Source organism: Arachis hypogaea, chromosome 11 (assembly GCF_003086295.3).
Source record: "Arachis hypogaea cultivar Tifrunner chromosome 11, arahy.Tifrunner.gnm2.J5K5, whole genome shotgun sequence".
Classification (NCBI taxonomy): Eukaryota; Viridiplantae; Streptophyta; class Magnoliopsida; order Fabales; family Fabaceae; genus Arachis; species Arachis hypogaea.
The window spans coordinates 47,064,612-47,136,700 of NC_092046.1; the positions used below are offsets into that span (position 1 = coordinate 47,064,612).

At 37.5% G+C, this 72,089-nt stretch overlaps 1 protein-coding gene, 1 long non-coding RNA gene and 1 other non-coding gene across 3 annotated transcripts; all 3 read left to right on the plus strand.

The window, feature by feature from the left end:
- Positions 1–17,412: 17,412 nt before the first annotated feature.
- On the plus strand, positions 17,413–17,520 carry LOC112725487 (small nucleolar RNA R71). The gene has a single exon (XR_003164592.1). It is a non-coding gene; the product is annotated as a small nucleolar RNA R71 (small nucleolar RNA).
- A 7,016-nt stretch (positions 17,521–24,536) lies between these two features.
- Positions 24,537–28,098, plus strand: LOC112723878 (uncharacterized). Its single transcript, XM_025775253.3, has 4 exons — positions 24,537–25,076; positions 25,151–25,254; positions 25,364–25,491; positions 28,083–28,098. The coding sequence occupies exons 1-2, from the start codon at positions 24,716–24,718 to the stop codon at positions 25,162–25,164; spliced, it is 375 nt and encodes a 124-aa protein (XP_025631038.1). The 5' UTR covers positions 24,537–24,715; the 3' UTR covers positions 25,165–25,254; positions 25,364–25,491; positions 28,083–28,098.
- Positions 28,099–32,447: 4,349 nt separating this feature from the next.
- Positions 32,448–35,698, plus strand: LOC112723879 (uncharacterized). Its single transcript, XR_003163212.3, has 4 exons — positions 32,448–32,676; positions 32,751–32,854; positions 32,964–33,091; positions 35,683–35,698. It is a non-coding gene; the product is annotated as an uncharacterized lncRNA (long non-coding RNA).
- Positions 35,699–72,089: the final 36,391 nt, after the last annotated feature.

Sequence of the window (72,089 nt, forward strand, 5' to 3'; positions counted from 1 at the left end):
ATTATGCCTTATGTTTATTTATGTTTGTGTCTTTATTACATGATCATTAGTGTCTTAGTGTCTATGCCTTAAAGCAATGAAAATGAATCCATCACCTTTCTTAAATGAAAAATATTTTTAATTGAAAAAGAAAAAGAAGTGCATGAATTTCAAATTTTAAAACAGTTTAATTATTTTGATGTGGTGGCAATACTATTGTTTTTCTGAATGAATGCTTGAACAGTGCATATTTTTGAATTTGATTGTTTATGAATGTTTAAATTGTTGGCTCTTGAAAGAATGATGGGAAAAGGAGAAATGTTATCTGATGATCTTAAAAATCATAAAATTGATTCTTGAAGCAAGAAAAAGCAGTGAAAAGTTTGCAGAAAAAAAAAGAGAGAGAAAAGAAAAAAAGAAAGAAAAAAGAAAAGCAAGCAGAAAAAGCCAATACCCCTGTAAACCAAAAGGCAAGGGTGATAAAAAGGATCCAAGGCTTTGAGCGTCAGTGGATAGGAGGGCTCACAGGAATAAAATACTGGCCTAAGCGGCTAAACCAAGCTGTCCCTAACCATGTGCTTGTGGCGTGAAGGTGTCAAGTGAAAACTTGAGACTGAGCGGTTAAAGTCGTGGTCCAAAAGCAAAAAGAGTGTGCTTAAGAGCTCTGGATACCTCTAATTGGGGACTCTAGCAAAGCTGAGTCACAATCTGAAAAGGTTCACCCAGTTATGTGTCTGTGGCATTTATGTATCCGGTGGTAATACTGGAAAACAAAATGCTTAGGGTCACGGCCAAGACTCATAAAGTAGCTGTGTTCAAGAATCAACATACTTAACTAGGAGAGTCAATAACACTATCTAGATTCTGAGTTCCTATAGATGCCAATCATTCTGAACTTCAAGGGATAAAGTGAGATGCCAAAACTATTCAGAAGCAAAAAGCTAAAAGCCCCGCTCATCTAATTAATACTGATCTTCATAGATATTTTTGGAATTCATAGTATATTCTCTTCTTTTTATCCTATTTGATTTTTAGTTGCTTGGGGACAAGCAACAATTTAAGTTTGGTGTTGTGATGAGCGGATAATTTATACGCTTTTTGGCATTGTTTTTAGTATGTTTTTAGTATATTTTAATTAGTTTTTATTATATTTTTGTTAGTTTTTATTTAAAAATCAATCTTCTGGACTTTACTATGAATTTGTGTGTTTTTCTGTGATTTCAGGTATTTTCTGGCTGAAATTGAGGGACCTGAGCAAAAATCTGATTCAGAGGCTGAAAAAGGACTGCAGATGCTGTTGGATTCTGACCTCCCTGCACTCGAAGTGAATTTTCTGGAGCTACAGAAGCCCAATTGGTGCGATCTCAATTGCGTTGAAAAGTAGACATCCTGGGCTTTCCAGAAATATATAATACTCTATACTTTGCCCGAAATTTGATGGCCCAAATAGGTGTTCCAAGTCAGCTCAAGAATTCTGGCGTTTAACGCCGGAACTGGCACAAAAGTTGGAGTTAAACGCCCAAACTGGTACAAAAGCTGGCGTTTAACTCCAAGAAAAGTCTCTACACATGGAAGCTTCAAGGCTCAGCCCAAGCACACACCAAGTGGGCCCGGAAGAAGATTTCTGCATTAATTACTGATTTCTGTAAACCCTAGGCTACTAGTTCTCTATAAATAGGACCTTATACTATTGTATTTTCATCCTTTGATAAGTCTTATGCTATCTTAGACACGTTTGAAGGCTGGCCATTCGGCCATGCCTAGACCTTGTTCTTATGTATTCTCAACGGTGGAGTTTCTACACACCATAGATTAAGGTGTGGAGCTCTGCTGTTCTTCATGAACAAGTACTATTGTTTTTCTATTCAACTCAAGTCTATTTCTTCTCCAAGATATTCATTCGCACCCAAGAACATGATGAATGTGATGATTATGTGACACTCATCACCATTCTCACCTATGAACGCGTGACTGACAACCACTTCCGTTCTACATGCAAACAAGCTTGAATGTGTATCTCTAGGGTCTCTAATCTCATATTGGAACCTTCGTGGTATAGGCTAGAATTATTGGTGGCCATTCCTGAGATCCGGAACGTCTAAACCTTATCTGTGGTATTCTGAGTAGGATCTGGGAAGGGATGATTGTGACGAGCTTCAATCTCACGATTGTTGGGTGTGTGACAGACGCAAAAGGATCAATGGATCCTATTCCAACATGATCATGAACCGACAGATGATTAGCCGTGCGGTGACAGCGCATTTGGAACGTTTTCACTGAGAGGACGGGAAGTAGCCATTGACAACGGTGATGCCCAACATAAAGCTTGCCATGGAAAGGAGTATGAATGATTGGAAGAAGGCAATAGGAAAGCAGAGGTTCAGGAGGAACAAAGCATCTTCATACGCTTATCTGAAATTCCAACCAAAGAATTACATAAGTATCTCTATCTTTATTTTATGTTTTATTTATCTTTTAATTATCAATTCTCCATCACCATCTGAATTCGCCTGACTGAGATTTACAAGGTGACCATAGCTTGCTTCAAGCCGACAGTCTCCGTGGGATCGACCCTTACTCACGTAAGGTATTACTTGGACGACCCAGTGCACTTGCTGGTTAGTTGTGCGGAATTGTGACAAAGTGTGATTCACGTTTGAGAGCTCCAAGTCCTTTTGCGCCATTATTGATGATCACAATTTTGTGCACCAAAAGCCAACCCAACAAGTTCGGCTGCTAAACCCTGGACTGTCTCCCGACATGCATCCCCAAGAGTCTATGTATAGCTTTTTCTCATATATAAAATTGCTCAATGGGGGTATCCTTCCCGGGAATTTATAAGTGTCCAATCACCCTTACGTCGTAGGGTCAACAAATTATCGAATGTCAACCTGGAACATGTGGTGGCAAGCCACGGTACTTTACCCAGGGAAACTCGTATCTCAGATAAAATTTAGTGTATAAGCCGCATAAACATTCATAATCATTTATAATCATTGCACAACCATTCATCATAGCCATGGCATCACACATACTTCATGTATTCACATTTTTCATATATAAATCATCACTTTCTAACCTTTCTTCACCTCCAAGTTACCTCCTTTTCCCTAGCTTCATCTCATTACTAGGCTGACTACTAAGATATGGGGTTAAAAGAGTGAAAATAGAGGTTTAAAGGTTCAAAATTGGGTTTTAAAACACAAAAGTTCATTTGCTAAAAAACAGGGCTCCGCGTATGTGAGCCATGTCATGTGTACGCGGGAATGAAATTTTCTCATCATGCCTACGCATTCTCTCGTCCGCGTACGCGGGTACGCTGGACAGAATCGAACGTCCGCGTATGAAGCCACATCTCCGCAAGCGCGAGGGTTCCTTTTTTCCCATGCCACGTACGCAGCGCATTCCTACTCACGCACACATGCATGCCAAACAAAAATGCACAGCCGCGTATGGAGGGGTATGCGTAGGCATGCATTTTAGGTTAGTCAAAAATGGTTGAGTTTGCAGAATTTTAGTTGTGCATACCGAACTTTCGACGTGCATAACTTTCTCGTTTTAAAATATTTTTCATCCGTTCTTCGAACGGTGTAAACCTCACGAACCAAATTTTTATATGAACTAAGTTTGAAATAATTTGGGAGGGTCTAGAAGCCAAGTTATGACTCGCCGAAGTTTGGCCAAAAATTAGATTTTCATAAAAGTTCATAAACTTTTATTTTCACCAAACTCAAACTCAATGTCAACCCTTCAAACATACAAATAGCACCATGACCTACCATTTCAGCATCACAATCCCACACTCTCTCATAATCAATCATAACATCAAAATCACTAACCTTCACATATCTATAACCAACATTCTTATTTACCATCATCAAAGTCATCATTCATTGATCCTCTTACCACATCAACTATATTCATACCATAAAATCATTGAATCTATCATGCATTATCAATTCAACATACCATGTCAACTAAACTACCAAACAATCTCCAAAAATTCATAATCCAACCTATCCTAAGTTATCTAGCCTAAGTTTTCACAAGGCATTATATATTAAATATGAGAAACCAAAACTATACCTTGGTCGATTTCCTTGTATAATCCAAAGGCTCCACCAAAAGGTTCAAAACTCATCCCCAAAGATCCAAGCAATGACACCGAAAGCTCTACCAACTCTCCAATATTCACATTCAAGCTCCAATTTACATATATACACACCTAATTCATATTACCACATACGTATACCTAAAACTTAATACCCAACACACAAAATCAATAAATTAACTAGGTTCTAGGATTCTTACCTTACTCAAGCACCAACGAAGCAAGATTAGGTATTTTCCTCAAGCTAATCGGATCCTATAACATAGAATAAAAAACTCAACACCCACTCTATTCAATTTCGAAAATTTGGGGAAACTGAGGTTGAGAATGAGAATGAAGGTTGCTTACCAAATTATACACTGGGCTTTGAAGATCTCATCACTGCGGACGCGTGGCCACAAACGGTGCGGCGTCGGAGCTCGGAGTGAAAAGTTATGGCAATTTGATTATGTGAGTGAGGGTTTGGAATTGTTACATGTTCTTCCCCCTTTCCAAAATGTTTCCAACGTGAATGAGGATGAAGGGGAAAGGGAAGGATGTGTTTGATTAAGTGTGACTGGGTTGGATTGGGCCTTGGGCCTAATACGGGTCTGGTTTGTCTGGTTCGGCTCGTTCGGTCCAATCTTGAGCCAAATTCTTTGAAATTAGTGTCAAAATTCTTATTTTAATTAGCTCTATCTTATTAAACCATAAAATTTCCATTTCTAATTTTTTTATTAAAAATTAATTTATTGATTAATTATTCGCTAATTTTACGGGGTTTACATCCTATCCACCTAATAAAGAATTTTGTTCTCAAAAGTCAGATTTAGTTACGTGAAAAAAAGTGCGGGTAGTCCTTCCGCATAATCGATTCGAGTTCTCAAGTATGTTTTTCGATACCGGCCCGACTCTAAGCTACTTTCACCAATGATACTTCCTTTTCGTGCAATCGTCTGATGCTGGTGTCATCATCAATCTTGACCGGAATTACTGGAAATATCAGATCTTCTCTTACTTGAACCGATTCTAGTTCCAGAACATGACTCGCATTGGGAGTATACTTCTGAAGCTGCGACACGTGAAATACATCGTGCATGTTTAAAAGATGTGGCGGCAAGGCAATCCTATAGGCTACTGGCCCAATCCTCTTCAAAATTTCAAATGGATCGATGTAACGGGGATTCAGTTTCTTCGTCTTGATTGCTCTACCCACTCCTTCTTCAAATTTTTAAGGCTTCCGCCTTTGATCAGCATAGCTCTTTTGAAGACTCTGAGCGATAAGCATTCGGCTTCGGATTTTCTTTATCTGCTCAGTGGTTTCAGCTATCATTTCGGGTCCTAACAAGCTTTTCTTTCCAGCCTCATACCAGTATAGCAGAGACTGACACTTCCTCCTATACATAGCCTCATACGGAGCCATTCTGATGCTCGCATGGTAGCTATTGTTATATGCAAACTCCACTAGCGGCATATATCGGTCCCAGCTCGTCGGCTGGTCCAAAACACAAGTCCTCAGTATATCCTCTAGAATTTGAATCGTTCTCTCCGACTGACCATCTATTTGAGGCTAATACGCAGTACTTAAACTCAACTGAGTCCCGAATGCCCGCTAGAAGGCTCCCCAGAACCTTGATGTGAACCGAGGCTCCCTGTCAAATATAATGGTGGAAGGCACGCCATGCAACCTTACAATCTCTTTAATATACAAACATTCCAACTCTTCCAATGTACAACTCATTCGAATGCGAAGAAAGTGAGCCGACTTTGTCAGTCGATCAACAATCACCCAAACAGCGTCATAACCAGCTCGAGTTCTAGGTAAGCCCGACACGAAGTCCATCGCAATACTCTCCCATTTCCATTGCGGAATTTCTAAGGGCTGAAGGGTTCTTGATGGTTTCTGATGTTCAATCTTGACTTTCTGACAAGTCAGACACTTAGATACATACAATGCTACGTCGTTCTTCATTCCCGGCCACCAGAACATTACTTTCAGATCTTGGTACATCTTAGTGCTCCCTAGATGAATAGAGAATCCGCTTTTGTGCACCTCTTTCAAGATATCCTGCCTTAAGGTTCCAACATCCAGCACACAGATCCTACCCTTGAATCTCCATATCCTGTCATCATCCCATGACACTCTCCATCGCTTCCCTTGCTTAATTTCCGACCACACCTTCTGTAATTCTTTTTCATCTCGTTGAGCCTTTTTTTATCTTAGATTTGAACTCACTTAAAATTTTCAATTGGCTTAGACATAGAGTACCAGACTCCTCTCCAACCCCCAATTTTATACTCTCGAATGCCTTTAGCAATTCCTCCTCTTGTATCATCATCCAAGCAGTATATAGGGATTTTCGGCTCAAAGCTTCCGCCACAACATTTGCTTTCCCAGGGTGATAATTCAACTCGAAGTCATAGTCCTTTAGAAGCTCCATCCACCTCCTTTGACGCATATTCAATTCTTTCTGTTCAAAGAGGTACTTCAAGCTCTTGTGATCCGAGAAAAGTTGAAACTTGACGCCATAGAGGTAATGCCTCCAAACACTTAGAGCAAACACAACGGCAGCAAGCTCTAAGTCGCGAGTCAGATAATTTGTCTTGTGTGGCCTTAACTACCGTGAGGCGTATGCCACGACATTACGGTGCTGCATCAGCATGCACCCCAGACCCTTCAATGATGCATCATACTATATCTCAAACGGTTCACTCGGCTCAGGCAACACTAACACAGGTGCAGCGGTCAACCTTTACCTTAACACTTGAAAACTTTCCTTGCACTCAGGAGTCCAAACAAATGGTGCGTCCTTTCTGGTTAGCCTAGTTAAAGGCAAAGTGAGTTGTGAAAACCCTTTGATGAACCTTCGGTAATAATCCGCTAAATCAAGAAAACTTCTAATCTCCATCACAGAAGTTGGTTGCCCCCGGTCCATTACTGCCTCAACCTTAGCAGGATCTACAACAATCCTTTGTTGACTTACCACATGACTAAGAAACTTCACCTTACTCTTCCAAAACTTGCATTTAGATAATTTAACGTACAACTTTCTCTCCTTCAAGATTTGTAACACAGTCCGCAAGTGATCCGCATGTTCTTCTCCAGTTTTGGAGTAAATGAGAATGTCATCAATGAAGACGACTACAAACTTATCCAGAAACGGATGGAAGATTCGATTAATGTAGTCCATAAATACTGTCAAGGCATTGGTTAACCTGGAAGACATTACCGTGTATTCATAGTGATCGTATTGTATTTCGAAAGCAGTTTTCGGAATGTCCTCATCTCTAACCCTTATCTCTAACATCCTGACATTCATATCCATAACAGTTTACTATCATGGAGTTTAAATAGTAGCTATTCACCACAATTGGCCTTTTTGATCATTCCAGAATAAAGTACATTGACTTAGAACAGTCAAGCAAGACATGATTTCTAGACAACCAATCCAGTCCCAAAATGAGATCCAGACCAGTCATCAACAAATAAATAAGATCATGAATGAAATCATGTTGTTTAAATTGGAATAGGACTTGTGGACATCCTAACCTAGTCACAACGGCTTAAGAAGTAGCATTATGCACCTTTAAATCATAACCTAACACTACCATTTTTAATCCTAACTCATTAGCCTTTTCAAATGCTATGAATGAATGTGTCGCTCCAGAATAAAATAAAGCACTTAAAAGTTTACCAGCTACTTTACAGTTACCTCTGATCAAGGTCTTGGATCCCTTGGCACCTGCTGCAGAAGTGGTGAACACTCTCCCTAGCTGCTGTACTCTACCGGTCTCATACTTCTTATTATCTGGACAATTCCAGGCCAAGTTCCCGGGTTGTCCACAAAAGAAATACACTCCCAATCCTACTCTGCATGGGACTCCAGAGTGATACTTCCCGCACCTCTGACAACTCAAGTCCTGCTGTAGTTGCCTTCCATACATTCTTCCTTGATTAGCATTGTTATTCGGCCTTCTGAAGTTGCTTTGACCCTGATTGTATTGTGGAATAAAACCTCCACGCTTAAAGTTTCTGCCCCTTGGTACAAAGTTCCTTTCATGAGCCCTCTGAAAAGGCATCCTCAGACTTCCCTTCTCTAATGCTGCCTTCCTCACACACTCCTCCGCCACTCGGCTTTTGTTTACAAGCTCGGAAAAGACTCTGATCTCCATCGATGCAATGGAGTTGAGAATATCACTCCGAAGGCCTCCCTCGTATTTGATACACTTTCATTCAGTAAAATCCTTAGGAGCACCTTGACAGATTCGAGAAAATTGGTATAATTCTTCGAACTTGTTAGTGTACTCAATAACAGTCATCTGGCCTTATTTTAACTGCAGCAACTCAAGCTCCTTGGCATTCCTGACTGAACTGGGAAAGTATTTTCTATAGAACTTCATTCGGAACACTTTCCACAGTACCACAGCACCATCTGGTTGCAGGATACGTCATGTTCCCTGCCACTAGTACTAGGCCTCAACATATAGCTGATAGGTCCCAAACTCAACCCACTGCTTCTCGGGGACCTGCTGAGCCTGTAGTGCCCATTCCATAGCCTGGATCCAATTATCCGCTTTAGTGGGGTTTGAGGTCGCCCTAAAGGTCGGAGGATAAACTTTCAGAAAGGAGGCGAGAGTCATTGGCCCCACTTCTCCGTTGTTTCCATTGTTCCCGTTATTCATTTGATTTTCCAGTGCTTTGGTTGTCACCTGCATAGCCGTGACCATGTTTTCCAAGGTAGCCATATAGTCTACAGAGTTATTCCCTGCCGTTTTAGAGTTTACATTGCCTAATCTACCTTTGCCTCTCCTGTGACCGCGTCTGTGAGTCGACATCTAGTTCCTATACACACCAAACAAGTGATATCAAGTTGATGAGTCTCAATATCACAAGTCAGTGCTTCAAGTCCTAAATGTATGCTCATGAACGTTTATGCCACATATATCAGTTAGATATCCTAATAGCACATAAACACACACACAGAGAATGCACAGAAGCATAGTCAGTCCGTCTCTCAGGCTCTACATGAACAAATTACTCTGATACCATAATGTAACACCTACCACACAGAGCTTTACACTTAAGTTGTAAAACAGAGGTGGTGTGTAAAACCCACAAAATTAGTAACTGATTAGCCAATAAATTAATTATTAATTTAAGAAATTAGAAAATTTAATTTTATAGTTTAATTAGATAGAGCTAATTATTTTGACACTAATTTTAAAGAATTTAACCCAAGATTGAGCCGAACAGGACGAATCGGGCGAACCAGGCCTGTATTGGGCCCAAGGCTGAACACAATCACCAATTAAATGAAGAGCTCAGCTATTCCTTCCCCAAACAAGAGGGGAAACACTCTAAAAATACAAGGGAAGGGGGGAAGAACAAAAGCAAACACCAAACCTTGGCTTAACTTCAAATCCACATAACTTTTGATTCGGAGCTCCGATTGATGAGCCGTCATCGGCCACACGTTCATCTTGGGATTCTATACAAAGCCCACTAAGTAATTTAGTAAAGAGGTTACATTTTCAGTTTTGAATTTCCTTCCCCCAATTTCGAAAATTCAATGTACGGGTGTTGAGATTTTTTATTCTTTGATGTTATAGGCTTGAACTAACTTCAGAAAATTATTGGGTTTTGCTCCATTGATGCTTGAAAAAGGTAAGAACTCCTAAACTCTCGTGAAATCTGTGATATAATGAAATCTATATTGACTTAGTGATGTTTATTGGTATTAGATTGAGTTGTGGGTTATTTGAGGCTTGTTGATGGAATTGGAGGTGTCAGAAAGCTGGAATTTGGGCTGTGGTAGATGAGTCCTCTAATTGGTGTGTATTTTGGAAGCTTGGGTTTTGTGGAACAATGAAAAATTGTGATGTTCCAAGTTTAACGAGGAATTGACCAAGGTATAGTTTCGGTTTCTCGTAACTAAAATATAATGTATCGTGAAAACTTAGGCTAGATAACTTAGGATAGGTTGAATCATGTATTGATGTGTATATTGTGTCAAATTATTGTAGAAATAGTCGGGTAGATCATTAATGGCATGAGAAAAAGTGATGGTGGTGGATAATGCAAGTTTGTGGTGTTGGATGATGTATATATGTATATACGTATAGGAGTTGATGATTATGTATGATGTTGTTTGGATATGAATTATTGTGTGAATTGATTATAATTGTGAATTTAGAGCATTCTGGAGTGCTTTAGTATGTTGGAGGTATGGATTGGCTGGTTTGGTGTTGTTGTGGTAAGGTTGGGTAAGTTAAAAAGGTTTTGGATTGGAAAAGTTTGGGAAAAATTGAGAAGTTAGCTTTTGGTAAAAATGTGATTTTAATGAACTTCAGCCTCGAATTCTGGATTTGAATGAAGTCTATTTCAAATTAAAGATATTTTCAATAGCTTTAAAACGGTATAAAATTTGAGGAAAATAGAATTTTGTAGAGAAAGTTATGGACGTCGGAAAACAAGTGCAGAAAACTGATTTTTGTTGAGTTGCAGAATTTTAAAAGTACCTGTGCGTGTGCGCACGCACCGGCCGGAGTGTGAGGTTTGGCTCATGCGCACGCACACCCTGGGAATTTGGCAAGTATGCGCACACACAGTACGGTGCGTACGCACACACATAGGAAGGCTTACTGTTGCTTGTGTAAGCATACTGGTGCACAAAATTGTGATATCCAGGCTCAAACAATCCCTGGCAACGTGAGCAACTTGGTACGTGCAATCGTGATTACACTTTGATTATGTAAAATTCATGGCTCTTTCTTTCCCTGGCAATGGCGCCAAGAACATGGTGCCAATACCATGGTTCACAACTTTGATACAACTAACCAGCAAGTGCACTGGGTCGTCCAAGTAATACCTTACGTGAGTAAGGGTCGAATCCCACGGAGATTGTCGGTATGAAGCAAGCTATGGTCACCTTGCAAATCTCAGTTAGGCAGATATAAATTGATAATGATGTTTTCGAATAATAAATAATAGAATAGGGATAGAGGTACTTATGTAAATCATTGGTAGGAATTTCAGATAAGCGAATGGAGATGCTTTTCGTTCCTCTGAACCTCTGCTTTCTTGCTATCTTCATCCAATCAGTCTTACTCCTTTCCATGGCTGGCTTTATACAAGGGCATCACCATTGTCAGTGGCTACATCCCCTCCTCTCAGTGAAAAATATGCTCACATGCTCTGTCACAGCACGGCTAATCATCTGTCGGTTCTCGATCATGCTGGAATAGGATTCACCCTCCTTTTGCGTCTGTCACTAACGCCCAGCAATCGCGAGTTTGAAGCTCGTCACAGTCATTCAATCATTGAATCCTACTCGGAATACCACAGACAAGGTTTAGACCTTCCGGATTCTCTTGAATGCTTCCATCATTCTAGCTTACGCCACGAAGATTCTGGTCAGGAGATCTAAGAGATATTCATTTTAGCTTATTTCATGTAGAACGGAAGTGTTTGTCAGGCACGTGTTCATAGGGGAGAATGGTGATGAGCGTCACACATAATCATCACCTTCATCACGTTCTTGGGTGCGAATGGATATCTTAGAAGCGAAATAAGATGAATTGAATAGAAAACAGTAGTACTTTGCATTAATCTTTGAGGAACAGCAGAGCTCCACACCTTAATCTATGGAGTGTATAAACTCTACCGTTTGAAAATACATAAGTGAGAGTCTAGGCATGGCCAAGATGGCCAGCCCCTCTGATCTAAGATAGCATACAACTGATCAAAAGATACCTAATACAATAGTAAAAGGTCCTATTTATAATAAACTAGTTACTAGGGTTTACAGAAGTAAGTAATTGATGCATAAATCCACTTCCGGGGCCCACTTGGTGTGTGCTTGGGCTGAGCTTAAGTGTTGCACGTATAGAGGTCCTTCTTGGAGTTGAACGCCAGCTTTTGTGCCAGTTTGGGCGTTTAACTCTGGTTTTGGCTCCTTTTCTGGCGTTGGACGCCAGATTTGGATAGAAAGCTGGCGTTGAACGCCAGTTTACGTCGTCTATTCTTTTTCAAAGTATGGACTATTATATATTTCTGGAAAGCCCTAGATGTCTACTTTCCAACGCAATTGAAAGCGCGCCATTTCGAGTTCTGTAGTTCCAGAAAATCCACTTTGAGTGCAGGGAGGTCAGAATCCAACAGCATCAGCAGTCCTTCTTCAACCTCTGAATCTGATTTTTGCTCAAGTCCCTCAATTTCAGCCAGAAAATACCTGAAATCACAGAAAAACACACAAACTCATAGTAAAGTCCAGAAATGTGAATTTAACATAAAAACTAATGAAAACATCCCTAAAAGTAACTAGATCCTACTAAAAACATACTAAAAACAATGCCAAAAAGCGTATAAATTATCCACTCATCACAACACCAAACTTAAATTGTTGCTTGTCCCCAAGCAACTGAAAATCAAATAGGATAAAAAGAAGAGAATATACTACAAATTCCAAACTATCAATGAAACATAGCTTCAATCATATGAGCGGGACTTATAGCTTTTTGCCTCTTGAATAGTTTTGGCATCTCACTTTATCCATTGAGGTTCAGAATGATTGGCATCTATAGGAACTTCAGATTTCGAATAGTGTTATTGACTCTCCTAGTTCAGTATGATGATTCTTGAACACAGCTTCTTTATGAGTCTTGGTCGTGGCCCTAAGCACTTTGTTTTCCAGTATTACCACCGGATACATAAATGCCACAGACACATAATTGGGTGAACCTTTTCAGATTGTGACTCAGCTTTGCTAAAGTCCCCAATTAGAGGTGTCCAGGGTTCTTAAGCTCACTCTTTTTTTTTTTGCTTTGGACCTTGACTTTAACCGCTCAGTCTCAAATTTTCACTTGACACCTACACGCCACAAGCACATGGTTAGGGACAGCTTGGTTTAGCCGCTTAGACCAGGATTTTATTCCTTTAGGCCCTCCTATCCACTGATGCTCAAAGCCTTGGGATCCTTTTTATTTACCCTTGCCTTTTGGTTTTAAGGGTTATTGGCTTTTTGCTCTTGCCTCTTGGTTTTAAGAGCTTTTGGCTTTTTCTGCTTGCTTTTTCTTTTTCTTTCTATTTTTTTTTTCGCCTATTTTTTTTCTGTTTTTTTTTTTTTGCAAGCTTTGTTCTTTGCTGCTTTTTCTTGCTTCAAGAATCATTTTTTTTATGATTTTTCAGATTATCAAATAACATGTCTCCTAGTCATCATTCTTTCAAGAGCCAACATATTTAACATTCTTAAACAACAACTTCAAAAGACATATGCACTGTTCAAGCATTCATTCAGAAAACAAGAAGCATTGTCACCACATCAATATAATTAAGCTAAGTTCAAGGATAAATTCGAAACTCATGTACTTCTTGTTCTTTTGAATTAAAACAGTTTTTATTTAAGAGAGGTGATGGATTCATAGGACATTCATAACTTTAAGACAAAGTTACTAACTACTAATGATCATGTAATGAAGACACAAACATAGATAAGCACATAACATAGAAAACGAAAAACAGAAGAAATAAGAACAAGGAATGAATCCACCTTAGTGATGGTGGCGTTTCCTTCTTGAGGAACCAATGATGTCCTTGAGCTCTTCTATGTCTCTTCCTTGTCTTTGTTGCTCCTCCCTCATTGCTTTTTGATCTTCTCTTATTTCATGGAGCATGATGGAGTGCTCTTGATGTTCCACCCTTAGTTGTCCCATATTGGAACTCAATTCTCCTAGGGAGGTGTTGATTTGCTCCCAATAATTTTGTGGAGGAAAGTGCATTTGAGGTATCTCCGGAATCTCATGGTAATGAGCTTCTTGCGCCTCTTGAGCTCCATGAATGGGCTCTCTTACTTGCTCCATCTTCTTCTTAGTGATGGGCTTGTCCTCTTTAATGAGGATATCTCCCTCTATGTCAATCCCAACTGAATTGCATAGGTGGCAAATGAGGTGAGGAAAGGCTAACCTTGCCATGGTGGAGGACTTGTCAGCCACCTTGTAGAGTTCTTGAGGTATAATCTCATGAACTTCCACCTCTTCTCCAATCATGATGCTATGGATCATGATGGCCCGGTCTATAGTAACTTCAGACCGGTTGCTAGTGGGAATGATTGAGCATTGAATGAACTCCAACCATCCTCTAGCTACAGGCTTGAGGTCCAATCTTCTTAGTTGAACCGGCTTGCCTTTGGAGTCAATCTTCCATTGAGCTCCTTCTACACATATGTCCATAAGGACTTGGTCCAACCTTTGATTAAAGTCGACCCTTCTAGTGTAGGGGCGTTCATCTCCTTGCATCATGGGCAAGTTAAACGCCAACTTCACATTCTCTGGACTAAAATCTAAGTATTTCCCCCGAACCATTGTAACATAGTTCTTTGGATCCGGGTTCTTACTTTGATCATGGTTCTTGGTGATCCATGCATTAGCATAGAACTCTTGAACCATTAGGATGCCGACTTGTTGGATGGGATTTGTTAGAACTTCCCAACCTCTTCTTTGAATTTCATGTCGGATCTCCGGATACTCATTTCTTTTGAGTTTGAAAGGGACCTCGGGGATCACCTTTCTTGGCCACAACATCATAGAAGTGGTCTTGATGGGCTTTGGAGATGAACCTTTCCATCTCCCATGACTCGGAGATGGAATCTTTTATCTTCCCCTTCCCCTTTCTAGAGGATTCTCCGGTCTTAGGTGCCATCAATGGTAATGGAAAAACAAAAAGCTTATGCTTTTACCACACCAAACTTAGAATATTGCTCGCCCTCGAGCAATAAACAAAAGAATAGAAGAAGAAGAAGAAGAAATATGGAGAGGGAGAGGGAGATGTGGTTTCGGCCAAGAGGAGTGTAGAGGGGTGTGTTGTGTGAATTTGATGAAGAATGGAGGTCTTTATATAGGGAAGGGAGGGGGGAAAGGTTTCGGCCATATGGGTGGGTTTGGGTGGGAAATTGGTTTTGAATTTTGAAGGTAGGTGGAGTTTATGAGGTAGGTTTATGGGGAAGAGTGGATGGATGTGAGTGGTGAAGAGGTGATGGGGAAGAGAGATTGAGGTGATTGGTGAAGGGTTTTTGGGGAAGAGTGTTTATGGGGTTGTGTGAAAGAGAGTGGTGAGAAGAGGTGAGTGGAGGTAGGTGGGGATCCTGTGGGGTCCACAGATCCTGAGTGGATCCTGTGGGGTCCACAGATCCTGAGTAGATCCTGTGGGGTTCACAGATCCTGAGGTGTTCAAGGATTTACATCCCTGCACCCCTTAGGCATGTAAAAATGCCTTTGCACCCAACTCTGGGCGTTCAGCGCCAGGTTGGTGGCCATTTTGGGCGTTCAACGCCCATTTGTGTGCCATTTCTGGCGTTGAACGCCAGAACCATGCCTGTTCTGGCGTTCAGCGCCCAGAAGCTGCCCATTTTGGGCGTTTAGCGCCAGAACCATGCTCTGTTCTGGCGCTGAACGCCAGACAGATGCTCCTCCAGGGTGTGATTTTTCTTCTGCTGTTTTTGATTTCGTTTTTAATTTTTATATTTATTTTGTGACGCCACATGATCATGAACCTACAAAGACATATAACTAAGAAAAATATAGTTAGATAAATAAAAATTGGGTTGCCTCCCAACAAGCGCTTCTTTAATGTCAATAGCTTGACAGTGGGCTCTCATGGAGCCTCACAGATGTGCAGAGCTTTGTTGAGACTCTCCAACACCAAACTTAGAGTTTGGATATGGGAGTTCAACACCAAACTTAGAGTTTGGTTGTGGCCTCCCAACACCAAACTTAGAGTTTGACTGTGGGGGCTCTGGTTGACTCTGCTTTGAGAGAAGCTTTTTCTGCTTCCTCTCCATGGTTGCAGAGGGAGATCCTTGAGTTTTGAACACAAGGGAGTTCTCATTCCATTGAAGGACTATTTCACCTCTGTCAACATCAATCACAGCTCTTGCTGTGGCAAGGAAGGGTCTTCCTAGGATGATGGATTCATACTCTTCCTTTCCAGTATCCAGGACTATGAAATCAGCAGGGATGTAAAGGCCTTCAACCTTTACTAACACGTCCTCTACTTGTCCATAAGCCTGTTTTCTTGAACTGTCTGCCATCTCTAATGAGATTTTAGCAGCTTGCACCCTATAGATTCCCAGTTTCTCTATTACAGAGAGGGGCATGAGGTTTATTCCTGAACCAAGGTCACATAGAGCCTTAAAGATCATGGTGCCTATGGTACAGGGTATTATGAACTTTCCAGGATCCTGTCTCTTTTGAGGCAATGTCAGTTGATCCAGATCACTTAGTTCATTGATGAACAAGGGAGGTTCAACTTCCCAAGTATCAATGCCAAATAATTTGGCATTCAGCTTCATGATTGTACCAAGAAACTTGGCAATTTGCTCTTCAGTAACATCCTCATTCTCTTCAGAAGAGGAATACTCATCAGAGCTCATGAAGGGCATAAGGAGGTTTAATGGAATCTCTATAGTCTCTAGATGAGCCTCAGAGTCCTTTGGTTCCTCAGAGGGAAGCTCCTTATTGATCACTGGATGTCCCAGGAGGTCTTCCTCCTTGGGATTCACGTCCTCTCCTCTCCTCACAGGTTCGGCCATGGTGCTTATGTCAATGGCCTTGCACTCTCCTTTTGGATTCTCTTCTGTATTGCTTGGGAGAGTACTAGGAGGGATTTCAGTGATCCTTTTACTCAGCTGGCCCACTTGTGCTTCCAGATTTCTAATGGAAGATCTTGTTTCGTTCATGAAACTTACAGTGGCCTTAGACAGATCAGAGACTAAGTCTGCCAAATTAGAAGTGTTTTGTTCAGAGTTCTCTGTCTGTTGCTGAGTGGATGATGGAAAAGGTTTATTATTGTTAAACCTGTTTCTTCCACCATTATTAAAGCCTTGTTGAGGCTTTTGATCCTTCCATGAGAAATTTGGATGATTTCTCCATGATGAGTTATAGGTGTTTCCATAAGGTTCACCTAAGTAATTCACCTCTGCTATTGCAGGGTTCTCAGGATCATAAGCTTCTTCTTCATAAGAAGCCTCTTGAGTACTGTTGGATGCAGCTTGCATTCCATGCAGACTCTGAGAGATCATATTGACTTGCTGAGTCAATAATTTATTCTGAGCCAATATGGCATTCAGAGTATCAACTTCAAGAACTCCCTTCTTCATAGGCGTCCCATTACTCACAGGATTCCTTTCAGAAGTGTACATGAACTGGTTATTAGCAACCATGTCAATGAGTTCTTGAGCTTCTGCAGGCGTTTTCTTTAGGTGAATGGATCCACCTGTAGAAGTGTCCAGTGACATCTTTGATAGCTCAGATAAACCATCATAGAATATATCCAGGATGGTCCATTCTGAAAGCATGTCAGAAGGACACTTTTTGGTCAACTGTTTGTATCTTTTCCAAGCTTCATAGAGGGATTCACCTTCTTTCTGTCTGAAGGTTTGAACATCAGCTCTAAGCTTGCTCAGCTTTTGAGGAGGAAAGTACTTGGCTAAGAAAGCCGTAACCAGCTTATCCCAAGAGTTCAGGCTGTCTTTGGGTTGAGAGTCCAACCATAATCTAGCTCTGTCTCTTACAGCAAAAGGGAAAAGCATGAGCCTGTAGACTTCAGGATCTACTCCATTAGTCTTAACAGTATCACATATCTGCAAGAATTCAGTTAAGAACTGAAAAGGATCTTCAGATGGAAGTCCATGAAACTTGCAGTTCTGCTGCATCAGAGAAACTAATTGAGGTTTCAGCTCAAAGTTGTTTGCTCCAATGGCAGGAATGGAGATGCTTCTTCCATGTAAATTAGAATTAGGTGCAGTAAAGTCACCAAGCATCTTCCTTACATTATTATTATTTTCTGCTGCCATTTCCTCTTCCTGTTCGAAAATTTCTGAAAGGTTATCTCTGGATTGTTGTATTTTAGCTTCTTTTAATTTTCTCTTCAGAGTCCTTTCAGGTTCTGGATCTGCTTCAACAAGAATGTTCTTGTCCTTGCTCCTGCTCATATGACAAAGAAGAGGGCACAGAATAATAATAATAATAATAATAGAGATCCTTTATACCACAGTATAGGGATCCCTATGTGAGTAGAAGAAGAGGGGGAGATAAAGAATGTAATATAATGGAAGAAACACAACTGTGAGGATGGCAGAGATGTGAGATGAGATGTTAGTAGATGAATAAATAAATAGAATAAGGTGAGAAAGAAGGAATTTTCGAAAATGATTTTTTTGAAAAAGAGTTAGTGATTTTTTGAAAATAGTTTTTGAAAAATGTTAGTAATTTTCGAAAATTAAGATTTAAAAATTAAAATAATTAATAAATAAAAAATAAATTTTAAAAAAGGGGGAAGATATTTTCGAAAATGAGAGAGAGAGAGTTAGTTAGGTAGTTTTGAAAAAGTTAAAAAAAAAACAAAAAGTTAGTTAGTTAGTTGAAACAAATTTTGAAAAGATAAGAAGTTAGGAAGTTAGAGAAGATATTTTGAAATCAAATTTTTTGAAAAAGATAAGAAGATATTTTTGAAAAGATATGATTGAAATTGTTTTTGAAAAAGATTTGATTTTTAAAATCACAATTAATGACTTGATTCATAAGAAATCACAAGATATGATTCTAGAACTCAAAGTTTGAATCTTTCTTAACAAGCAAGTAACAAACTTGAAATTTTTGAATCAAAACATTAATTGTTATTGTTATTTTCGAAAATTTGGTATAAAAAGAAGAAAAAGATTTTTGAAAAATATTTTTGAAATTTTCGAAAATAACTAAGAATTTTGAAAAAGATTTTATTTTTGAAAAAGATTTTGAAAAAGATAAGATTTTCAAATTGAAAATTTGATTTGACTCATGAGAAACAACTTGATTTTAAAAACTTTTGAAAAAGTCAATCCAAATTTTCGAATTTGATGAGAGAAAAAGGAAAAGATATTTTTTTTATTTTTGAAATTTTTATAAAAAAATATGAAAATTATGCAATGCATGAAATTTTTAGATCAAAACAATGAATGCATGCAATAATGCTATGAATGTCAAAATGAACACCAAGAACATTATGAAGATCATGATAAACATCAAGAACACATTTTTGAAAAATTTTTAATGCAAAGAAAACATGTAAGACACCAAACTTAGAAATCTTTCATGTTTAGACTCTAAGAAATGAAAAATGCACATGTAAAACAAGAAAAGACACAAAACATGAAAACATCAAGATCAAACAAGAAGACTTACCAAGAACAACTTGAATATCATGAAGAACACTATGAATGCATGATATTTTCGAAAAATGCAAGATGCACATGCAATTGACACCAAACTTATGATATGACTCAAGACTCAAACAAGAAACAGAAAAATATTTTTGATTTTTATGATTTTCTAATTTTTTTTTGTATATATTTTTTTTTCGAAAATTAATTGAAAAAAGAAAAAATAAGGATTCCAAAATTTTTAACATGAATTCCAGGAATCTTGCATTCTTAGTCTAAAGCTTCAGTCCAGGAATTAGACATGGCTCACTAGCCAGCCAAGCTTTCAATGAAAGCTCCGGTCCAAAACACTAGACATGGCCAATGGCCAGCCAAGCTTCAGCATGTAATTCAGACATGACACGCCCGACATACTCATTCCCAAAGGAATTAGACATGGCTTTACAGCCAGCCAGGCTTCAACATGCTTCATGAAACACTAGAATTCATTCTTAAAAATTTTGAATCTAAAAAATTTTTGAAAACATTTTTTTTTTATTATATTCGAAAACAGATGAGAAAATTTTAGAAATATTTTTGAAAAAATTTTTTTGAAAATAAAATAAAAGGAAAATTACCTAATCTGAGCAACAAAATGAACCGTCAGTTGTCCATACTCGAGCGATCCCCGGCAACGGCGCCAAAAACTTGGTGCACGAAATTGTGATATCCAGGCTCAAACAATCCCTCGCAACGTGAGCAACTTGGTACGTGCAATCGTGATTACACTTTGATTATGTAAAATTCATGGCTCTTTCTTTCCCTGGCAATGGTGCCAAGAACATGGTGCCAATACCATGGTTCACAACTTCGATACAACTAACCAGCAAGTGCACTGGGTCGTCCAAGTAATACCTTACGTGAGTAAGGGTCGAATCCCACGGAGATTGTCGGTATGAAGCAAGCTATGGTCACCTTGCAAATCTCAGTTAGGTAGATATAAATTGATAATGATGTTTTCGAATAATAAATAATAGAATAGGGATAGAGGTACTTATGTAAATCATTGGTAGGAATTTCAGATAAGCGAATGGAGATGCTTTTCGTTCCTCTAAACCTCTGCTTTCCTGCTATCTTCATCCAATCAGTCTTACTCCTTTCCATGGCTGGCTTTATGCAAGGGCATCACCATTGTCAGTGGCTACATCCCCTCCTCTCAGTGAAAAATTTGCTCACATGCTCTGTCACAGCACGGCTAATCATCTGTCGGTTCTCGATCATGCTGGAATAGGATTCACCCTCCTTTTGCGTCTGTCACTAACGCCCAGCAATCGCGAGTTTGAAGCTCGTCACAGTCATTCAATCATTGAATCCTACTCGGAATACCACAGACAAGGTTTAGACCTTCCAGATTCTCTTGAATGCTGCCATCATTCTAGCATACGCCACGAAGATTCTGGTTAGGAGATCTAAGAGATATTCATTCTAGCTTATTTCATGTAGAACGGAAGTGTTTGTCAGGCACGTGTTCATAGGGGAGAATGGTGATGAGCGTCACACATAATCATCACCTTCATCACGTTCTTGGGTGCGAATGGATATCTTAGAAGCGAAATAAGATGAATTGAATAGAAAACAGTAGTACTTTGCATTAATCTTTGAGGAACAGCAGAGCTCCACACCTTAATCTATGGAGTGTAGAAACTCTACCATTTGAAAATACATAAGTGAGAGTCTAGGCATGGCCGAGATGGCCAGCCCCTCTGATCTAGGATAGCATACAACTGATCAAAAGATACCTAATACAATAGTAAAAGGTCCTATTTATAATAAACTAGTTACTAGGGTTTACAGAAGTAAGTAATTGATGCATAAATCCACTTCCGGGGCCCACTTGGTGTGTGCTTGGGCTGAGCTTAAGTGTTGCACGTGTAGAGGTCCTTCTTGGAGTTGAACGCCAGCTTTTGTGCCAGTTTGGGCGTTCAACTCTGGTTTTGGCTCCTTTTCTGGCGCTGGACGCCAGATTTGGGTAGAAAGTTGGCGTTGAATGCCAGTTTACGTCATCTATTCTTGGCCAAAGTATGGACTATTATATATTGCTGGAAAGCCTTGGATGTCTTCTTTCCAACGCAATTGGAAGCGCGCCATTTCGATTTCTGTAACTCCAAAAAATCCACTTTGAGTGCAGGGAGGTCAGAATCCAACAGCATCAGCAGTCCTTCTTCAACCTCTGAATCTGATTTTTGCTTAAGTCCCTCAATTTCAGCCAGAAAATACCTGAAATCACAGAAAAACACACAAACTCATAGTAAAGTCCAGAAATGTGAATTTAACATAAAAACTAATGAAAACATCCCTAAAAGTAACTAGATCCTACTAAAAACATACTAAAAACAATGCCAAAAAGCGTATAAATTATCCGCTCATCACATACCCTTGTGCATACGCACGCTTTTAAAAGATTGAGTGGAGTGTGCACACTGCACTATTTTTCCAAATATCTTGTTTTCCATTAATTGAATTCTTGATAAGCCTGTTACCCTCCAAAACTACTATTTTGAATAAAATTCATTATTTCTACACTATGGATCATTATTCTAGGTTTTTCCAAAACTCTTGAAAATTATTTTTTTAGCTTGATAGGTGGATTTTTGGGTAAGTGAAGTATGATTAGGGTTGTGAAGAAGATAACTTGATGAAGAAAGAGGTAAAGTAGATGATGTTGAATAAAGAAGTACTGTAATGTTATATATGCTGTGAGTTGTGGTAAATTCATGATGTATAATAATACGATGATTAATGATTGAACTGAGATGGGATAAATTCTTGTTTGTGATACCTGGGTAGTAGCAAGGATTGTGGTTCGTCCCCTTGCTCCGGGTCAGTGTCTGAGATGTGATAATAATGGTAATTGATTAAGAATGAATGAATGTATGTTTGTGATACCTGGGTAGTAGCAAGGATTGTGGTTCATCCCGCTTACTCCAGGTTATTGATTGTGACGCCTGGGTAGTAGCAGCAGTAGTGGATTATTCCACTTGCTCCAAGTTGAGCTTTTAAACACCCGCCTGAGTAGTAGTGGTAGTAGTGGTTCTTCCACTCACTCTGGGTTAAGCGGGTAGTAGCAAGTGGGTTGTAGCTCAAACCCACTTGCTCTGCAATTGGTGTTTCTATCCATGGTTAGCTACCAAGATGGGTAGGGTTGGCTATATAACTGACAAATGATATCATCAGCCATAGGACAGGCATGCATCATAAGTATTTGTGTGTCTTATTTGATTTTGCATTAATTGAGCTTTCCTATGTGATTATTATGCTAAATTTTCTACCTGCTATAATTGTATTCTACTTATATCTGCTTTTTCTGTATTTTGATTGTCTGTGCTATGGAGTTCTGGAGGAATGGAGGAAGGCGAGAAGCTAAAGAATCAAGTTAGGTTGAGTTAGAGTTTTGAACCCTTAACTACCCCACTTTGTTTATGGATTATTTATGGTTCTAAAGATTAGTTTTAAGTTTGAATCTTTTGTCGGAAGTTCTAGGATTGCCTTCGGCTTTCCTAGGACCTTATATATTAGTTATGTGGGCACTGATACCATGCTGAGAACCTCTGATTCTCATACCATATATATGTTGTTGTTTTCAGATGCAAGTCGAGAGGCACCTCGATAAGCGTCTGGAGTTCTTTCTGCAAGCAAAGTGTTATATCTTGGGACTCTATATTTTGAGCTTATATGTTTATTATTCTGTATTTAGATTCTCCTCTGTATGTTTAACTTTATTTTGTCCCTCTTAGAGGTCGATGTGGAGAAACAGGTTGTTGTTTTATCTGTTTTGGAATATTTTAGGTTATGTATATTTATGTAAATATTCTCCTGCCAACCTTGGCTTCGCAGGTTTAGCCTAGATCTTGAATATTTGTATCTTTTGACACTCCCTTTTTATTATTCATATATATATATTACATTTCTTCATATGCAAGTTTTTCGTTTACATGAGCATTGCGCTCTTTGTTTTAAACTTTCTTTCAAAGGCTCCTCGTTACAAAATTCTTTTCAACTATTATTATGTATATATTTTATTTTTAGAGGTCATAATACCTCGCCACCTCTGCTTTATGAATCGAGCGTAGAATTCTGTGTGGTAGAGTGTTACATTATGGTATCAGAGTAGTTTGTTCCTGTAGAGCCTGAGGGATGGACTGACTATGCTTCTGAGCATATTGTGGCTGTGTGCATATGCTATTTAGGATGTCTGCTTGACATGTATAGCATAAAAGCTCATGAGCATTACCTTTGGAGATTCGAAGCACTAGACTTGAGATATTAAGACTGATCACCTTAATATCAATTATTCAGTGTGGATAGGAGCCAAAGGGCATCTTGTGGACGCAAGTGAGGTGATATGGTTGATTTTCTCTACTGCTGCTATGGAAGCTACTGCTGAAGGGATGGAGCACGGAGATTGCGAGGACATTAGGACTGTTAGGCTGAGAAGGAGAAGTTGCAGGAGATAAGCCATTGTAGAGATTGACAAAAGGTTGAGGTAACTTCAATAATCGAATTTATAGAGCAGTGTGTGATGTAGAACCTTTGAAAAGTCTTATTATGATCAAGTCTCAAAATTATATAGTTATTTATAGCCTTAATTTCAGAAATTATTTTATTAAAGATAATTAAGGCAGATTGTGATTTATTGAATTTGAGACAAGTTATGATTTATTATCCAATTTGATAATTATTGGATTATTTTCTATAATTATATTATAAAGTTGGTAGTTGCGAAATAATAAGGATTTTATATGATTTGGACTAGATAAGTAATATTTTAAATATTAATACTGCTACTTTGGAAAAATAAAGGGGTTTAATTATATTATTTCTAATTATTTTGATTTGGGCATTTTATGAAAAATAATTTATGAAATTGATGAGCAAATAGTATTTTCTATACATAATTAGTGTTGGATTTAATTTGGGTTTCAATTACTATATTATTTCCAATTTTATGTGGAATTACCCTAATGCCCTTAACCCTAATTTTCAAAATGAAACCCTAACCCAGTAACCCGTACCCGACCCGGTTTCCTCCTCACCTAACCTAACAGCAGCAAACACACACGCAGAACCCTCCAACGGAAACAGAGCAGAGAGTGAGAGGCTGAGTTGTGGCTGATGAGAGGAGGCGGGAAGCCCACCGCGTCGTGCCGCCGCGTCGTCACCAGTCTTGCTCGCCCTGCCACCGTGAAGCTCGTCCCTGCCATGGTCTGTCACCGCTGTCAGCGTCGCGCAGAGGGGAACTCACCGCGTCGCTGTCACCTATAAGCCGCGCTGTTGCCCGTGCCGCCGCTAGTCCACCTTGGAGCCAACGTCGAGCTCGCGGGTGAGGGGGAGACACAGCGCCGCCGACTTCGCCAGCCTTTCGCCGTCGAATCCTCCTTGCCGTCGCCGTTCGAATCGCGACCTGGAGAGGGAGGAGATGCGAGCCATGGCCGGAGGGGAGAAGACGCCGTGTCTGGAAGCCGCCGTCGTCCTCGCCACAGGGTCAGCCGCTGTCATGTATGGCAGAGCCAGAAGAAGAGAGTTCGGGAGCAGAACAGGCGAGAGAGATCTGAGGCTGGGTTGGGAGTCCAACCACCGCGTCCAGCCGCCGTTTGTGTCGCCGGCGCTGCCTTCGCCGGAGCTGCCACCGTCAAAAAGGGATTCATGCCGCCGCAGGTGTCGCTGCCGGAGAAGGGAGCTGCATCTCTGTGACTCCGGCCGCCGGGAGTGGTTCCGTGACTTCTGGGACCGCCGCCGAAGCCTCTGGCTGTTTCTGCCGTCACCGGAGAATCCTGCCGGTAAGGTTTTAAGTATTGGGTTTCGTTTCTCTTGAGTTTCCGGAAACGTTACAATCACTGTATATTGATTTCAGTCGCCGGAGTCTGATCACCGTTGCCGCCTAGGATGGCTCCTGGGGCTGCCGCCGAACCGGTTCAGAGACCGCCGTTGTTTCGGTTCAGCTGTTCCTTCGGTTCGGTAAGCGTTTCGATCTGAAAGGCCTCCAGTTACTGCTCTATTATGCGTTGAGGAGTTGTAGCATTTGTTGTTATCAGAGTTAATATCGGTTATTATATATTGTGATTAGAGTCGTTGTGGTTGCTGAGAAAACGGTTTGGAGCTGAGGTTTTGGTAGCCGGGATTTTGATTGTTGATTTCGGGTCGATGCGGAAAGGACTCGGTGACGCGTTTGAGTTATGGAATTTGCGTTTTGAGGTAGGGGCGCTTTCCAAAAACTATAGTTTATTGTTGGAATTATTACATATGGGTACTGATGTGAGATATTGTGTATTTGGTGATTGTATCTGCCTTATGTATTATTTGATTGACTCGAATGATTATGGATGTTGGTTTGGCCGAATTGTTGTGTGGCTTGTGAAATGTAATGTTTGAAATTGATTCTTTAAAGATTTGAAATGAGTTTAATCCGTTGAGGATTGGTTTGAATTGAGTCAATTATTTTGATGATGTGGAAGATAGAATACTCTTGAAATTCAGCCTGTGTTGCTTTAATTGATTTGGTTTTGATAAATGATTTATTGCTGAACCGATTCTTTAAAGCTTTGGAAATGAGTTAAATCGGTTGATATTGAGTTGATTTTTGAAATGGCTTCCTTGAGATATGCCACTGAGGCGACTGTTGGATTTAGCTTGCTTTTGAATTGATTTCTGGTTTTGAGCTGTTGAAAAGGAATGAGAAACGGTTTAGTTGGGACCCGAAACGGGTGGCAAAAGTCCAAGTTTTAGGGGAGGTGCTGCCGAAATTTCTATAGAATCCGAGTCCTTATTTGAAATGTTAATTGGGGAATTTTGAGTTTAATGCCTTTCCTATCTATTTTGAGGATTGTGAAATTATGGCTTCTTTATTACCTTTACTTAGAGCAATTAAGAAAGCAATGAAGTTATGCTTTGAAAGAATTATTGAAAAGAGAATCATGATTTATCCTTATTTTCCAAGAAGAACAGTATGTCTTTGGGTACAAGTCATTTGAAAGAGAATTTTGCTTTGAGGCTGTTTTAAAAGGTAAAACGGGTTTATGTTTTTCTCTGTTAAACACAAAGATTGTCCCTTGGGAGAGTTTTCGTGATTTTAAAAGGAATTGGATTTCGATTGATGAGCCTCATTATTTTGACGTTTTAAATAAGATTCAAAGTATCTTTTGAACTCTAGTTTAACACAACAAAAATGATTCTCTTATCAGTTTGAAACGCTTCAGATTTAATTATGGAATTGAAGCCGGTTTTTGTTTAAGTAAAGGGAATGGTTTTGAAAGAAGTAAAGATTACGTGACTCGGTTTGGCTTAGATCCTATTTTCTTACTCAAATCAGAAAGCCAATGTTTTAATGATTTTAAATGATTTTGGCGAAATGAGATATGTTATTCTCCCCTAAAGACTTGGGACTCTGCCGAGAAACTTTGTTATAAAATCCCATTGTTGAATGGATGATTTTGAGTGTCTCCAAAAAGAATCTTTAACTTGCCATGGTTATGGAAGTTTGGAAAGAGGATGCCGAGAGTGGCATTGTTTTCAAAGGGAAATTTACCTTGAGTAAAAGTGGCTTATGAGCCTAAAATGATTTGAGAAATGAGATCTTTAAAGCCAAGGCTGAAAAGAGTTAAAACTCGATTTCAAAGTGAAATGAATTGAGGAAATGATTTATGGCTTAAATGCCGACTTTATGAATTTAATGATGTTGAATGGTGGAAGTGCTGTTTTGTTGTGAGCCGGAATGGCTGTGTATGATTATACATATTGGTTGGTTTTGGATTGAACCGTGAGCCGGAATGGCTGTGTATGATATGAATATTGGCTGGTTCTGGACTGAACCGTGAGCCGGATGGCTGAGATGGATGTTGATCCATGGATGAGATTGAATGCATGTTTATGCTGAATCATTGATAAATGTGAATGTTGCACTTCCACTATCTGAGATACGAGTTTCCCTGGGTAGTAGCAGTGGCTAGCCACCACGTGCTCCAGGTCGAGACTTGATACTCTGTTGACCCTATGTCGTAAGTGTGGCCGGGCACTGTGAAAGGCCCGGATGAGCTCGCCCCCATAAATATTCACCAGTGATGGTGATGGATAAATATTCACCAGTGATGGTGATGGATAAATATTCACCAGTGAGGGTGATGGATATGGATCATGATTATGATCAAGTTTATGATGAGTATAACTCGAGTTGGGGATGCACGACAGAGGGACAGTCCAATGGTTAGCTACCAGGACTTGTCGGGTTGGCTCTATAACCGACAGATGATATCATCAGCCATTAGGGACAGGCATGCATCATATGCATTTGTGTGACATTGGTTGGGTGTGCATATTATACTTGGTTTGCCTATGTGATTAATTGCTAACTGTTCTACTTGTAATAACTGTTTGTTTGTGCTTGAACTTCCTATCTGTGTTTGCATCTGGGACTCTGTTGGACTGTGGTGATTGGTTGATGGTTGGATTGTTTGGGCCTAGGGCCGTGGTTGGAATGAGATGAACCGATGGTTGATTTCGGTTTTGTGTTTCTGGTTTGGAATAAAATATGAAAGGCTATTTTGTTCAGTATAGATAAACCGTTTTGAAAGGCTTTTGAGTTTTTGAGAATTGAACGGTTCCTCTTTTAGAAAGGATTTCCGACTTTACTTTTATTGGAAACTGTTGTTTTTAAAAAGAGGCAAAAGACGGTTATTAATCACTGATGCGGTTATCTTCACGTATCCTATTATAGTAATTCCCAAAAACCCTCTACTGAGAACCCTTTCGAGGATGATGTTCTCACCCCCCTTACATTTTTCCCCTTTCAGGATATGGGCGCAGAAGCTACGAAGAGTTTATTTAGTTATTGATATGTTCTGTATTGATATAGATTATTTATTGTACCCTCGCCTTTATCTTGATATATTTTGTGAGAGGGATAGGGATTGTATTGGTTAATGCTTGTAAATATATATATATATATATATATATATATATATATATATATATATGTATATATGGATGTACTCTTTATGAGTTTTGTAAGTTGTATGGTATTTATGGATGTACGTTATTGAACGAAAGAATTTTTGGGAGCGGTATTGCGGTTAATGTTTTAAACAGGCTCATATTTTAGTACTAAATAATGTAAAAGTCGTCGTAATGTCCGAGCTATCAAAGGCGCGCAGCCGGAAGCGTGAGCTTTGGTAGTTAGGGTGTTACATTATGGTATCAGAGCAGTTCTTCCTGTAGAGCCTGAGGAATGGACCGACTATGCTTCAGTTGCATACTCTGAGTGTTTGTCATGCATTAGGTCTTGTCGAAAGACGAGAATTAGAGCTTTACGCACATGACGGTCTATTGATTAACGCTGTTAGTCTTGCGTTGCATAATTCCTGATATTAAGTTTGGCCGGCTTAATACTAGTGAAATATGTATATGAAAGCACTGATGGGTTATCATAGATGAAATCCTAGTTTTGAGTAAAGCGAATCGCGGGTTTTGGAAAAGTTGGAAACTACTTCTCGAGGCTATTCAGTTGTGTGTCTTGAATTCTGTTCGAGTTGACATGTTCTTTCATATCCTAACTTGAAGTTCTTATTTGCTAGACCTTTTGAAGAGTAATTTGATGTCTTCACTCTATTCCTCTATCCATATGTATTCTTGTTTGACCTTAAGTGCATATGCTGGTTTAAGATCTTTGTTGCATCTATCTTCCTCTGTTTGAGTTCTTCTTGATTCAAGTATTCTTTGATATGGCCTTGAACCTGTCTTAATGTGCTGTGACTTTTAACTCCGGATTCTGAGTCCATTCTTTGAGAAATTGTTGATTCAGTTTTTCTCTTACTTGACAGTGATCACAGCCAATTTTGAGATTTTATAAATTGCTGTTGATTAGATATATGCTTTTCTATATATGAGACTTTGAAATTATTTATACAGTTTAACAACTATTTCTTTCTAATACTTTGCCTGTACTTTTACTGGTTTACGCAATTGTACTTATTTTAAAAGTAAATTTTGACCTTCTAGTAATTTTACTATAGTTCCAATGGACATCTTTATTTGATTGTGTATTTGGATATTTTCTGAAATACTGGAAAGAAAGAATTTTTCGCTTTCATTCCGGTTGAGTTTCGTTTGATAAGCTTTACTTAACTTATTTTGAATTGAGTTTGGTTTAGCATACTACATAGTTTATGCCATTGTTGTTCTTTTGAAAATGTTGGATTCATAGCTTCTTCTTATGAACGGACTGGTTCCTTCTTAAGCTTTTCACCTCTATGAATGTCATACGTGATTCTGTTTTTAACTAATCTTTTACATCTTGTGAACATTACCATTGATCTTGGTTTGTCCCCTCTTGTGAATCTCATCCTTATGTGGGTCAGTTTGATTCGTTTCAGGATAGTACATTGTTTATTCTCCCATTATCTCTACAAGAGTTTTTAGTTAAAGATTTATCATTGAAGAATTACAAATGATTGAGTTGTCTTTTCTATGACTTTTGTATTCTTTTGGATCAATTTAAAACTTGTTTGATATTTCATGCTTAGTGGATCTTGTTTGAACTACTCTAATTTAAGATCCTTTCTTGCAAGGCTTGATTCCTTTTTAGTACATCTTAAACTTCTTGAATGTTCTTCTGAGATGGAGATTTCAAGAACACTTTTGGAGTATTGTTTTGGACTTTTTAAAGAAGTTTTGAATTCTCTTGTAAGAAGTTTTAAACGGAATTTATTTTTTGTTTCTTGATTTAGATTGAAACCATTGTTCAATATTGATGAAGTTAATTTAAAAATCGGCATGCGCTATTTTAAATGAGGTTTTGGAAAGTTTCCTTGTTTAGTGGAAACCGGTTTGTTTGTAACGCACCACTTATTTCCTTACCAGATTGTAAGCAAATTTTTATCTCGGAGTTTCTTTTCTAAAAAGAGTTTAACTTCCTCTTTCGTACTTGCTATAAATGTTATACAGGCTTGTTTGAATATGAAATTTTGAGAATTTCGAACAAGCATCTGATTATTTCCGAGTTTTTATGAACTGCTTTTGGTTAAGTTGTGCATTTAATTATCTTTCTAAAATATTTGAGGAAATATTTTAGCTCTTAGCCAAAGTTGTGTGCATTTGTTTTTGGAACTCTACAAAATCTACTTCAACATGGAATTGTATTGAAGTAAAGCCACATTTATGCTTTTGTTACTCTCTTGAAGGACATTTGTTGCTTAACTTTTCTTTTAGACTGCGAGGTGATTTTCCTGCAAGTTTTCGATTCTTTTAAGAACAATGTATTCAGAAGTATTTTTAATCATGCCCTTGAGTTTTGTGAGCTTTGCCTTGGGTTTGAGATATTCTCTTTTGTAAACCTCATACTTCATCGACTCAGTTTGAGTTTGTTTCAAGCTGATGCGCTGGTTATCTTCTTGTTGATCCTATTGAACTTCTTTGATCTAAGGGTTATCTTTGAAGTTGTCAATTGAATTATGTCTAGCAAACTTTATTGCTTGAACATCCATGTTTATCTGGGATTGGATATATTCTTTCAAATCTATGACTATTGTCTTTGACATCCGTCTCTCCTTTCTAAGATCTCATATTCTTCTGAGTAGACTCGAGAATTGTTTTGATATCACGTGCGACTTGTAGACGTATACGTAACGCGATGAGTTAGTTATTTGAGACGTGATATGTGTATACGGAAGTTAAAGCGGTAGGTGTGCAACGTATGAGTTGTGGGCATTTTGTTCCTTGCGAACAGGTTTGTGATTGTCAGACTTGTGATCGAGTATGGAATTGTAAAGTGGTTGATGGAGTTGGAAAGTTGAAACCTTGAGGTTGATATAAGATTAGTGTGCGGATATTGAGCACATCGTTTTAACTCCATCCTGTTTTCTAGCCTTTGATGCCTTGCCCTACTATCACATGATTGACCCATGTTATCTTTTGCATTGAACCTATCTTGTAACGTTTGCCTGGCAGTTACACTCCTACCTTTGCATCCTTATGCTTATGATAATCAAAGTATTTGAAAATCGTATATATGATTATATTTTGAGATATTTTTGCTTCTTCTTTAAATGTGTTCAAGGGTGAACTGTCATGGAATTTCTTTTATTTTGTATCAATTTTCGAGGGCGAAAATTTTTATAAGGTGGGTAGAATGTAAGACCTAGAACCTTTGAAAAGTCTTATTATGATCAAGTCTCAAAATTATATAGTTATTTATAGCCTTAATTTCAGAAATTATTTTATTAAAGATAATTAAGGCAGATTGTGATTTATTGAATTTGAGACAAGTTATGATTTATTATCCAATTTGATAATTATTGGATTATTTTCTATAATTATATTATAAAGTTGGTAGTTGCGAAATAATAAGGATTTTATATGATTTGGACTAGATAAGTAATATTTTAAATATTAATACTGCTACTTTGGAAAAATAAAGGGGTTTAATTATATTATTTCTAATTATTTTGATTTGGGCATTTTATGAAAAATAATTTATGAAATTGATGAGCAAATAGTATTTTCTATACATAATTAGTGTTGGATTTAATTTGGGTTTCAATTACTATATTATTTCCAATTTTATGTGGAATTACCCTAATGCCCTTAACCCTAATTTTCAAAATGAAACCCTAACCCAGTAACCCGTACCTGACCCGGTTTCCTCCTCACCTAACCTAACAGCAGCAAACACACACGCAGAACCCTCCAACGGAAACAGAGCAGAGAGTGAGAGGCTGAGTTGTGGCTGATGAGAGGAGGCGGGAAGCCCACCGCGTCGTGCCGCCGCGTCGTCACCAGTCTTGCTCGCCCTGCCACCGTGAAGCTCGTCCCTGCCATGGTCTGTCACCGCTGTCAGCGTCGCGCAGAGGGGAACTCACCGCGTCGCTGTCACCTATAAGCCGCGCTGTTGCCCGTGCCGCCGCTAGTCCACCTTGGAGCCAACGTCGAGCTCGCGGGTGAGGGGGAGACACAGCGCCGCCGACTTCGCCAGCCTTTCGCCGTCGAATCCTCCTTGCCGTCGCCGTTCGAATCGCGACCTGGAGAGGGAGGAGATGCGAGCCATGGCCGGAGGGGAGAAGACGCCGTGTCTGGAAGCCGCCGTCGTCCTCGCAGGGTCAGCCGCTGTCATGTATGGCAGAGCCAGAAGAAGAGAGTTCGGGAGCAGAACAGGCGAGAGAGATCTGAGGCTAGGTTGGGAGTCCAACCACCGCGTCCAGCCGCCGTTTGTGTCGCCGGCGCTGCCTTCGCCGGAGCTGCCACCGTCAAAAAGGGATTCATGCCGCCGCAGGTGTCGCTGCCGGAGAAGGGAGCTGCATCTCTGTGACTCCGGCCGCCGGGAGTGGTTCCGTGACTTCTGGGACCGCCGCCGAAGCCTCTGGCTGTTTCTGCCGTCACCGGAGAATCCTGCCGGTAAGGTTTTAAGTATTGGGTTTCGTTTCTCTTGAGTTTCCGGAAACGTTACAATCACTGTATATTGATTTCAGTCGCCGGAGTCTGATCACCGTTGCCGCCTAGGATGGCTCCTGGGGCTGCCGCCGAACCGGTTCAGAGACCGCCGTTGTTTCGGTTCAGCTGTTCCTTCGGTTCGGTAAGCGTTTCGATCTGAAAGGCCTCCAGTTACTGCTCTATTATGCGTTGAGGAGTTGTAGCATTTGTTGTTATCAGAGTTAATATCGGTTATTATATATTGTGATTAGAGTCGTTGTGGTTGCTGAGAAAACGGTTTGGAGCTGAGGTTTTGGTAGCCGGGATTTTGATTGTTGATTTCGGGTCGATGCGGAAAGGACTCGGTGACGCGTTTGAGTTATGGAATTTGCGTTTTGAGGTAGGGGCGCTTTCCAAAAACTATAGTTTATTGTTGGAATTATTACATATGGGTACTGATGTGAGATATTGTGTATTTGGTGATTGTATCTGCCTTATGTATTATTTGATTGACTCGAATGATTATGGATGTTGGTTTGGCCGAATTGTTGTGTGGCTTGTGAAATGTAATGTTTGAAATTGATTCTTTAAAGATTTGAAATGAGTTTAATCCGTTGAGGATTGGTTTGAATTGAGTCAATTATTTTGATGATGTGGAAGATAGAATACTCTTGAAATTCAGCCTGTGTTGCTTTAATTGATTTGGTTTTGATAAATGATTTATTGCTGAACCGATTCTTTAAAGCTTTGGAAATGAGTTAAATCGGTTGATATTGAGTTGATTTTTGAAATGGCTTCCTTGAGATATGCCACTGAGGCGACTGTTGGATTTAGCTTGCTTTTGAATTGATTTCTGGTTTTGAGCTGTTGAAAAGGAATGAGAAACGGTTTAGTTGGGACCCGAAACGGGTGGCAAAAGTCCAAGTTTTAGGGGAGGTGCTGCCGAAATTTCTATAGAATCCGAGTCCTTATTTGAAATGTTAATTGGGGAATTTTGAGTTTAATGCCTTTCCTATCTATTTTGAGGATTGTGAAATTATGGCTTCTTTATTACCTTTACTTAGAGCAATTAAGAAAGCAATGAAGTTATGCTTTGAAAGAATTATTGAAAAGAGAATCATGATTTATCCTTATTTTCCAAGAAGAACAGTATGTCTTTGGGTACAAGTCATTTGAAAGAGAATTTTGCTTTGAGGCTGTTTTAAAAGGTAAAACGGGTTTATGTTTTTCTCTGTTAAACACAAAGATTGTCCCTTGGGAGAGTTTTCGTGATTTTAAAAGGAATTGGATTTCGATTGATGAGCCTCATTATTTTGACGTTTTAAATAAGATTCAAAGTATCTTTTGAACTCTAGTTTAACACAACAAAAATGATTCTCTTATCAGTTTGAAACGCTTCAGATTTAATTATGGAATTGAAGCCAGTTTTTGTTTAAGTAAAGGGAATGGTTTTGAAAGAAGTAAAGATTACGTGACTCGGTTTGGCTTAGATCCTATTTTCTTACTCAAATCAGAAAGCCAATGTTTTAATGATTTTAAATGATTTTGGCGAAATGAGATATGTTATTCTCCCCTAAAGACTTGGGACTCTGCCGAGAAACTTTGTTATAAAATCCCATTGTTGAATGGATGATTTTGAGTGTCTCCAAAAAGAATCTTTAACTTGCCATGGTTATGGAAGTTTGGAAAGAGGATGCCGAGAGTGGCATTGTTTTCAAAGGGAAATTTACCTTGAGTAAAAGTGGCTTATGAGCCTAAAATGATTTGAGAAATGAGATCTTTAAAGCCAAGGCTGAAAAGAGTTGAAACTCGATTTCAAAGTGAAATGAATTGAGGAAATGATTTATGGCTTAAATGCCGACTTTATGAATTTAATGATATTGAATGGTGGAAGTGCTGTTTTGTTGTGAGCCGGAATGGCTGTGTATGATTATACATATTGGTTGGTTTTGGATTGAACCGTGAGCCGGAATGGCTGTGTATGATATGAATATTGGCTGGTTCTGGACTGAACCGTGAGCCGGATGGCTGAGATGGATGTTGATCCATGGATGAGATTGAATGCATGTTTATGCTGAATCATTGATAAATGTGAATGTTGCACTTCCACTATCTGAGATACGAGTTTCCCTGGGTAGTAGCAGTGGCTAGCCACCACGTGCTCCAGGTCGAGACTTGATACTCTGTTGACCCTATGTCGTAAGTGTGGCCGGGCACTGTGAAAGGCCCGGATGAGCTCGCCCCCATAAATATTCACCAGTGATGGTGATGGATAAATATTCACCAGTGATGGTGATGGATAAATATTCACCAGTGAGGGTGATGGATATGGATCATGATTATGATCAAGTTTATGATGAGTATAACTCGAGTTGGGGATGCACGACAGAGGGACAGTCCAATGGTTAGCTACCAGGACTTGTCGGGTTGGCTCTATAACCGACAGATGATATCATCAGCCATTAGAGACAGGCATGCATCATATGCATTTGTGTGACATTGGTTGGGTGTGCATATTATACTTGGTTTGCCTATGTGATTAATTGCTAACTGTTCTACTTGTAATAACTGTTTGTTTGTGCTTGAACTTCCTATCTGTGTTTGCATCTGGGACTCTGTTGGACTGTGGTGATTGGTTGATGGTTGGATTGTTTGGGCCTAGGGCCGTGGTTGGAATGAGATGAACCGATGGTTGATTTCGGTTTTGTGTTTCTGGTTTGGAATAAAATATGAAAGGCTATTTTGTTCAGTATAGATAAACCGTTTTGAAAGGCTTTTGAGTTTTTGAGAATTGAACGGTTCCTCTTTTAGAAAGGATTTCCGACTTTACTTTTATTGGAAACTGTTGTTTTTGAAAAGAGGCAAAAGACGGTTATTAATCACTGATGCGGTTATCTTCACGTATCCTATTATAGTAATTCCCAAAAACCCTCTACTGAGAACCCTTTCGAGGATGATGTTCTCACCCCCCTTACATTTTTCCCCTTTCAGGATATGGGCGCAGAAGCTACGAAGAGTTTATTTAGTTATTGATATGTTCTGTATTGATATAGATTATTTATTGTACCCTCGCCTTTATCTTGATATATTCTGTGAGAGGGATAGGGATTGTATTGGTTAATGCTTGTAAATATATATATATATATGTATATATGGATGTACTCTTTATGAGTTTTGTAAGTTGTATGGTATTTATGGATGTACGTTATTGAACGAAAGAATTTTTGGGAGCGGTATTGCGGTTAAAGTTTTAAACAGGCTCATATTTTAGTACTAAATAATGTAAAAGTCGTCGTAATGTCCGAGCTATCAAAGGCGCGCAGCCGGAAGCGTGAGCTTTGGTAGTTAGGGTGTTACATGTGACAGGAGAACACCGCGTTTATCCATAGCCTAAGGTAGGAATGAAAATGTAAAACTGAAAATGTTAAGCTTAGCATCAAACTTAGAACCAAACCAAGTCAGTCAAAGTAGGGTATTGCCGTTAGAGCTTGCAGAGTTTAGTGAGGCTTTTGGTTGGCATTGGATGAATGATCAAGGTTCTTGGAGATAAACGAATCAGAGTGTGGTAGCGAAAGCGCGTAGATTAGGAAGTCCTTAGGACTACTATATGTTGAACTAAAAGAGGGATTATGCTCATGAACTCGCGTGGCAGACGATATTTTCGACGGCAAAAATTTCTGTTAAGGGTGTAGGATGTAAAACTCGCAAAATTAGCAACTGATTAGCCAATAAATTAATTATTAATTTAAGAAATTAAAAAATTTAATTTTATAGTTTAATGAGATAGAGCTAATTAAAATAAAAATTTTGATACTAATTAGGCAAACCGGGCCCGTATTGGGCCCAAGGCCCAACACAATCATCAAATAAATGAAGAGCTCAGCTCTTCCTTCCCCCAAACAAGAGGGGAAACATGCTGAAAAAACAAGGGAAGGGGGGAAGAACAAAAGAAAACACCAAACCCTTGGCTAAACTTCAAATCCACACAACTTTTGATCCGGAGCTCCAATTGATGAGGCGTCAGCGGCCACGCGTTTGTCTCAAAATTCTCTACAAAGCCCACTAAGTAATTTGGTAAGAAGTTTACATTTTCAATTTCGAATTTCCTCCCCCCAATTTCGAAAATTCAATGTGTGGGTATTGAGATTTTTTATTCTTTGATATTATAGGCTTAAACTAACTTGAGAAAATTATTGGGTTTTTCTCCATTGATACTTGAGAAAGGTAAAGACTCCCAAACTCTTGTAAAATCTGTGATATAATGAAATCTATATTGAGTTAGTGATGTTTATTGGTATTAGATTGAGTTTTGGGTTAATTATTTTAGGCTTGTTGATAGAATTGGAGGTGTCGAAAAGCTGGAATTTGGGCTGTGGTAGATGAATCCTCTATTAGGTGCGCATTTTGGAAGCTTTGGTTTTGTGGAACAGCGACAAATTGTGATGTTCCAGGTTTAATGAGGAATCGACCAAGGTATGGTTTCAATTTCTCGTAACTAAAATAAAATATATCGTGAAAACTTAGGCTAGATAACTTAGGATAGGTTGATTCATGTATTGATGTGTATATTGTGTCAAATTGTTGCAGAAATAGTTGGGTTGATCATTAATGGCAAAAGTGATGGTGGTGGATAATGCAAGTTTGTGGTGTTGGATAAGAACTCCCCAGTTCTTACCCCCTATTCCCACCCCCTTTCAACTACAGGTGCAAAGCTTTATTACGGAGCTATAGGAGCATAAAAGATTATGCTTACAAGTTGAGTTGTTAGAATTTATTTTCCCCTCATTGTTTATTCTTTTGGTTTTTAGAGGAGTAGGACTTGTAATTGAGGTTCTTTGACTAAGTCTATGTATATAAAGCGATGTAAATATATATATATATATATACTTTTGTGATTAAGTGATTTAAAATAAAGAATCTGTGTTTTTTTAATTAAAAGTTCTGGTTCGTATTTGCGAAGGCTCAATATTAAATAAAGATTGTATAAAATAAAAAAATTTAGAGGTAAGTCACGCTTGAACTTTTGGTACGATCATGATGTGCTAAAAGTTAGGGTGTTACATTATGGTATTAGAGCAGTTTGTTCCTGTTAGAGCCTTGGGAATGGACTGACTATGCTTCACTGCATACTCTGAGTGTCTGTCATGCGATAGGACTAGTCTTAATGACAAGAATTTAGATTTTATATGCATGATTGTCTATTGATTAATACTGTTAGTCGACCGTTGGATCTCTCATGGTATTAGGAGGGCCAACTTAATACTGATGATTTGTGTATCTAGAAACACTAATAGGTTGTCATAGACGAAATAGAATTAATAGGTTATGCGAATCATGAAGTTTGGGAACGTTAGGAGTTATTTTTCAAAGGTCCGTTCAGTTTCGACCTACAATTCTTGTCGCAAGAGTTGGCACATCGTTTCTTGATTTACCATCTTAATTGGAGTTCTTTGTTTTGGATATTTTCTCTGAACCATGCTTTGATTTCTTTCTTACCATATTCCATCATTCGCATATATTTTTGCTTGACCATGTTGCTAACTGTCTATTTGAATCTTTTAGTATCTATCTTTGTTGTAGTTGGTGTCAGTATGACTTTGAATTTTTGTCATGTTTAAAAATTGAACATGTCAAATCTTTCTATTTTCTTTAACATATTTGAAAAAGAAGGTTAGAATGAATCTTTTTTTTTTATCTTATATCAATTTTTGAGGACAAAAATTTTTGTAAAGTAGATAGGATATAACAACCCGTATTTTTAAAATTTCTATTATAAATTATTTATGACTATTTTATTAAATTGAACTATTTATTTAAAAATTATTTTATTAGATATAATAAATTTAATTTTATGATTATTGAAGTTATATACATAATTTTATTAAATGTATATTTAACATAATTAAAACTTATATATATATATATATATATATATATATATATATATATATATATATATATATATGAAGGTAATAAAACAAATAGTATGAACATTATATAATAAAGGTATACAATTTCTAAATATTATAATAATAAAAGATATATATAATTTCTTTCATATTAAATAAAGTATATATATTATAATACTATAGGATTGTGGTTCCTCAAGTTAACGCGGTCATATATATATATCACCAAAAGAAAGAAAGGAAACGTAGTTTGTATATATATATTATATCATGACACATATACCTCCTTTATTCAACAACCAAAAACACTTAATCATAAGCATAATTAACCGATTTCCTTTCTCCTCATGCATCACCGAATGAGTTTGAGGAAAAACAAAGAAAGAAAGGGACCGAGAGTGTGGGTGAGAACCGTGATCTCTCTTGAACTTCCAGCTTCGATTCTTTGAGATTCGTAATTCTAATAAAAAATTTAATCCGATAAAAGTGTTTGTATCCTTCTTCTCTACACATTGACATCACTTTTATTCAGTAAAAGTTGACGGTGACATAGTTTCCCTTCTTCTTGAGTTCGGCCAACTGGAATTCTTGGAGGCACAGATGATTTTTGACATTTCTTTTTTCGGTAGTTCGGTCAAAAAGTTTCTTCAGAGTTTTGAATATTTTAATTTCATACGGAGGTAGGGTTTGGTAACTTTATAATAATTAAATGTGAATTTGATAAGTGAGTTGATTTGATTGATTATTGTTTGAGTTTGAATGAGTTTATATTGAATTATTGTTGTTGCTTGTGATTTGTTGGTTCGGCTATGAGGAACAGCTTAGTTGTGGTTGTTTTAATGGTTTTAGTACTGTTGTGATGTGGTATTTTGAGAAAATTGATGGGATTTGGTAGTTGAAAGATTAAATTAAAAGTTGAGAAAAAACGGTAACCAAAAAACTAAAAAACGGATTAAAATACAAGTAATATTTTAAGGAAAAAAGGTTAAGAGTTTCAGTTTTGGTATAAAAGAAAGATTAGTAATTAAATTTTATTTTTGAAGGGTAACATTGTATTTGTATATAAAAAATCGAGATACAATTTGTAATTATATAAGTTTTCGAGTATTTTGGGTAATAAATAAAGTACAGGAGTGAAAATGAGTATTTTAAAAGCTCAGGATTACTTTTATAATACTGAGATAAGTGAAGTTTCAAATATAATTTTATAAAAATGTTGAGTTAAAAATAAAACATTTAAAAGTTTAAGGTTTAAAACATAGATAATAAGAGTTTAAGAATAAAAGTTTTATGAAATTAGGTTTTTTTAAGAAAAGCTATAAATATTATTTATTTACCATTTAAATTATATTATTGTTATCATTTTATTAAGAATATTTAAGTCAGAGAAGAGCAAACAGAAGAACTCTTAAAAGCTTTAGAGGACGCAGTTGATTTTAGAATTTTATGATTCTTTTTCAAAAGATATTAGGGAAAGGCGAGAGAAGAATGTGAAGTTGAATTATGATAAAGAATTAAAAGATTGAAGAAAAGAAGAGAGAAAGAAAATAAGTAAGAAAAGAAAAGAGAAAGATGAAAAAGAAAAGAAAAGAAAAAGAACAAAAAGAGAATGATGCATTAAGTAAAAGGATCTCTGCCTCAGAAGAGCAGAGAGTAGTGACTAAAAAGATTTTAATAAACGTCTACCACAGTAGAGCAAATAGAAAAGAAGGTATTAATTAAAGAGATCTCTACCGCAGTAGAGTAGAGAGCAAAGATTGAAAAGAAATTGAGTGATGTTTGTAAGATCCGGTTAATTAACGGCTAATTAACCCATAAATGAGAATTTATTCTAGAAAGCCAAAAATGTTATTTTTATGGCTTAATATGATAGAGGAAATTGAGACGAGAATTTCGGTACCAATTTTATAGAAATCGGACCAAGATTGGACCGAACGGGCCAAACCGGACCAACCGGACCCAAAGTGGGCCCTTGGCCCAACATAACTAAACCAAAACCCTAGTTTTCAGCACTCTCTCTCCTCACACAACACCAAAACACGCTGAAAATTGAGATGGAAGGGGGAAGAACACTCTCTCAACTTCCTTCTCTCACTTGATCTTCAAACCACCATAACTTTTGATCTAGAGCTCCGATTGCCGCTCCGTTTGCGGCCACGCGTTCACCGCGGAGAGCTCTACAAAACCCATACAATCAATCTTGAGGTAAGACACGTTTTACTGTTCGAAATTCCAGCCCTTGATTTCGAGTTTCATGAGCAAAAATGTTGAGATTTTGGGTTCTTTGATGTTATAGGACCCAACTCTCTTGAAGGAGAAGGTTAATCTTGTCTCTTTGGACCTTGGGTGTGGTAATATTCTCAACCCTAGTATAATTTGTTGTTCTATGATGTTTGGGTATTGAGATGTTGTGTATGGGTATGATGATTGTGGCTTAGGTTGTGTATATGTGAATATTGGAGCTTGATTGGTGATTTTGGAAAGCTTGGAAGAGGGTTTTGTGTGATAAAATCTGTTCTTGGAGGTGTTGAGACCTTGAGAGCTTGAGGAAAAGTGGTTTGGAAGTGCTCCGGTTGAGCTTGGGAAATCGGCTAAGGTATGGTTTTGGTTTCCCGTATCTAATATGTAATGTGGTAGGAAATACTTAGGCTAGAGGCCCTAAGATAGGCATTGAATTGTTGGTGTTGTTGGATGGTTGAAATATATGATGTGTTCATATATGTGATTATGAATATTGATGCCTTGATTGGTGAAATATGAGAAATGCATGTTGTGATATATACTTGATGGATGATTGATGTTGAATTGATGGGTGGTATCATGTTGATGGTGAGTATGATGTTGATTATGTATAATGATGGTTAATTGAAAATGGTATTATTGGAAATTTGGAATGAGGAAGGATGTATGACATGATATTGTGTTTGTCCTTTAGCCATTTGATTGAGAAGTGTTAAAATGGTTGGATGTGGTTTTGGAAACCTTGGTAAAGTGTCAATGTGTGAGTTGAGGATGGCTTGTTGTTGATTTTGGTACATTTTGAATGATTTCAAAGAGAAGGGTTGAAATTGGCATGTTTGATTGATTTTGAAAAGAGTTGAAAGTGGCTTGTTTTGAAAATGGCACCTTGTGGTTTTGTATGAAAACATGGTTTTTGGGCATACTTTGACGAGACATAACTTGGACTACGGATCTCTGATTTGTGCCAAATCTGTTTAGAAATGAAATTGGATCCGGGATGTCCATGCCGTTCGAAGAACGGGTGAAAAACGATTTAAAATGAGGAAGTTATGTCCGTCGGAAGATTGGGGTTTGAATCTGTAAATTCTGCAGCTTTTAACTTAGAAAATTTTTAGTAGAATGACCCCTCGCGCGTAGGCGCACTTGGTGCGTACGTGCCGTTCTTCGAGAAAGCGCCATCCACGCGTGCGCATGGAGTGCGCGTACGCGTGGACCTGTTTTCATCCCAAAGTTGATTTTTGAGTTTTAAAAGCCAAATTTCATACTTCTAAGCCTCCGATCTCACCACTTATGTCTTAAATCATTATGATATGCCTAGCATGAGAAAAAGGGCTAGTGAATGTGGTAACTTGCGACTGAAGCAAGGGAAAAATGAATGATCATTGAGGATCAAAGATGATTATGTGAGATGCGGAGAATGGCGGTGGAAGTGCTTGTTGTGCCATGGGCCGAAGGGCCGCAATTGTTAATGAATTGGCTGGTTATGGATTTAACCGTGAGCCGGATGGCTAGATTATTGCCGTGTTACGGCGGAGCCATGTTTATGGCCAAGTATAAATGCATATATGATGTTGATTGAATTGTGAAGGTTTGCACTTCCACCATTGGAGATGAGGGTTTCCCTGGGTAGTAGCAATGGCTAGCCACCATGTGCTCCAGGTTGAGACTCGAAGCTCTTTTGACCCTATGTCGTAAGTGTGGCCGGGCACTGTGAAAGGCCCGGATGAGCTCGCCCCCATAAATATTCACCAGTGATGGTGATGGATAAATATTCACCAGTGAGGGTGATGGATATGGATCATGATTATGATCAAGTTTATGATGAGTATAACTCGAGTTGGGGATGCACGACAGAGGGACAGTCCAATGGCTAGCTACCAGGACTTGTCGGGTTGGCTCTATAACCGACAGATGATATCATCAGCCACTAGGGACAGGCATGCATCATAAGCATACTACATGAATTGTTTGAGATTGCCTATTTGACTGCATATTACTTGCTAATTGCCTAAATGCCTTATTTGTTCCTATTTGTAAATCTCTTGTCTGATATAACTGTGTTTGCTATATTATACTCCTGCTGGTTGTTGGGAGGTCTGAAGGAATTGGAAAGGGAAGTATTAGTTAGACTGAAGAATCTTTAGTCAGTTGCCACTTACGGTTTAGCTTGTTTATAAGCTTTGATATTATCTGAAGGAAGTTCTAGGATTGCCTTCGGCTTTCCTCTATTATTATGTATTATATATGTGGAAGCTGTTACCGTGCTGGGGACCTCTGGTTCTCACCCATGCGGATTTTGTGGTTTTCAGATGCAGGACGCGAGGCTTCTCGTTGAGGCATGCTGGAGACTTCTGGATTAGCGAAGATCCTTTGTTCTCGGGACTCTGTTTTGGGTTATATATCTTGTTTAGATACTTTTATCTCCATTAAATAATACAAACTGTGACGACTCCTTCTAGAGGGGATTTTTGGAGAATAGGTTTTCTGTATTTGTGTCCCTTTGGGTTTCCTTTGGGGTTTTCTTATTTTATCATATGTATATATTGCTATGCTCGGACCGGTTATCTTCGCAACCGGGTTTTGAGTCTTGATATTCCCGTTTTTGACACTCTTTATATATATGATCTTGCGCTAGCTTATCCTTTGCTCGTTACGTTATCGATCGGAGTGTTGCCCGTTCGAGTTACGGTTTTTGTTTACCCCTTTTTCTTCAAAGGCTCCTAGTTATAATCAATCATTCATACTACTATACGTACTAAATTTTTGTTTTAGAGGTCGTAATACCTTGCCATCTCTGAATTATGACTTAAGCATAAGACTTTGTATGGTAGGGTGTTACATTATGGTATCAGAGCAGTTCGTTCCTGTAGAGCCTGAGGAATGGACTGACTATGCTTCTGTGCATTCTCTGTATGTGTGTTAGGTGCTGTTAGTATATCTACTTGATATAATTGGCATAAACGTTCATGAGCATGCATTTGGGACTTTGAAGCACTGAACTTCCGATATTGAGACTGATCAACTTAATATCGATTGTTTGGTGTGTATAGGAACCAAATGGCGCCTCGTGGACGCGGTAGAGGTCGTGAGAGAGGTCGTACTAATACTCGTGTGTCGGAGACTAACCCTAATGATCCGGTGAACTTTATGACTGCGTTAGAGAACATGGCTGCTGCTATGCAAGCCACTGCTGAGGCTCTTGGTCAACAGATGAACAACCATGGTAATGACGGAGGTGGAGTTCAGGGCCCGATGACACTGGCAAACTTTTTGAAGGTTAATCCACCTAAGTTCAAGGGAACTACTAGCCCGACTGAGGCCGATACATGGTTTCAGGCTATAGAGCGAGCACTGCAAGCACAAGTGGTACCTGAAGGACAGCGTGTCGAGTTCGCTACCTATATGCTCACAGGTGAAGCGTCGCATTGGTGGCAAGGTATCCGTCGTCTTCTGCAGCAGGGTGATGATTATATCACCTGGGATGTCTTCCAAGAAGAGTTCTATAAGAAGTACTTTCCGACTTCTGCTAGGACGGCCAAGGAGCTTGAATTGTTGCAGCTGAAGCAGGGTACTATGTCCGTATCTGAGTATACTGATAAGTTTGAGGAGCTGTTCAGATTCTCTCGTATGTGTCAAGGGACTCCGGTGGAATATGAGGAATGGAAGTGTGTTAAGTACGAGGGAGGACTCCGGAGTGATATTTTCGGTTCGGTGGGGCCAATGGAGATTAGGACTTTCTCCGAATTGGTGAACAAGTGTAGGGTTGCTGAAGAGTGTGTGAAGAGGGCAGCCGCTGAGAAAGAAAATCACAAAGGATCATTTCCACAGAACCGAGGGAAGAGCTTTGCACCTAGAGGTCTGTCTTTCAAGAGGGGAGGTTCTTTTAGGAGGCCCAACAACAACAACTCCCAATGGAAAAGGTTTGGGAAGCAGCCTCAGAATGATCAAGCTTGTACTAGGTGTGGAAGTCACCATCCGGGAGCACCATGCAAAGCCGGATGGGGTTTGTGCTACAATTGTGGAAAGGTGGGGCATAAAGCCGCAAGTTATCCAGAGAAGCAAAAGCAAGGTGCTGGGAAAGCACAACAGACTGGTCGGGTGTTCACCACCTCAGCTGTGGGTGCAGAGGGATCCGAGACACTCATTCGAGGTAACTGTGAAATGGCTGGTCAAACTTTAAATGCTTTATTTGATTCGGGAGCATCGCATTCATTTATTGCATTTGAGAAAGCCCATGAGTTAGGATTGAAGATTGTAACCTTAGGTTATGACCTAAAGGTACATAATGCTACCCATGAAGCCATGGTAACTAGGCTAGGATGCCCGAAAGTTTCGTTCAGGTTCAAGCAGCGTGATTTTGTCCATAATTTAATCTGCTTACCGATGATCGGTCTTGATCTTATCTTGGGATTGGACTGGTTATCTGAGAACCATGTCCTGCTTGATTGTTCTACAAAGTCGGTGTACTTTATGCCGGAAGATACAGAAGGGCCGGTCGTGGTGAATAATTATTACTTGAATTCGATGATGGTGAACTGTTCTGGAATCGAATGTCAGGGTATCCTGTTGTTAACCGCTGGTGTTTCGGGTGATAATCAAAAGTTGGATCAGATTCCGGTAGTGTGTGATTTTTCGGAAGTGTTTCCCGATGATATTGAGGAATTTCCACCTAACCGAGAGGTCGAGTTTGCTATTGAATTGGTGCCTGGGGCGGGACCAATCTCAAGTGCTCCTTATAGAATGTCACCATTAGAGATGGCCGAGCTAAAGTCTCAGTTAGAGGAATTGTTGGGTAAGAACTTTATCCGACCAAGTGTTTCCCCGTGGGGTGCTCCAGTATTACTGGTAAAGAAGAAAGATGGAAGTATGCGGCTCTATGTGGATTACAGGCAGCTGAACAAGGTCACCATAAAGAATAAATACCCGTTGCCGAGAATTGATGATCTCATGGATCAGTTACAAGGAGCTGGGGTTTTCTCTAAGATCGATTTGCAATCCGGTTATCACCAGATAACGGTGAGGGGTGAGGATATCCCTAAGACCGCTTTTAGGACTCGTTATGGTCATTACGAGTACACTGTAATGTCCTTTGGGTTGACGAACGCTCCTGCAGTATTCATGGATTACATGAATAGAGTGTTCCGTCCGTTTCTGGATAAATTCGTGGTTGTCTTCATTGACGATATACTAATTTACTCCAAGACTGAAGAAGAGCATGCGAAACACTTGCGGACCGTGTTGCAGATTTTAAAGGAGAAGAAACTCTATGCGAAACTGTCTAAGTGTGAGTTCTGGAAGAGTGAGGTGAAGTTTTTGGGTCACGTGGTGAGTAAGAAGGGAATAGCCGTAGATCCAACTAAGGTAGAAGCTGTGATGGATTGGAAGCAACCAACCACAGTAACTGAGATAAGGAGTTTTCTGGGTTTAGCTGGCTACTATCGAAGGTTCATCAAAGGCTTTTCGCAATTAGCTTTGCCGTTGACAAAGTTAACTCGCAAAGACACTCCGTTTGTTTAGACTCCTGAGTGCGAGGAGAGCTTTCAGACATTGAAGAAAAAGTTGACCACTGCACCTGTGTTAGTGTTACCTGAGCCGAACGAGCCTTTTGAGGTGTACTGTGATGCATCGTTAAAGGGCCTAAGGTGCGTGCTGATGCAGCATCATAATGTGGTGGCGTATGCCTCACGACAGTTGAGACCTCACGAAGTTAGTTACCCTATGCACGATTTGGAACTCGCTGCGGTCGTGTTTGCCTTGAAGGTGTGGAGGCATTATCTCTATGGGGTTAAGTTCCAAGTCTTCTCCGATCACCAGAGCTTGAAATACCTCTTTGATCAGAAAGAGCTTAATATGAGGCAAAGGAGGTGGATGGAATTGTTGAAAGACTATGACTTTGAGTTAAATTACCATCCTGGAAAGGCGAATATAGTGGCGGATGCATTAAGTCGGAAGTCGTTATATGCGTCTTGGATGATGCTTCAAGAGGAGAAGTTGCTCAAGGGATTCGAGAGTCTAAAAATTGGTGCTCGAGAAGTATCTGGAACGTTGTGTTTGGGCCGATTAAAAATCTCGAGTGACTTTAAGTCCGAACTCTTAAAGGCTCATTAAAATGATGAAGCATTATGGAAGGTGTTACCGGCTATCGAACAAGGAAAACAGTGGAGAGTGTCGGAAGAAAAAGATGGGTTATGGAGATTCAAGGGTAGGATCATTGTGCTGGATGTTGGTACTTTGAGGCAAGATATCTTAAAGGAGGCACACAAAAGCGGATTCTCCATTCACCCGGGAAGTACTAAGATGTACCATGATTTAAAGGCGATGTTTTGGTGGCCGGGTATGAAGAATGATGTGGCGGAATATGTTTCAAAGTGCTTAACTTGTCAAAAGGTAAAGATTGAACATCAAAGACCTTCCGGGATGTTGCAACCTTTAGAGGTTCCGCAATGGAAGTGGGAAAGTATTGCAATGGACTTTGTGTCGGGATTGCCAAGGACTAGGACTGGTTTTGATGCTATCTGGGTGATTGTGGACCGACTGACGAAGTCAGCTCACTTTTTGCCCATTCGGATGACTTACACCCTTGAGGAGCTAGCTCGGTTATACATAAAGGAGATTGTGAGACTCCATGGTGTACCTGCTACTATAATCTCTGATAGAGATCCTCGTTTCACTTCGAGATTCTGGGGTGCATTTCAGAAAGCTTTTGGAACTCGATTAAGCTTGAGTACAGCGTACCATCCTCAAACAGATGGTCAATCCGAGAGGACGATCCAAACACTAGAGGATATGTTGAGAGCTTGTGTTTTGGACCAACCGGCGAGTTGGGATCGGTATATGCCGTTAGTAGAGTTTGCATACAATAATAGTTACCATGCGAGCATCGGAATGGCTCCGTATGAGGCTTTGTATGGGAGAAAATATCAATCTCCACTATGTTGGTATGAAGCTGGAGAGAAAGGCTTGTTGGGGCCGGAAATGATAGTTGAGACCACTGAACAAGTCAAGAAAATCCGAGATAGGATGCTTACGGCGCAGAGTCGCCAAAAGAGTTACGCCGATCAGAGGCGGAAGCCCTTGGAATTTGAGGAAGGAGATCATGTTTTCCTGAAGGTTACTCCGACCACAGGAGTAGGTAGAGCGATTAAAGCAAAGAAGTTGAATCCTCGATACATTGGTCCATTTCAGATCCTGGAGAGGATTGGGCCGGTGGCGTATCGGGTGGCTCTACCACCTCATCTTTCGAACCTGCACGATGTGTTTCACGTGTCACAGCTTCAGAAGTACACTCCTGATGCTAGCCATGTGTTAGAACCTGAATCAGTTCAGTTAAGAGAAGATTTGACGCTTCCAGTGGCTCCAGTTAGAATTGACGATACTAGTATCAAACGATTGCGTGGAAAAGAGGTTTCATTAGTCAAAGTGGCTTGGAGTCGAGGCGGTGTTGAGGAACACACTTGGGAACTTGAGTCGGAGATGCGAACGGATTATCCGCACTTATTCTCAGGTAATTGAATTTGAATTTGAATTTTGTGGGCAAAATTCCCAATTAGGTGGGTAGAATGTAAGATCCGGTTAATTAACGGCTAATTAACCCATAAATGAGAATTTATTCTAGAAAGCCAAAAATGTTATTTTTATGGCTTAATATGATAGAGGAAATTGAGACGAGAATTTCGGTACCAATTTTATAGAAATCGGACCAAGATTGGACCAAACGGGCCAAACCGGACCAACCGGACCCAAAGTGGGCCCTTGGCCCAACATAACTAAACCAAAACCCTAGTTTTCAGCACTCTCTCTCCTCACACAACACCAAAACACGCTGAAAATTGAGATGGAAGGGGGAAGAACACTCTCTAAACTTCCTTCTCTCACTTGATCTTCAAACCACCATAACTTTTGATCTAGAGCTCCGATTGCCGCTCCGTTTACGGCCACGCGTTCACCGCGGAGAGCTCTACAAAACCCATACAATCAATCTTGAGGTAAGCCACGTTTTACTGTTCGAAATTCCAGCCCTTGATTTCGAGTTTCATGAGCAAAAATGTTGAGATTTTGGGTTCTTTGATGTTATAGGACCCAACTCTCTTGAAGGAGAAGGTTAATCTTGTCTCTTTGGACCTTGGGTGTGGTAAGATTCTCAACCCTAGTATAATTTGTTGTTCTATGATGTTTGGGTATTGAGATGTTGTGTATGGGTATGATGATTGTGGCTTAGGTTGTGTATATGTGAATATTGGAGCTTGATTGGTGATTTTGGAAAGCTTGGAAGAGGGTTTTGTGTGATAAAATCTGTTCTTGGAGGTGTTGAGACCTTGAGAGCTTGAGGAAAAGTGGTTTGGAAGTGCTCCGGTTGAGCTTGGGAAATCGGCTAAGGTATGGTTTTGGTTTCCCGTATCTAATATGTAATGTGGTAGGAAATACTTAGGCTAGAGGCCCTAAGATAGGCATTGAATTGTTGGTGTTGTTGGATGGTTGAAATATATGATGTGTTCATATATGTGATTATGAATATTGATGCCTTGATTGTGTGAAATATGAGAAATGCATGTTGTGATATATACTTGATGGATGATTGATGTTGAATTGATGGGTGGTATCATGTTGATGGTGAGTATGATGTTGATTATGTATAATGATGGTTAATTGAAAATGGTATTATTGGAAATTTGGAATGAGGAAGGATGTATGACATGATATTGTGTTTGTCCTTTAGCCATTTGATTGAGAAGTGTTAAAATGGTTGGATGTGGTTTTGGAAACCTTGGTAAAGTGTCAATGTGTGAGTTGAGGATGGCTTGTTGTTGATTTTGGTACATTTTGAATGATTTCAAAGAGAAGGGTTGAAATTGGCATGTTTGATTGATTTTGAAAAGAGTTGAAAGTGGCTTGTTTTGAAAATGGCACCTTGTGGTTTTGTATGAAAACATGGTTTTTGGGCATACTTTGACGAGACATAACTTGGACTACGGATCTCTGATTTGTGCCAAATCTGTTTAGAAATGAAATTGGATCCGGGATGTCCATGCCGTTCGAAGAACGGGTGAAAAACGATTTAAAATGAGGAAGTTATGTCCGTCGGAAGATTGGGGTTTGAATCTGTAAATTCTGCAGCTTTTAACTTAGAAAATTTTTAGCAGAATGACCCCTCGCGCGTAGGCGCACTTGGTGCGTACGCGCCGTTCTTCGAGAAAGCGCCATCCACGCGTGCGCATGGAGTGCGCGTACGCGTGGACCTGTTTTCATCCCAAAGTTGATTTTTGAGTTTTAAAAGCCAAATTTCATACTTCTAAGCCTCCGATCTCACCACTTATGTCTTAAATCATTATGATATGCCTAGCATGAGAAAAAGGGCTAGTGAATGTGGTAACTTGCGAGTGAAGCAAGGGAAAAATGAATGATCATTGAGGATCAAAGATGATTATGTGAGATGCGGAGAATGGCGGTGGAAGTGCTTGTTGTGCCATGGGCCGAAGGGCCGCAATTGTTAATGAATTGGCTGGTTATGGATTTAACCGTGAGCCGGATGGCTAGATTATTGCCGTGTTACGGCGGAGCCATGTTTATGGCCAAGTATAAATGCATATATGATGTTGATTGAATTGTGAAGGTTTGCACTTCCACCATTGGAGATGAGGGTTTCCCTGGGTAGTAGCAATGGCTAGCCACCATGTGCTCCAGGTTGAGACTCGAAGCTCTTTTGACCCTATGTCGTAAGTGTGGCCGGGCACTGTGAAAGGCCCGGATGAGCTCGCCCCCATAAATATTCACCAGTGATGGTGATGGATAAATATTCACCAGTGAGGGTGATGGATATGGATCATGATTATGATCAAGTTTATGATGAGTATAACTCGAGTTGGGGATGCACGACAGAGGGACAGTCCAATGGCTAGCTACCAGGACTTGTCGGGTTGGCTCTATAACCGACAGATGATATCATCAGCCACTAGGGACAGGCATGCATCATAAGCATACTACATGAATTGTTTGAGATTGCCTATTTGACTGCATATTACTTGCTAATTGCCTAAATGCCTTATTTGTTCCTATTTGTAAATCTCTTGTCTGATATAACTGTGTTTGCTATATTATACTCCTGCTGGTTGTTGGGAGGTCTGAAGGAATTGGAAAGGGAAGTATTAGTTAGACTGAAGAATCTTTAGTCAGTTGCCACTTACGGTTTAGCTTGTTTATAAGCTTTGATATTATCTGAAGGAAGTTCTAGGATTGCCTTCGGCTTTCCTCTATTATTATGTATTATATATGTGGAAGCTGTTACCGTGCTGGGGACCTCTGGTTCTCACCCATGCGGATTTTGTGGTTTTCAGATGCAGGACGCGAGGCTTCTCGTTGAGGCATGCTGGAGACTTCTGGATTAGCGAAGATCCTTTGTTCTCGGGACTCTGTTTTGGGTTATATATCTTGTTTAGATACTTTTATCTCCATTAAATAATACAAACTGTGACGACTCCTTCTAGAGGGGATTTTTGGAGAATAGGTTTTCTGTATTTGTGTCCCTTTGGGTTTCCTTTGGGGTTTTCTTATTTTATCATATGTATATATTGCTATGCTCGGACCGGTTATCTTCGCAACCGGGTTTTGAGTCTTGATATTCCCGTTTTTGACACTCTTTATATATATGATCTTGCGCTAGCTTATCCTTTGCTCGTTACGTTATCGATCGGAGTGTTGCCCGTTCGAGTTACGGTTTTTGTTTACCCCTTTTTCTTCAAAGGCTCCTAGTTATAATCAATCATTCATACTACTATACGTACTAAATTTTTGTTTTAGAGGTCGTAATACCTTGCCATCTCTGAATTATGACTTAAGCATAAGACTTTGTATGGTAGTGTGTTACAATGTTGGGACTTAGTGCCAAGTGTCTAGTGAGGACGGCGATGCGTAATGCTCACTTGATACTATAGGGATGGCTCAGTGAGGACGACGATGCGTAACGCTCATGGAGGGGACATTGACTGAGATAGAGACGGCGATACGAAACGCTTATCTCAGGACCAGTGTCGGGAATCGGGCAACAAACCGACACATGAGCTCATGGCCTGTATAGGACTAGACATGCATCATATTTGTTTGCGCATATTTGTTTGTGATTGTGTTTTCTATGATTGTGTGTGCTTGTGATTGGATTCTATGTTCTATAATTGCTGAGTTGAATTATACTTTGTTGACTGTTGTTATTGAATAAAAACATAATGAAACAAACTTAACTTCTAACCTCGACCCTACTAAGAACTCCCCAGGTCTTACCCCCCTATTTCCACCCCTTTCAGCTACAGGTGCGAAGGTTTAGTGCGGAGCTACAGGATGATAGAAGATTATGCTTACAAGTTGAGTTGTTAGAATTTGTTTTCCCCTCATCATTTATTCTTTTAGTTTTTAGAGGGGTAGGACTTGTAATTGAGGTTCTTTGACTAAGTCTATATATATAAAGCGATGTGAATATATATACACTTTTGTGATTAAGTGATTTAAAATAAAGAATCTGCATTTTCTTAATTAAAAGTTTTGGTTCGTATTTGTGAAGGCTCAATATTAAATAAAGATTGTAAACAATAAAAAGATTTAGAGGTAAGTAATGCCTGAGTTTTTAGTACAATCATGAGGTGCTAAAAGTTAGGGTAGTACATATTACACATACTACTTATTGACAATGCTATCACTGTCTATGCAGCTATATATATAGCGGCGACAAACGTGCTTCATAAAAGTAATAGTATTATATTTATATAAGTAACACAAAATTCTATAAGAGAAAAGAAATGAAAGCTAACAATCTATTTAGTATTACGCATACTACTAATTGACAATGCTATCACTATCTATGCAGTTATATATATAGTGGCAACAAACACGCTTTATAGAAGTAATAGTATTAAATTTACATAAGTAACATAAAATTGTATAAGAGAATAGAAATGGATGCTAACTATCTATTGAGATATTACATGTACTACTGATTGACAATGCTATCATTGTCTATGCAGCTATATATATAGCAATGACCAACGCGCTTTATAGAAGCAATAGTATTGAATTTATATAAGTAACACAAAATTATATAAGAAAATAAATGAAAGCTAAATATCTATTGAGGTATTACGTGTACTACTGATTGATAATGTTATCACTGTCTATGTATCTATATATATAGCAGAGACAAACATGCTTTATAGAAATAATAATATTGAATTTATATAAGTAACACAAAATTCTATAAGAGAAAAAAAAGTGGATGCTAACTATCTATTGAGGTATTACACGTACTACTAATTGATAATGTTATCACTATCTATGTAGCTATAACGCGCTTTATAGAATACTAGTATTAAATATGTGTGATGTACAACCTTCAATTCTAATTTTTTACATGGTAAATTGAGTATAATGCTTTGTAAGAATAAATTTCTTGAATTTAGTATAACATTGTCATTGTTGTTACGTAGTAAATATAGTGAATAATTTGTTTTAAATTTATTAAATGTAAAATGTACATTCAATGCACTATGGATTCACAATAATGATATCAGTGTGTGATATACTTAGGGGTGATATTTACTTGTCTCTTCATAATAGAGATGACAAAAAAATCTATTATAGGGGATACCCATAGAGATCATCCATGACGGGAGAACTAACAGGGACCCACGAAATTTTCACGGAGACGGAGATCTATTCCTATGAATAAATGGAGATGGAATTGAGGTATCTGCCTAGCGGAGACCTACGAAATTTCTGCGAGAGAGAATTTACCTAAATGCCTAACTTATCCCTAGTATTTATTGAAAAATTTTCTATTTCATTTTATTTTAATTTGTATGTTAGAGTTTTTATATATATGTTAATTATTTTGAATTTGTATTTAAATTGTATGTTAATTTGATGCGTTTGGTTGGATTGTATTGAATTTTGTTATGATTGTGTTAAATTTTTATTATAAAAAATTAAAGTTTAATATTCATAGTTACCTATTGGTATCCGCCTCCTCCATAGAGAGAAATAAATGAGAATATGTGATGGAAATAGAACGAGAACGAGAAGCATTTTATTAGACGAGGATGTGGTGATGGAAACATATTGTCATCCCTATTTATAATGGAAATAACTTTGATAATAAACTCACTCTTTGACAAAAATATTATATTGCAATTATATTTAAGTTACGGTGATTAGAGAAAGAAAAATGTTTCATGACCTAATTTCAGATACTAATGAGCTACTTATACTAATTAATATACATAACATGTTTTGTATTTTTTGTACTATATTAGTGAAATTTAGGACATTTTGTATTTTAATAATATAAGTGGTTAATAATGTTGACTGCTATTCTAATGTACACATTGTATTATTGTTTAAAAAAAATATTAAACATTAATATTTTTTAATATGTTCTGAAATAATTGTACAAAATAGTGTTAAGGATATAATTGTAATTAAATTTTTTGCACATTAGTAACACGGATGATTAAATTTAGGATCTCATATACATTAATCAAGTCTCTTGTTATAGTAAAACATTAATATCAATAAAATATGAAATTAATAATTTATTGTAAAATTATATTTTAGGTATATCATTAAACATTATACATTAACTATGGATTTTTAAAAATAAGTTTTTTTTCTCTTTCTGCTTTTTAGATTATCTTTACAATTACTGTTCTAAAATTTAATTCCAATTGCGAGTTTTTGATCATTCAAATTTAAGTTTGATAACTAAACCAAGCTAAAGTATCGAAAAAAAAAGAAACCATCCTATTTAAGTTTGACAACCCAAACATAAAAAAATATAATCTATCAAACAAATTGAAGCTAATTTGAGTTCGTTCTTGTTAGCCTCTAACAAAATATAAAAGTTTGTTATGTTGTAAAATATAAGCTGAGTAACTTGAAACATCAATAGTCACTTGGCTCTAACTTCACAATGTCCTAATTTGGAGTTGACCCTTGTCCATTTTCAATCAAATTTTTCATCCCTACTTGGTTCTCATTTCTTACTCCTCTGTTATTAGCCATCAAAACTTGTGTCCAATTCTCTGGTTGTAGGTTTATATTAATTTTCCTTGTTCTTGAGGTCGCCACTGCTCCATTTGGAACTGTTTGAAACTAAATATACTATAGTCAAGGACTACTAAGGATAAAACTATATAGCAAAACAAATATAATGCCGCAAAATATATTAATAAGGGATAAGTATCTTTTTCGCCTTTATAATTTGGGGTGAAAATCAAAATAATCCTAAGGTCTTTATTAAAATAGGAATGATAAATTCATTTATTAATAATTATTAAGATACTAATGAATTATTGCATACACAAGACGAGTTCAAACTACCAACATTTGATTAAGTTGATGAGTGAAGTAATCACTCGATCGACTCAAGTTAGTAGATGATTTTTTTTTCCATTAGTTACATGATATTTGTCATTCTTATTTTTAGATATAAAACTTATTATTGAATCATTAATTATGTACATCTTAAATATATAAATTAAAATAAAAATACTATTTGTAAATCAAAATCAACTATTACGTATTTGTGTATTTTTAACTCATTTTTAATATGTATTGTATATTCTAAAATACATTTTATATTAGTGACGGATTTTAGTGTACATCTAATATGGTTATAATTAAAAATATTAAAAGTTATTCTATTTTTCTCTTTCTTCATTAATTGAGAATTATTTGTGATATTAATAACTTTTGACCACTCTATCATAATAATTAAGCATTAATGAGCAAAAATAATAGATACATTGATATTTTTTATTTAATTTATTTTTAATATGTATTTTGTATTTCAACATATATTTTGTATACGTGATTGATTTAATAGCTATTTTTTTGTGTACATCTAATATAATTTTTATTTATTATATAATTATTTATATAATGAAAATGGTAAGAATTTGATTTACAATCTTTTTTAAATATCTTGCATCATATAAAATTTAAAATTAATATATATATATATATATATATATATATAATATTTAATTAATAAACAAAGAAATAATAATATTTCAATCCAACCAAACAAGAGAAAGTAGCATATACATTTGAAGTTCAATATTTCTAACCTTGATTTGAGTTTGAGCAAAGAAAATGTGGCAGGTCAAAAGGATTCATGTTTGCTTTGTATATAAGTTGAACATTAGTGCCAATATTGCTAAGCAACCTTATTTGTTTTTCCATTGCTTGTTCTATTTGAAACTCGGATAACTTCATCATTTCTACTCTATTCTTCTCCACCTCCACTGAAAATTCAAATTTTAAATTAATAATGCCAAAAAAGCAAATGGAATAGATAAATAGAATTATAGATATACAAATTAATGGAACATAATAAATAGTATATTTTTTAAAGAACTCTTTTTAAAAGGATAATCCATATGAGCCGAATGTTATTATATACTTTGTAATCGTTTTTTATATAATTCATTTATTTTAAATATTAGGCTCTTATTCAACTAATAAAAAAAATAAAAAATATAGAATGATTACATTCTTGTAGTGTGTTCCCCTTTTCACTAATAGCCATTTGCAGTTTTAGTTTATTCTGCTCTAACAACAATGAAGGATGTTCATCTTTGAGGGCATCAATTTTTTGAATAAGATCAGCTATCTCATCCTGCATATCAAATCTCAAAATCCAAATTGTCATAATAGAGGAAAAAAGCACATCCAAAATCACTTTTATTTAAAAGAGAAGTACTTTTTAAAGAGAGCAAAAATTACTTATAACAACTTGTTTAAAAAAATTACCTAAAGGATATATATATATATATATATATATATATATAAAATAACAACGATAATAACCTCATGTTTTACCTCTAAAACTTTTAGTTTTCCTTCCAAAATCACCACATAGAGTTCTTTTTTGATTCTGGATTTCTGTGCTAAAACTTGACTTGAGATCGATCTGCACATAGTAAAAATGAAAAAAAAAAGTTCAAAAAGGAATGAAAGAATATAGTTTTTTATGCATACATGGTACTTGATATATATATATATATTGAAATCTTAGGGTTGTTTGCCTTTTATTTTTATTTTTTAAAAATATTTTATGTTTGAAGGATTTTGTGAGAAAATAGTGAAAATATTGAAGAATCAATTTTTTTAATTTTCAAATTTTGTAAAGAAAATTAAAAATATTAATTATAATGCTATCTTTTATTTTTTAAATTATTCTGGAATTATAAATTGATCTAAAAGGTATCCAAAAGAAAAATCTAGACAACTATATCTTTGCAATTAGCATATACTTTTTGAGATTCTCATCAGCATTGTCTTCTTGTTGATCAATAAGAATTGAATTCACACCAACATTACTTGTGTTGTGAGTTGAATTCACAACTTTATCAGGATTGCAAAGTTGGAGATTTGAGTTATTCGGTGCCCTATTACTGCTGCTTGAACCTGCAAAGCCAAGGCCTTTGTTCCAATAAGGATGCCATGGTTGGGGAAATGGTTCAACTATCCCTGGTCTCAAAGGTTTTGATGATGGATTTTCAGGAGGCGTGCATACTTCATCAATCTTTCTCTTAGAGGACTTTTCCATTTTAACCTAAAACAAAAGAAAAAAAAAAACAAAAGAGGATCTTATCGCTTAAATTTATATAATTAACACAAAATTCTATCAGAGAAAAGAAATGAAAGCTAACCATCTATTGAAGTATTACGCGTGTTATTGATTGACAATGTTTCATTATCTATGCTACTATATATATAGCAGTGACAAACGCTCTTTATAGAAATAAAAAATGGAAGCTAACCATCTATTGAAGTATTACGTGTACTACTGATTGACAATGGTATCACTGTCTATGCAGCTATATATATAGCAGTGACAAACATGCTTTATAGAAAGGTTTAATTACTCTATTTTTTTCTATAGTTTTGTAAAATTTTTAATTAGGTCCCTATACTTTTTTTTCCTTTTAATTGAGTCCTTGCACCCTTTACGCTTTTTTTTTCTTTTATTTGGGTCTTTGCACCATTTTTTTTAATTGGATCCCTATACAATTAAACCAATTACTGTTAAGAGGGACCTAATTGATAAAAAAAATTTGGTGCAGGGACCCAATTAAAAGGAAAAAAATATAGGGATCTAATTGAAAATTTCACAAAATTATAAGGATCAACAGAGTAATTAAACCTTATAGAAATACTAGTATTAAATATGTGTGATGTACGACCTTCAATTCTAATTTGACATGGTAAATTGAGTATAATACTCTGTAAGAATAAATTTATAGAATTTGGTATAACATTGTCATTATCATTACGTAATAAATATAGTGAATATATTGTTTTAAATTTATTAAATATAAAATGTAAATTCAATGCACTATTAATTGGCAATAATGCTATCGGTGTGTGATATATACAGGGGGTGATGTTTACTTGTCTCTTCATAATTAGGGATAACAAAAAACCCACACTTGCAGGTATCTGCAGAGATTAACCGTGACGGGAGGACTAACAGGGATCTGTAATATTTCCACGGAAACGGGGACGTATCCTCGTGAAAAATGGGGACGAAATTGAAGCATCTGCACGACAGAGACCCGCAAAATTTTTGCGAGAGTAAATTTAATATATATATATATAATCCTAATTCATCCCTAGTATTTGTTGAAAACTTTACTATTTCATTGTATTTTAAATTGTATGTTGAAAATTTTATGTGTGTTGATTATGTTGAATTTGTATTTAGATTGTATTTTAATTTGATACATTTTGTTGAATCGTATTAGGTTTTTTTATGATTGTGTTAAATTTTTATAAAATATTTAAAGTTTAATATCCATAAATACCTGCTGGTATCCACCTCCTTTATGTAGGGAAATATATAGGAATCTCTGACGAAAATAGGACAAAAACGAGGAGCATTTTAAATTTTTAATAGACGAGGATGGGGTGATGGAGCGATCCCCACTTCATAGGGACCTATTATCATCTCTATTTATAATGGAAACACCTTTGGTAACAAATTCACTTTTTGGCAAAAATATTAATACATTTTTAACAATTATGATTGAAATCGTATTTGCAATTATATTGCAGCTATGGTGAGTAGGGAAAGGAAAATGTTCCATGACCTAATTTCAGATACTAATGAGCTACTTATACCAATTAATATATGTAACGTATTTTGTATTTATTGCACCGTATTAATGAAATTTAGGGTATTTTATATTTGAGTAAAGTATTGTTTTTATCTTCAACGTTTGGGGTAAGTCTCAAAGTTGTCCCTAACGTTTAAATCGTCCTATTTAAGTCCTTAACATTTCAAAATTGACTTAATGTTGTCCTGCTGTTAGGGATCTATTAACAGAATTGACGGCGGGACAAAATTGAGACGATTTTAAAATGTTAGGGACTTAAATAGGATGAATACGTTGGGGACAAAAACGATACATAGAAATAAATTTTAATTTTATCCTTCAATAATATCAATTTTTTCAGTACATAGTTATTCAATTATTTTTCAACCACATCTAAGTAAATTACACTTAATCACATTACTTTTTAGAAAATTTATTTTTTTATAATTTTACTCTTAAAGATGTTTACTCATTATGAAATATTTGTAGAATGACTAGTACATAAACTTGCGAAAAAAAATGATACATATACAATAAAATAATGTAATTCTAGTAATTTTACAAACATTTCATGATGAGTAAAATTTTTAAGAGCAAAATTATAAAAAAAATAAATTTATTTAGATTGAAAGTAATGTAATTAAGTGTAATTTACTTAGATGTGATTAAAAAATAATTGAATAATTATGTACCATAAAAAATTGATATTATTGAAAGATAAAATTGAAATTTAATTCTATGTATTATTTTTGTCCTCAACTTTTTTGTCCTATTTAAGTTCCTAATATTTCAAAATTGTCTCAATTTTGTCCCGCCGTCAACTCTGTTAACAGATCCCTAACGGAAGGACAACATTGAGTCAATTTTAAAACGTTAGGGACTTAAATAGGATGATTTAAACGTTAGGGACAACTTTAGGATTTACCCTAAATATTGGGGACAAAAACGATACTTTACTCTTTATATTTTAATAATATAAGTGGTTAACAATGTTGACTGCTATGCTAGCGTACATATTGTATTATTCTTGAAAAAAACTATTCAAAATTAATAGTTTTTAATTTGTTCTAAAGTAGTTGCACAAAATAGTATTGGGGTTGTAATTGCAATTAAAATTTTGGCACATTAGTAACATGAATGTTTAAATTTAAGATCTTATATATATTAATCAAGTTTCTTGTTAGCAAACCATTCTTAATTGCTATGTTGTACTGACAATAAAAAATATTTTAAATAATTAAATTTTAAATAAAATACTTAAAATGTCATTTAAACATGAATTTAATTGAACGATCATATAAATATTTTTTATATTTTTAGTAGATTAAAATTAAATAATATCAATAAATATGAAATTTATAATTTATTGTAAATTTATATTTTAGGTATATCATTAAACATTATACATTAACTACACAAATTTTTTGAAAAAAGTTTTTTCTCTTTCTGTTTTTAGATTATTTTCACAATTATTGTTGTAAAATTTAATTCCAATTGAGATTTTTAAATCCTCAAATTTAAGTTTGATAATTAAATCAAGCCAAAGTATCAAAACAAAAAAATTGAAGCCTTCTCATTTAAGTTTGACAAACTAAACATAAAAAAATGTAATATATCATAAACAAATTGAAGCTAATTTGAGTTATTGTTAGCCTCAAACAAAATATAAATGTTTGTCATGTTTCAAATTGAGTAACTTAAAATATCAATAGTCACTTTGCTCTAACTTCACAATGTCATAATTTGGAGTTGACCCTTGCCCATTATTGGTCAAATTTTCCATCCCTACTTGGTTCTCATTTCTTATTCTTCTGTTATTAGCCATCAAAACTTGAGTCTGATTAGTTTCCCTTGTTCTTGAGGTTGCCACAACTCTATTTGGAACTGTTCGAAACCAAAGATACTAGAGTTAAGGACTAATAAGGGTAAAACTATATAGCTAAAAAAATATAATGCTGCAAAATATATTAATAAGTGTTAAGTGCTTTTTTTGTCTCTAATATTTGTGGTGAAAATCAAAATCATTCCTAAGGTCTTTTTATTATTAAAATAGGAGTGACAAATTCATTTCTTAATCATTTTTAAGAAGGTACCCATGGATTATTGCATATACAAGGCAAGTTCAAACTACCAATGTTGGACTAAGTTGACGAGTGAAGTAACCACTCGATTGACTCAAGTTAGTCGATGGTGTTTTTTTCCTGTTGGTTGCATGGTATTTGTCATTCTTACCTTTAGATATAAAACTTATTATTGAATCATTAGTTATGTATATCTTAAATATATAAATTAAAATAAAAATACTATTTATATATCAAAATCAGTCATTATGTATTTGTGTATTTTTAACTCATTTTCAATATATATTGTATATTCTAACATATATTTTATATTAGTGACTTATTTTTTTTTTTTGTGACATATTAGTGACTTATTTTAATGTACATCTAACATGGTTAAGATTAAAAATATTAGAAGTTATTCTATTTTTTTCTTTCTTCATTAATTAAGGATTGTTTGGAATATTAATATCTTTTGACTACTTTATTATAATAATTAAGCATTAATGAGCAAAAATAATAGATACATTTTATATTTATTATTTAATTTATTTTTAATATGTATTTTATATTTTAACATATATTTTATATAGGTGATTAATTTTGTAGCTGATTTTTTGTGTACATCTAATATTAATTATGTTATGTGTACACCAAAGTCATTCACCAATATAAAATATGTAACACCCTACCACACCGAGCTTTACGCTATAGTCGTAAATCAAAGGTGGTGAGGTGCAACGACGTCTAAAAGCAAAATACATACATATACATATATATTCAAAGGATATTTTAACTAGGAGCCTTGAAAGAAAAGATAGATAAAAATGAGAATCGCATCGCGGTAGAAAAACGATAGAGGTAGAAAGCTTGATACAGAAAACCAAAAAAACATAAATATAGATATAGAATTCCAAAAAATTTATATAACAAATTCTAGTCTCGACCTGTGAAGCAAAAGCCGGCTAGAAATATACATATACAGTTCCAAAATAGTTAACGACCATAAACATAAATTCTATTTTCTCCAAAAATCATCCTTCAAGAGGGATGATGAGCGGATAATTTATACGCTTTTTGGCATTGTTTTTAGTATGTTTTTAGTAGAATCTAGTTACTTTTAGGGATGTTTTCATTAGTTTTTATGTTAAATTCACATTTCTGGACTTTACTACGAGTTTATGTGTTTTTCTATGATTTCAGGTATTTTCTGACTGAAATTGAGGGACTTGAGCAAAAATCAGATTCAGAGGTTGAAGAAGGACTGCTGATGCTGTTGGATTCTGACCTCCCTGCACTCAAAGTAGATTTTCTGGAGCTACAGAACTCGAAATGGCGCGATTCCAATTGGGTTGGAAAGTAGACATCCAGGGCTTTCCAGCAATATATAATAGTCCATACTTTGGCCAAGAATAGATGACACAAACTGGCGTTTAACGCCAGCTCTCTGTCCAATTCTGGCGTCCAGCGCCAGAAAAGGATCTAAAACCAGAGTTGAACGCCCAAACTGGCACAAATGCTGGCGTTCAACTCCAAGAGGGACCTCTACACATGCAACACTCAATCTCAGCCCAAGCACACACCAAGTGGGCCCCGGAAGTGGATTTATGCATCAATTACTTATTTCTGTAAACCCTAGTGACTAGTTTATTATAAATAGGACCTTTTACTATTGTATTAGACATCTTTGGATGCCTGGTTCTTAGATCAGAGGGGCTGGCCATTCGGCCATGCCTGGACCTTTCACTTATGTATTTTTAACGGTAGAGTTTCTACACTCCATAGATTAAGGTGTGGAGCTCTGCTGTTCCTCAAAGATTAATGCAAAGTACTACTGTTTTCTATTCAACTCATCTTATTTCGCTTCTAAGATATTCATTCGCACTTCAACCTGAATGTGATGAACGTGACAATCATCATCATTCCCTATGAACGCGTGCCTGACAACCACTTCCGTTCTACATTAGATTGAATGAGTATCTCTTAGATCTCTTAATCAAAATCTTCGTGGTGTAAGCTAGAATGATGGTGGCATTCAAGAGAATCCGGAGAGTCTAAACCTTGTATGTGGTATTCCGAGTAGGATTCAATGATTGAATGACTGTGACGAGCTTCAAACTCGTGATTGCTGGGCGTAGTGACAGACGCAAAAGGATAGTAAATCCTATTCCAGCATGATCGAGAACCGACAGATGAATAGCCGTGCCGTGACAGGGTGCGTTGACCGTTTTCACTGAGAGGATAGGATGTAACCATTGACAAGGGTGATGCCTCCAGACGATTAGCCGTGCCGTGACAGGGCATTTGGATCATTTTCCCGAGAGAAGACCGAAAGTAGCCATTGACAATGGTGATGCATTACATAAAGCCAGCCATGGAAAGGAGTAAGACTGATTGGATGAAGATAGCAGGAAAGCAGAGGTTCAGAGGAACGAAAGCATCTCTATTCGCTTATCTGAAATTCTCACCAATGATTTACATAAGTATTTCTATCCCTGTTTTATTAATTATTTTTGAAAACCCCATTACTATTTTATATCTGCCTGACTGAGATTTACAAGGTGACCATAGCTTGCTTCATACCAACAATCTCCGTGGGATTCGACCCTTACTCACGTAAGGTATTACTTGGACGATCCAGTGCACTTGCTGGTTAGTTGTGCGAAGTTGTGAACCATGGTATTGGCATCATGTTTTTGGCGCCATTACCAGGGAAAGAAAGAGCGATGAATTTTACATAATCAAAGTGTAATCACAATTTCTGCGCACCAAATTTTTGGCGCCGTTGCCGGGGATTGTTCGAGTGTGGACAACTGACGGTTCATCTTGTTGCTCAGATTAGGTAACTTTCTTTTCGTTTTCTTTTCAAAAATTTTTCAAAAATCTTTCAAAAAAAAAATATCTTTCCCTTTTTCTCTCTCATAAATTCGAAAATTAGATTTGACTTTTTCAAAAATTTTTAAAATCTAGTTGTTTTTATGAGTCAAATCAAATTTTTAATTTAAAAATCTTATCTTTTTCAAAATCTTTTTCAAAAATCAAATCTTTTTCAATTTTCTTAGTTATTTTCGAAAATTCTAAAAACATTTTTCAAAAAAATATTTTTCTTATTTTTATATCAAATTTTCGAAAATAACATCACCACTTAATGTTTTGATTCAAAAATTTCAAGTTTGTTACTTACTTATTAAGAAAGTTTCAAACTTTAAGTTCTAGAATCATATCTTGTGATTTCTTGTGAATCAAGTCATTAATTGTGATTTTAAAAATCAAATCTTTTTCAAAAATAATTTCAATCATATCTTTTCAAAAATATCTTCTTATCTTATCTTTTTCAAAAATATGATTTCAAAATATCTTTTCTAACTTCCTAACTTCTTATCTTTTCAAAATTTGTTTCAACTAACTAACTAACTTTTTGTTTGTTTCTTATCTTTTTCAAAACTACCTAACTAACTCTCTCTCTCTAATTTTCGAAAATATCTTCCCCCTTTTTCAAAAATTTCTTTTTAATTAACTAATTATTTTAACTTTTGATTTTAAAAATTTTCGAAAAAAATTACTAACATTTTTCAAAAACTATTTTCGAAAATCACTAACTCTTTTTCAAAAATTATTTTCGAAAATTCTTCATCCCTCTCATCTCCTTCTATTTATTTATTCATCTACTAACACTTCATCTCACCCAAATTTGAACCCCCTCTTCCATCTGTGTTCGAATTTCTTCTTCTTCTTTTCTTCTACTCACACTGGGACCTTTATACTGTGGTAAAAAGGACCCCTATTATTATTATTTTTCTGTTCTCTCTTTTTCATATGAGCAGGAGCAAAGACAAGAATATTCTTATTGAAGCAGATCCAGAACCTGAAAGGACTCTGAAAAGGAAACTAAGAGAAGCTAAAATGCAACAATCCAGAGATAACCTTTCAGAAATTTTCGAACAAGAAGAGGAGATGGCAGCCGAAAATAATAATAATGCAAGGAGAATGCTTGGTGACTTTACTGCACCTAATTCCAATTTACATGGAAGAAGCATCTCCATTCCTGCCATTGGAGCAAACAACTTTGAGCTGAAACCTCAGCTAGTTTCTCTGATGCAGCAGAACTGCAAGTTTCATGGACTTTCATCTGAAGATCCTTTTCAGTTCTTAATTGAATTCTTGCAGATCTGTGATACTGTTAAGACTAATGGAGTAGATCCTGAAGTCTACAGGCTCATGCTTTTCCCTTTTGCTATAAGAGACAAAGCTAGAGTGTGGTTGGACTCTCAACCCAAAGACAGCCTGAACTCTTGGGATAAGCTGGTCATGGCTTTCTTAGCCAAGTTCTTTCCTCCTCAAAAGCTGAGAAAGCTTAGAGTGGATGTTCAAACCTTCAAACAAAAAGATGGTGAATCCCTTTATGAAGCTTGGAAAAGATACAAACAGTTGACCAAAAAGTATCCTTCTGACATGCTTTCAGAATGGACCATCCTGGATATATTCTATGATGGTTTGTCTGAGTTATCAAAGATGTCATTGGATACTTCTGCAGGTGGATCCATTCACCTAAAGAAAACGCCTGCAGAAGCTCAAGAACTCATTGACATGGTTGCTAATAACCAGTTCATGTACACTTCTGAGAGAAATCCTGTGAGTAATGGGACGCCTCTGAAGAAGGGAGTTCTTGAAGTTGATACTCTGAATGCCATATTGGCTCAGAATAAAATATTGACTCAGTAAGTCAATATGATTTCTAGAGTCTGAATGGAATGCAAGCTGCATCCAACAGTACTCAGGAGGCTTCTTATGCAGAAGAAGCTTATGATCCTGAAAACCCTGCAATAGCAGAGGTGAATTACATGGGTGAACCTTATGGAAACACCTATAATCCATCATGGAGAAATCATCCAAATCTCTCATGGAAGGATCAAAGGACTCAACAAGGCTTTAATAATGGTGGAAGAAACAGGTTTCGTAATAGCAAGCCTTTTCCATCATCCACTCAGCAACAGACAGAGAATTCTGAACAAAATACCTCTAATTTGGCAAACTTAGTCTCTGATCTGTCCAAGACCACTGTAAGTTTCATGAATGAAACAAGGTCTTCCATTAGAAATTTGGAAGCACAAGTGGGCCAGCTGAGTAAGAGGATCATTGAAATCCCTCCTAGTACTCTCCCAAGCAATACAAAAGAGAATCCAAAAGGAGAGTGCAAGGCCATTGACATAATCAAAATGGCCGAACCCAATGAGGGAGAGGAGGACGTGAATCCCAAGGAGGAAGACCTCCTGGGACATCCAGTGATCAATAAGGAGCTTCCCTCTGAGGAACCAAAGGACTCTGAGGCTCATCTAGAGACCATAGAGATTCCATTGAACCTCCTTATGCCCTTCATAAGCTCTGATGAGTATTCCTCTTCTGAAGAGAATGAGGATGTTACTGAAGAGCAAACTGCCAAGTTTCTTGGTGCAATCATAAAGCTGAATGCCAAATTATTTGGTATTGAAACTTGGGAAGATGAACCTCCCTTGTTCACCAATGAACTAAGTTATCTGGATCAACTGACATTGCCTCAGAAGAGACAGGATCTTGGAAAGTTCATAATACCTTGTACCATAGGCACCATGATCTTTAATGCTCTGTGTGACCTTGGTTCAGGGATAAACCTCATGCCCCTCTCTGTAATAGAGAAACTAGGAATCTATGGGGTGCAAGCTGCTAAAATCTCATTAGAGATGGCAGACAATTCAAGAAAACAGGCTTATGGACAAGTAGAGGATGTGTTAGTAAAGGTTGAAGGCCTTTACATCCCTGCTGAGTTCATAGTCTTGGAGACTAGAAAGGAAGAGGATGAATCCATCATCCTAGGAAGACCTTTCCTAGCCACAGCAAGAGCTGTGATTGATGTGGACAGAGGAGAATTGATCCTTCAATTGAATAAGGACAACCTTGTATTTACAACTCAAGGATCTCTCTCTGCATCCATGGAGAGGAAGCATAAAAAGCTTCTCTCAAAGCAGAGTCAAACAAAGCCCCCACAGTCAAACTCTAAGTTTAGTGTTGGGAGGCCACAACCAAACTCTAAGTTTGGTGTTGAACTCCCATATCCAAACTCTAAGTTTGGTGTTGGAGAGTCTCAACAATGCTCTGAACATCTGTGAGGCTCCATGAGAGCCCACTGTCAAGCTATTGACATTAAAGAAGCGCTTGTTGGGAGGCAACCCAATTTTTATTTATCTAACTATATTTTTCTTATTTATATGTCTTTATAGGTTCATGATCATGTGGAGTCACAAAATAAATATAAAAATTGAAAACGGAACCAAAAACAGCAGAAGAAAAATCACACCCTGGAGGAAGCATCTGCCTGGCGTTCAACGCCCAAACAGAGCATGGTTCTGGCGCTGAACGCCCAAAATGGGCAGTATCTGGGCGCTGAATGCCCAAAATGGGCATCATCTGGGCGTTTGAACGCCAGAAATGCACCCTGGAGAAGAGCTGGCGTTGAACGCCTAGAACAAGCATGGTTCTGGCGTTCAACGCCAGAAATGGCCAACAAATGGGCGTTGAACGCCCAAAATGGGCACCAACCTGGCACTGAACGCCCAGAGTTGTGTGCAAGGGCATTTTACATGCCTAATTTGGTGCAAGGTTGTAAATCCTTGAACACCTCAGGATCTGTGGACTCCACAGGATCATCTCAGGATCTGTAGACTCCACATGATCACCTCAGGATCTGTGGACCCCACAGGATCCCCACCTACCTCTACTCACTTCTTCTCATCCCTCACCACTCTCTTTCACACAATCCCATAAACACTCTTTCCCAAAACCCTTCACTAATCACCTCCATCCCTCTTCCCCATCACCTCTTCACCACTCATATCCATCCACTCTTCCCCATAAACCTACCTCATAAACTCCATCTACCTTCAAAATTCAAATCAATTTCCCACCCAAACCCACCCATATGCCGAACCTTAACCCCCTCCCTTCCCTATATAAAGCCTTCCATTCTTCCTCATTTTCACACAACACAACCCTCTCTTCTCTTCTTGGCCGAAACACACCTCCCCCCTCTTCTCCATCTTTTCTTCTTCTTCTTCATCTAATTCTTTATTTTCTTGCTCGAGGGCGAGCAATATTCTAAGTTTGGTGTGGTAAAAGCATAAGCTTTTTGTTTTTCCATTACCATCGATGGCACCTAAGACCGGAGAATCCTCTAGAAAAGGGAAAGGGAAGACAAAAACTTCCACCTCCGAGTCATGGAAGATGGAAAGATTCATCTCCAAAGCTCATCAAGACCACTTCTATGATGTTGTGGCCAAGAAGAAGGTGATCCCCGAGGTCCCTTTCAAACTCAAAAGAAATGAGTATCCGGAGATCCGACATGAAATTCAAAGAAGAGGTTGGGAAGTTCTAACAAATCCCATCCAACAAGTCGGCATCCTAATGGTTCAAGAGTTCTATGCCAATGCATGGATCACCAAGAACCATGATCAAATTAAGAACCCGGATCCGAAGAACTATGTTACAATGGTTCAGGGGAAATACTTGGATTTTAGTCCGGAAAATGTGAGGTTGGCGTTTAACTTGCCTATGATGCAAGGAGATGAACGCCCGTACACTAGAAGGGTCAACTTTAATCAAAGGTTGGACCAAGTCCTCATGGACATATGTGTGGAAGGAGCTCAATGGAAGATTGACTCCAAAGGCAAGCCGGTTCAACTAAGAAGATTGGACCTCAAGCCTGTGGCTAGAGGATGGTTGGAGTTCATCCAACGCTCCATCATCCCCACTAGCAACCGTTCTGAAGTTACTGTGGATCGGGCCATCAAGATCCATAGCATCATGATTGGAGAAGAAGTAGAGGTTCATGAAGTCATCTCCCTTGAACTCTACAAAATAGCCGAAAAGCCCTCTCCTGGGGCAAGGCTAGCTTTTCCTCATCTTATCTGCCATCTATGTTACTCAGCTGGAGCTTCCATAGAAGGAGACATTCACATTGAGGAAGAGAAGCCCATCACTAAGAAAAAGATGGAGCAAACAAGAGAGCCCATTCATGGAGCTCAAGAGGCGCAGGAAGCTCATCACCATGAGATCCCAGAGATGCCTCATATGCATTTTCCTCCACAAAATTATTCGGAGCAAATCAACACCTCCCTAGGAGAATTAAGTTCCAACATGGGACAACTAAGGGTGGAACATCAAGAGCACTCCATCATCCTTCATGAAATAAGAGAAGATCAAAAAGCAATGAGGGAGGAGCAACAAAGACAAGGAAGAGACATAAAAGAGCTCAAGGACATCATTGGTTCCTCAAGAAGGAAACGTCACCATCACTAAGGTGGACTCATTCCTTGTTCTTACTTTCTCTGTTTTTCGTTTTCTCTATGTTAAGTGCTTATCTATATTTGTGTCTTCCTTACATGATCATTAGTAGTTAGTAACTTTGTCTTAAAGTTATGAATGTCCTATGAATCCATCACCTCTCTTAAATGAAAAATGTTTTAATTCAAAAGAACAAGAAGTACATGAGTTTTGAATTTATCCTTGAACTTAGTTTAATTATATTGATGTGGTGACAATGCTTCTTGTTTTCTGAATGTATGCTTGAACAGTGCATATGTCTTTTGAAGTTGTTGTTTAAGAATGTTAAATATGTTGGCTCTTGAAAGAATGATGAATAGGAGACATGTTATTTGATAATCTGAAAAATCATAAAAATGATTCTTGAAGCAAGAGAAAGCAGCAAAAAAACAAAGCTTACAGAAAAAAAAAGGCGAAAAAAAATAGAAAGAAAAAAGAAAAAGCAAGCAGAAAAAGCCAAAAGCTCTTAAAACCAAGAGGCAAGAGAAAAAAGCCAATAACCCTTAAAACCAAAAGGCAAGGGTAAATAAAAAGGATCCCAAGGCTTTGAGCATTAGTGGATAGGAGGGCCTAAAGGAATAAAATCCTGGTCTAAGCGGCTAAACCAAGCTGTCCCTAACCATGTGCTTGTGGCGTGTAGGTGTCAAGTGAAAACTTGAGACTGAGCGGTTAAAGTCAAGGTCCAAAACAAAAAAAGAGTGTGCTTAAGAACCCTGGACACCTCTAATTGGGGACTTTAGCAAAGCTGAGTCACAATCTGAAAAGGTTTACCCAATTATGTGTCTGTGGCATTTATGTATCTGGTGGTAATATTGGAAAACAAAGTGCTTAGGGCCACGGCCAAGACTCATAAAGAAGCTGTGTTCAAGAATCATCATACTGAACTAGGAGAATCAATAACACTATCTGAACTCTGAGTTCCTATAGATGCCAATCATTCTGAACCTCAATGGATAAAGTGAGATGCCAAAACTATTCAAGAGGCAAAAAGCTATAAGTCCCGCTCATTTGATTGGAGCTATGTTTCATTGATAGTTTGAAATTTATAGTATATTCTCTTCTTTTTATCCTACTTGATTTTCAGTTGCTTGGGGACAAGCAACAATTTAAGTTTGGTGTTGTGATGAGCGGATAATTTATACGCTTTTTGGCATTGTTTTTAGTATGTTTTTAGTAGAATCTAGTTACTTTTAGGGATGTTTTCATTAGTTTTTATGTTAAATTCACATTTCTGGACTTTACTATGAGTTTGTGTGTTTTTCTGTGATTTCAGGTATTTTCTGACTGAAATTGAGGGACTTGAGCAAAAATCAGATTCAGAGGTTGAAGAAGGACTGCTGATGCTGTTGGATTCTAACCTCCCTGCACTCATAGTGGATTTTCTGGAGATACAGAACTCGAAATGGCGCGCTTCCAATTGCGTTGGAATGTAGACATCCAGGGCTTTCCAACAATATATAATAGTCCATACTTTGGCCAAGAATAGATGACGCAAACTGGCGTTCAACGTCAGCTCTCTGCCCAATTCTGGCGTCCAGCGCCAGAAAAGGATCCAAAACCAGAGTTGAACGCCCAAACTGGCACAAATGCTGGCGTTCAACTCCAAGAAGGACCTCTACACGTGCAACACTCAAGCTCAGCCCAAGCACACACCAAGTGGGCCCCGGAAGTGGATTTATGCATTAATTACTTATTTCTGTAAACCCTAGTGACTAGTTTATTATAAATAGGACCTTTTACTATTGTATTAGACATCTTTGGACGCCTGGTTCTTAGATCAGAGGAGCTGGCCATTCGGCCATGCCTGGACCTTTCACTTATGTATTTTTAACGGTAGAGTTTCTACACTCCATAGATTAAGGTGTGGAGCTCTGCTGTTCCTCAAAGATTAATGCAAAGTACTACTGTTTTCTATTCAACTCATCTTATTTTGCTTCTAAGATATTCATTCGCACTTCAACCTGAATGTGATGAATGTGACAATCATCATCATTCCCTATGAACGCGTGCTTGACAACCACTTCCGTTCTACATTAGATTGAATGAGTATCTCTTAGATCCCTTAATCAGAATCTTCGTGGTGTAAGCTAGAATGATGGCGGCATTCAAGAGAATCAGGAAAGTCTAAACCTTGTCTGTGGTATTCCGAGTAGGATTCAATGATTGAATGACTATGACGAGCTTCAACTCGTGATTGATAGGCGTAGTGACAGACGCAAAAGGATAGTAAATCTTATTCCAGCATGATCGAGAACCGATAGATGAATAGCAATGCCGTGACAGGGTGCGTTGACCATTTTCACTGAGAGGATAGGATGTAACCATTGACAAGGGTGATCCCTCCAGACGATTAGCCGTGCCGTGACAGGGCATTTGGATCATTTTCCCGAGAGAAGACCGAAAGTAGCCATTGACAATGGTGATGCATTACATAAAGCCAGCCATGGAAAGGAGTAAGACTGATTGGATGAAGATAGCAGGAAAGCAGAGGTTCAGAGGAACGAAAGCATCTCTATTCGCTTATCTGAAATTCTCACCAATGATTTACATAAGTATTTCTATCCCTGTTTTATTAATTATTTTCGAAAACCCCATTACTATTTTATATCTGCCTGACTGAGATTTACAAGGTGACCATAGCTTGCTTCATACCAACAATCTCCGTGGGATTCGACCCTTACTCACGTAAGGTATTA

What these genes read in the sequence shown, in the direction of transcription:
- LOC112723878 (XM_025775253.3), top strand. Translation starts at nt 24,716, where the DNA reads ATGCGAGCCATGGCCGGAGGGGAGAAGACGCCGTGTCTGGAAGCCGCC.